The sequence below is a fragment of the Dermacentor andersoni genome, chromosome 6, assembly GCF_023375885.2.
Source record: "Dermacentor andersoni chromosome 6, qqDerAnde1_hic_scaffold, whole genome shotgun sequence".
Classification (NCBI taxonomy): domain Eukaryota; kingdom Metazoa; phylum Arthropoda; class Arachnida; order Ixodida; family Ixodidae; genus Dermacentor; species Dermacentor andersoni.
Window position 1 is genome coordinate 173,675,168 of NC_092819.1, and position 72,089 is coordinate 173,747,256.

Consider the following 72,089-nt stretch of genomic DNA (forward strand, 5'->3'; position numbering starts at 1 on the left):
GAATCTATTCGCTATGCTAAACACCAAGCTATAGGCAACAACTGTTAGCTTGATTTCTTGGCGTATCCCCCCCCCTTTTTTTCCTTTTTTTCCTTTTTTTCTCCCCTTTCCTTTCCTTTTTTTTTGTCAGCCGTCGTGTCAGACACCCTTGACACGCCGGCGAACGCGCGTGTGTTGACAGACCGAAGTGGGGGTGGGGGGGCCCTGGCTTTGACCTTGTACACAGCGTTTCTTTACTCTCCATTCGACACGCTAACACATTTTCCCTCGTTTCCGCGTCCTCCCGCCTCACGGCCTCTCCCCTTTGGAGACGCCCCACCTATTATACTGTGGCGAGGAAAGCATATGTCGCCTTGAAGAAGACAAGTCCACTTGTCGAAACGTTGGCTCCTGCATTCACCTTGTTCACCCTTTGCTCATTTGCTATGCATGTCACTAACCCCTCCCTTCTGTTTTTTTACACTACTTCTTACTATTAAAACTGGATTAGGTAGTTTTCTTTGTTTTTTAAGATACTAGAATGACATCCTCGGGTGACATGGTGTCAGCGCCGTCTTGACATAAAACAAACCTATCTATCACTCAGGGAATTTTACAAAGTCACTCAGGGAAAACCAGGAAAACTCAGGTAATTTGGAAATGTCAACTTGGTAGACACCCTGATGACCTTTAATACGCCCCGAAAACATGGTAGACCGATCACAATGAAGGCACACATCAATCTAAAGCTGGGTCCCCACAAGAGATGAAGATGAAGAGCACGGTGTGATGACTATCATGCGCAGATGATGAAGTGCCTAAGAAATGCCCACATTAGAATTATTTGTGTCAATAGAAGAATTATAAGCTACCTCTAGAAATCTGACATTTTGTGATGAAATTGTAAAAGTTGGCAGGTGTGTATTATGACATTGAAGCAGAAAACCATCATTTGTCATTAAAAACAGTCATGTATGCATTCACCTTTCATTTTCCGTCTTGTTCTTGGGCCTTCATTGGTCTACATTGTGTAACAAGTAAAATGATGTGAAATATAGCTGAAGACAAAGAAAATCGTAGCCTGCTAACATAGGCCTACTCAGTACACTATTGACACGTCTTGATTTATTGAGCGTGCTCATCTGTCAATTCAGGCACAGAAGCAGGTAACTATAAATTTCGTTCTTGAGCTGAAACATACACAACCATCCTTACATAGGAAGCAACTTTCAGGACGCCAATTATTGACCCGCATAGCAGATAGTACTATGGATCAAGCATGGAGCTGACCACAGTGCCCTCAAACTCTTCCCAACATACACCTATGGTCTAGCATCCTGGGCCAACCGTCTGGCCATGCTTTGAAGCTGCTGTCAGGTTTCGAACCAATCCCAATCGCTTTCTGGCTTCGTTCTCCTCCTCGTCTTGCCATTTCCCCCTCATTTATGCTTGTCATATTGATACAGATATGTGATGATTTTTCATTTGTGTGTAGGCAGAACCTATTTCAAATAAAACAAGTGATTGAGAGATTTTCGTGGCCTATTTTTGCGCTCATTGATCATGCAGACCTACCTGCATGGCTGCATGTATACGGCAACTGAGTTCTCGTCAGATGTTACTTGAATATTTATTTAATAAACTTGATATACATTTATGCATGTCTGCAGCACAGACCCATTGCGGCTGCGACTATATGGAGCTGTATGGCTGTTCACAGCATCATTACGGAATAAAATCTGCCAGTCTTTACTTAATAAACAGTCAACATAATGAATAACAGAATAGTTGTTTTGTATATTTTTCGAAATTTAGGTACTTTCTGGCTTGCACTGTCGTGTTCTTATAAGTTTGGCAGGCCTCAATATCGCAACAGACGATCTAACTATGGGCCGCGATTTTTTAGCCATTACATATTCACTGCGTTTGCCTGCTTTCCACATGGCTACCGATAATCAGTAGATATGACGTAGGTTCTTTATATTTCAAATTAGTCACTTACGCAAAACCTCATAGTACCCAAAAGAAAATAAAGCCATTTCATACATGCAACAAAAGTTTAATGCACCCATGGAAGCGGAACTAAATCATAAAGATTTATGTTAGAAGCTAAGAGTAAGATGGCATTTTGACGTGAACAGCCGATAACAAATAAAGCAGTGGCACAAAACAAAGCGAATGAAAAAAAAAGTATTGTTCAGCCAAAGAAAACATTTCACTGTTGCAGCAAGGTGAGACGATGAGGGAAGTAGCACTGCACTCACCCCAGCAACTACAGGACCAAATCGAGGAGCTTGTGTTCTGGCCAAAGAAATGGGAGCTCACAGGCCTTGTGTTAGAATTCTGTGGCGTGGTGAAGTTACAAGCCGTACTCTTGTAGCGATGTGTTGGCCAGGTTTTGGCTGGTTGCCCTGGTCCATTGAAGTCTTGACGGCATGTCTTCAGCACAATCCACGGGGCGACCTTCCTACGTGGCTTTTCTCCGTGTTCCAGCTATTCCCTTCATTTTTGTCACCCAGTGCTTCGTGGTCCGCATTGATTAGTCGCTTACTTAATACGTAGAAATAGCTCCTTTAATTTTCCTATTTTCTTGCCTTGAATGCCCTCGTACCTATTCCAAACAGAAGAGGAAGATAGCATCACTCTTCTATCATGATCGTTCACATTAGGGTTTCATTAAAGGAGCAAGATCGAGGTAGCACTGGCATCTGCCTCGGTTCTTTACATTTTGTGCCGTAATACCCAGGACTCATACTGTGGCTGCAGGCGTCATCTGTAGGTTTGTGAGGCGGGAGCACCTTCTGCTTGCTTCAGCTCTTGTCTGACCTTGCCCTTGATCACAACGGCCTAAAGTTCACACAGCCAGGATACCCCCGGAGGTGAATGACACAACCTGTCAGCTCAGCCCTCGGAGCAGCCGATGACCTCCCTATCGATGTTGAAGGACTACTGCAATGACAACTGCAAAACTTGCAAGGCTTGGATGATAAATTTCTTCAGTGACATCCATTTCGAAGGCCTAGCCCTTGAAGTGAACAGCACATAGAGTGCAGACTTATCTCGCCACCACAACGATGACTGCTCCATAGGTCACAAGGCTGGGATAGCAAGTCTCATCGGAAGGCTGATCGTGCAGGCCTAGCCCTTGAAACCACCTGCTGTGTGCCTGCCAATTTTCTGTGCCTTCATCGTGATGGGCACTCCAATGTTTGCAAGGCTGGAATGCTGAGGTCATCCCATCTAAAATCTGGAAGCTTTGCACTTCAAGCAGCCAGCACCGCCACGGCAGTATTAAAGATGGGAGGAACTGCGAGGATCACTGATTATGTAGCATCGTTGGCTTATGTAGCATCCTTGGATAACAATAATGTAGGATCCTTGGCTGTGCACTCAAAAGTGCCCTGGGACCTAAAAGTCTATAATTATGGGAATATCCTTGCACACTGACATCAAGGAAATCAAAGAAAAGTGATAGAATACTTAAATCTATCTCACAAATAGTTAAGTTCCAGTTAGTTTGCTTACATCTGCAATTGATGCGACAGGTAATGAACAAACTACAGGTTTTCCCGCTCAATTTAATCCGAGCGCCAGTCAATTTAATCCGAACGGCAGTCAATTTAATCTAAGCACCACTCAATTTAATTCAAACGACAGCCGAAATAATCCAAAGGCTTTTAATCCAGGCATAACGAAATTCAGGAATTTAATCCAGGCATAACGGAATTCAAGAATCTTTGAATTTCAAGACTTCTGACATTTGCGAACATATGAGTTAATACCTTGAAAATGAACGAGCGAGGTGAGAGGCCAGTAGCTATCCGGCCATGCGACGAACGACAACTTTTGGAAGTTTTTATTTTTTTAAAAATAAATTTGGGGTTTAACGTGCCAAAACCACTTTCTGATTATGAGGCACGCCGTAATGGAGGACTCCGGAAATTTCAACCACCTGGGGATCTTTAACGTGCACCTAATTCTAAGTACACGGGTATTTTCGCATTTCGCCCCCATCGAAATGCGGCCGCCATGGCCGGGATTCGATCCCGCGACCTCGTGCTCAGCAGCCCAACACCATAGCCACTGAGCAACCATGGCGGGTAAGTTTTTATTTTCTACTTCATTAACAGCGCGACACAGCAGATGACAATTCTCGAAATAGATTGAGAGGAAACGTCAGCATGAATGTGTTAATTGAGTTGATGCACATGCGATTTGGTCATGGCTATCAAACGAAACAATAACAAGGGATTCGATGATAATCACTAGGCCCTCGCCGGGAAGCTTGTGTCGCTAGCGAATACGATTCACTATTCTACTGCGATATACCCAGCCTCTAATCGAACACCTTGTCATCGATACCACTAAAACACTAATGAATAACATTTATTTGCATAATACACCAAACTGATATGGTTGAGTCAATAGTGAGCACAAGTGAAATATAATGCGCAGTTAGGGTTCTCGGTGTTTTGCACAACATAGCTTCATATATAGCCAATGAAATGCGATGCCAACGACGTTTCATGAGATACTCTTACAGTGAAGGATTGTATATACCCGACAAACAGAACTGTGCAAAATCACTATTTATTGCTAATGACTCACTGATGTGCTCTATATTCTTCAAATTATTGCTGGTTTATTGAAACTTAACTCAATTGCAGCGCGTACAAGTAGATGCTATAAGGGTAAAAAAATATTGATATTTACTACTGGCTCAGACTTCTCATTTCATATTTGTCATAACTTAATCACCCTTTCAGCAACCTTTCATTTTATGTTCATGAAGCTGTGATTTGTGAGTGGTCGAGAAAACTAAAGTGAACGTAGTCACTATTTACCACCAGCAATTCGATCACACAGCAATCTCAGAAGAAAGTAATTAGGCAAACACATTTAATGCCGGTGGCAAAAATGATCGAATGGTGGCTACCACTGTCATACCAAGCAAAGTGATTTGTGATTACTAGGTACTAATTCTTGTCATCTCCAGGTTATTAATCTTGAATCATCGTTCGAATTACTTATCATTTGACATGCATGACGCTATGCAACATAACAGTGCAAGAACACCGAACAGAGCTTATCGCTAGTGATCATTAATAGCTTTGCGATGGCAATAACCAATGTTGACTGATTAAAACTCTCATCTATTGACACTTTCATTTATACCATTGACGGCGTGCATGAATGATGGCTGTGATCATCACACTACACAAAGTGATTCTTCATCACTAGACTGAATCAGTCTTAGTATCTCCAATAGTTAATAAATAATAGTTATTGAATCGCCGTCTGAATGACATTTAATTTTATATCTATGACGCTATTCTGCGTGAGAATTCGAGAACATCGCAGTGAGCGCATCACTAGTGATGACTAAAAACTCGGCTGTATCAGTTGGCAGTGGTAACACAAAAGTGCTCATCGTGATACAGCTTGATTGATAATACTGACGGCATTCACCAGTGAAAGCTTCCTCAGTGATATTAAAATAGGTGAATAATATTCACCAGTGACTTAAGTATACGAGTTTATAGTAAGCATAGTGAGTCACTCGTTTCATCGTACTTCATTGGATGTATATGACGTTATGTTGCGCAAAACACCAAGAACACCGAACTGCGCATTGTATTTCATTTGTGATCACTACTGACTCGACCATATCAGTTATGCAATCAAATGTTATTCATGACAATTTTAGTGGTACCGATGACAAGGTGTTTGATTGCAGGATGCGGATATCGCATTAAAATAGTGAATCGTATTCGCTAGGGACCGAAGCCTGCCGGCGAGGGCCTAGTGATTATCATGGAATCAACCTTTATTTTTCGTTTGATAGCCATGACCAAATCGCATGTGTACCATTGAGTCGGCGTACTCATGCTAACGTTTCCTCTCAATTAATTTCGAGAATTGTCATCTGCTGTGTCGCTCTCATAACAAAGTAGAAGAAAATATAAACCTCAAAAGTTGTCGTTAGTCACGTGGCAGGATGGCTACTGGTTTACCACCTCGCTCTTACATTTTCAAGGTGTTAACACATAATATGTTCACAAATTTTCAGAAGTCTTGAAATTCCAAGGTCCTTGAATTCCGTTATGCCTGGAAAAAATTCACTGGCCTTTGGATTATTTCGGCTGGCGTTTGGAATAAATTGAGTGGCGCTCGGATTAAAATCACTGGCACTTGGAATAAATTGACTGGCGCTTAGATCAATTTGACTGGCACTCGTAATAAATTGACTAGCGCTGCGATTAAATTGAGCGAGAAAACCTGTAGACCACCAGATTCATAACACTAGTAGTCTGGATCAACAAGAGTGACGCAGATGCTTGTGAATACCTTGAATTGGACGTCTGCTGCAGTAAAGTGAAACTCGAAGTCCGATTGACCAAATTAGACAACAAAGCATTTTACACATCCGCTATGCCAACAGGGATTTTAATAAGCAGGCCATAGAGCTGGGTTTGTTCACGTGACGAGAGGATGCCCATTGATGAAGCTAAGTAACTCGGTCTAGAGAATGCTGCAAGAAATTAACACTACTTGAGTAGCAATATTCTCACAGCAAATAGATGCGTTGCAGAAGCAACAGTCATAGCTCCAAAAGCACAGAAACTCACAGAGGCGAATCTGAATTTGTGCCACAAAAGCCATTCTGTTCTCTCTCAGTAGGTCTGCTTTGCTGTGTCGGTCAATGGGGCTCTTACGTTGCCCAGGGGGCGCTGCGAAGGATCGATAGATGGATGGATGGACGTTATGAGCGTCCCCTTTGGAACGGGGTTGTGGGTTGCGCCTCCAAGCTCTTCCTATTATACTGCCTAATGTAATACCAAGGTTCGACAATGAAAAAAAGAAAAAAACACTATGAACTACCCCGCCCAAATTTCCGAATCCCCTTTTGCGAACTGTAGTTTTGTACGCCTCCGTCTTTTGTCGTTTCCCTACTATTCTTCCCCCAATCCTCCAATCGCCTATTACTAATGCCTATTTCGGACATATTTGTTTTACCACTGCTCCCGCTGAACCCAAGGCCTTCAAGGAGGCCAGTGGTGCATAAATCGATCGCTGGGTAGACGTCTTCACATTCTAATAAAACATGCTCCGTCCTTTCCCTAGCTTTACCGCAGCAAGCACATGCTTCTTCTTCCTTCTTATATCTCGCTTTATAGATGTGTGTTGTAAGGCATCCCGATCTCGCTTCGAAAAGTAATGAGCTTCCCCTTGAGTTATCATAAATTGTTTCTTTGCTGATTTCGTTTTTTCCTCCTATGTTAGGTTTCTTTTCCATTGCCGCCACCCATCAAATTACTTCAGCCTCTCTGACTTTCAGCTTGACTTTCTTTGTTGCTGTGTTGCCCACCCTACAGGCAGCATACTTGCTGGTAAGCTTCCTAGTTCTTTTCCTCAACTGTGAATCAATGTTTTTCCTGTACAGATACCTAAACACTCTCCCAGCCCATTTACTTTCTTCCATGTTCCTCAGCCGTTTTTCATACTCAATTTTACTGCGAGCTTCCCTCACTTCAAAACTAGTCCAGCCCATATCACCCTGCACAGCTTCATTTGTAGTCTTCCCGTGAGCGCCCAATGCGAGGCGACCCACTGACCTTTAGTTCCCGTCGAGTCCTGATTGTACCCCTGATTTAAAGCAACCAACCGCATTTCCAAAAGTAAGTCCTGGAACCATTACACCTTTCCACATACCTCGGAAGACCTCGTACCTATTGTATCCCCATAGCGCTCTGTGCTTCATTATGGCTGCATTTCTCTTCCCCTTTACTGTTATGTTTTTTTCCTGTCTTTCCATATATCTATTGCCTTTGTTTATCCATATACCAAGGTATTTATATTCTGTTACCCGAGGTATTTCTTGGCCCTGTATGTCCCCTGTCTGTTCACTGTTTTCATTGAATACCACAACACCTGATTTTCTAACACTAAATTGCAAACCTAAATTGTTGCCTTCCTGTCCACAGATATAAGCCAGACGTTGCAAATCACTTTGCTTATTAGCTAGCAACACAATGTCGTCCGAATAAAATAAACCTGGGAGTTGCTGCTCTACCACATTACCCGCCTGTTTGTATGAGAGATTAAACCCAATATTCCTTCTAGTGCCCTCTCGATCTTCAACATGTACATCATAAACAGCAGTGGGGATAAAGGGCACCCTTGCCTCAGTCCCTTGTTGATGTGAACTTTCTTCTCGCACCTCATCCCTTCCCATTCAACTCAAACGGAATTTTCTAGGTAAATCTCTCTCAAAAGCAGTAGACAATCGTTACCTAAGCCTTCCCCTTCCAGAATATCCCACAAAATGTTGCGGTCTACGTTGTCGCAGGCTCCTGTAATGTCTAAAAAGGCCACATACAACTGTCTGCTTTTTGCTTTTGATTTTTTAGTACGCTGAGTAAGAACAAACAAGTTATCATCCAAACGCCTACCTATTCTGAAGCCATTCTGAAGCACCCCCAAAATGCCATTATTCTCTGTCCATGCTTGAAGCTTTAATTTGATTGCCTGCATTGCTAGCCTGTATATTACCGATGTAATTGGTCAATGGCCTACACGAGTGATTTCTGTCTTTCTCCCCCTTACCTTTATAAATTAAATGCATTCTACTTTGTCACCAACTTTCTGGTATTCATCTATCTTTTGAAGTTTTTTCCACTGCTTTCACCACAGCTTCCTTACTTTTTGGTCCTAGTTCATTTATCAGCCTAACGGGAACCTCGTCTAGCCCTGTGGCTGTGCGCTTATGAATTTTCTCTTCCGCTTTCTTCCAGTTTAAATTTGTCAGCACCAGCTCCTTTTCAGCTTGGGTCTCTTTCATGCTCATATTTTCTTCAAATACAACCTCGTCATTGCCTTGGAAAGATTCGGCTGTTACTTTTCGGATGTAATTTATTGTCGCTTCTCCTTCCAGTCTGTTTTCATCTTCATCTAGGATATGTTATTGTATTGTTGTTGACTTCCTGCCTAATAATTTTATGTCGTTCCAAAATATTTTAGGTGCGGCCTTCTTTTTCTCACGTATTTCTGACAACCAACGTTCACTTTCACCTTTTAATTTTGAATGAATGAATGTTTGATGTTTTATGGCGCAAGGGCCAAGTATGGCCAAAGAGCGCCACGTCCACGTTAATGAGTTTGCAGTGTGATCATGAGTTCTATGAAGTTGGTGTGACGCGGCTGTAGAGGGGCCTTAAAAATGGTCGCGCTAAAGTGCGTAAAATCTGTATAATAAGATTATGACGATGACTTATGACGTGTACTATAAACATTTAGACGCATTTAAAAAGGATGACATGATGTCTAAAAATATATCAGGTTATATAAGATGTGCTAGAGCACTACTGCCTCCTTAGAGCCCTTGAAACACAAGGGCCTGGAGGCATGTGCTATTCAAAACAATTATCGCAGCGGCATCCTCTGGAGCGAGGATGCTCTACGAATTTAATGGGCTTATAACGTGTAGAACTACATCCTTTAAGAAGTCGACGGCTGCCTTGGTGTTAAAAAGCGGTTCCTTACCAAGAAACATAGCCGGGTGTAGAGGGATATAATTACGGTATGCAAGCGGGAAATGTTTCTTTCTTTCAGGTTCGGCTTTCCGACACTCCAAGAGGACATGGAGGACGGTCAGCCTCTCACCGCATCTACCACAGGTTGGAAGTTCACTTCCAGTAAGTAGAAAATGATGGGTCCCAAATGTGTGTCCCATTTTGAGGCGACAGAATAGGACATCTGTTCGCCGAGATTTTGTTGGGGAGGGCCAAAAACCGAACTGTGGCTTTATAACGTCCAGTTTATTATCTAGTTCTGCGTACCACAGGCGTTGCCAGTGGTTGCGCAGTTTTTTTTCCGTATGTAAGGTTTCAGATCTGTGAGAGGTACCAAAGCAGTATTATTACCAGCAGGGGGTGCAATTGACGTAGCCATCTGGTCTGCCAGAACGTTACCTTCGATTCCCCTGTGTCCAGGTACCCAGCACATGATGATATGCTGGCTAGATAGATCAGCTTCGCACAGGTCGGAATGGAACTCTGTAAGTACAGGATTTTTCTTTTTGTAGGGTGACATTAAGGTCTTCACCACACTTAGGGAGTCTGTATATATTACGGCTTTTTGGAGTGTTGATTTCCGTGTATGCTTTACAGCCGACCATAATGCATAGGCCTCTGCCGTAAAGGTACTTGTTTCTGGATGTAGTACATCAGATTCCGAGAAGGATGGACCGACGGCTGCATAGGACACTCCGGCATTTGACTTAGAAGCGTCTGTGTAGAACTCTGTGCGCGAGTGCTTGTACTGAATTTGTAGGAAATGTATTCTTATTTCGACCTCTGGAGCGTGTTTTGTGATTTTTAGAAAGGATACGTCACATTCTATCACCTGCCACTTCCAAGGGGGTAAGAGCTTGGTTAGGTGCATTAAGGGAAGCTCGAGGAGTGGGACATGCATTTCATCGCTAAGCTCCTTCACACGCAGCGAGAAAGGCTGTCTTATAGACGGACGATTGCGGAAAAGTGTAGCACACGTCATATCGGTAACGGTATTAAAACATGGGTGTTCAGGATTGGAGTGTACTTTAAGGAAATATGTAAAGCTGATGTATGATCTCTGCAAGTGGAGCGGCCACTCATTCGATTCGGCATATAAGCTTTCGATCGGGCTTATTCTGAAAGCACCAGTGGCTAGGCGGATACCTAGATGATGGATAGGATCCAGCATCCTTAGCGCGCTCGAGGCGGCAGAATGATAGATCACGGCACCATAATCTAATTGTGAACGAATCAGGCTCTTATAGAGATTCATTAGGCACTTCCTGTCACTACCCCACGTAGTGTGGGATAGAAGTTTCATTAGGTTTATTGTTTTCAGACGTTTTTCTTTAAGATGTTTAATGTGGGGGACGAAAGTGAGTCTATAGTCAAGTATAACACCTAGAAATTTGTGTTCTTTGTTTACAGGTATCTCTTGTCCGCATAGCTCTAAGCAAGGGTGTTGGATCAGGCCTCTCTTTCTTGTAAAACGAACACAAGAGCTTTTGTTAGGATTGATCTTAAATCCATTTCTGTCTGCCCACATTGACACTTTGTTCAGGCCATGCTGTACCTGTCTCTCGCAGACTGCGAGGTTACAAGATCTGAAAGCTATTTGAATGTCGTCCACGTAGACAGAGTAAAAGATGGCCGGTGGTAATGAAGCACGAAGCGTGTTCATCTTCACGATAAAGAGCGTGCAGCTGAGCACGCCTCCTTGGGGTACACCCGTTTCTTGCGTAAAAGGACGTGAAAGTACATTGCCGACTTTTACCCGGAAGGTACGATTGGACAGATAGCTTTCTATTAGGTTAAGCATATTACCATGGATGCCCATTTCTAACAGGTATCTTAAGATTCCGTAACGCCACGTTGTATCATACGCCTTTTCCATATCGAGAAATATCGATAGAAAAAACTGTTTATGTATAAATGCGTCCCGGATATTTGCTTCAACACGTACGAGATGATCGGTTGTGGAGCGCCCATCTCGGAAGCCGCACTGATAAGGATCAAGCATTTTGCTCTGTTCAAGGAAATGAGTGAGTCGCCGATCTATCATTTTTTCAAACACCTTACAAATGCAACTTGTGAGGGCTATGGGGCGGTAACTTGCCACTGAGGAAAGGTCTTTGCCTTGTTTCAAAACACGGACCACAGTGGCTTCCTTCCATGCGGTTGGAAGGTACCCTGCATTCCAGATGGTGTTGAAAAGTGTGAGTATTGTAACTTGCATATCATTGTGTAAGTTTTTGAGCATTTCATACATGATTCTATCAGATCCTGGTGCGGAGCTCCCGCATGCGCCCAAGGCAGCCCTCAACTCGGCAATACTAAAAGGACGGTTGTAAGGCTCATTCTCTCGACTTTTTCTTGTTAATGGCTTACGTTCTTCTATTTGTTTGTATTTGAGAAAGGATTGTGAATAATTTGTTGGACTTGACACGCTCTCAAAATACTCCTCAAGTGAGTCTGCCTGGCCTTGCAGTCTATCGCCCAGTGTGTTTACCAGAGGGAGTGAATGTGTATGCCACCCTCTAATCCTATTAACCCTGTTCCAGGCTTTGGCCTCATCTCTAAACGAGTTAATACTCGATAAAAACTTGTGCCAACTTTCTCTTCTGGCCTGTCGGCGGGTTCGCCTGCCTTGGGACTTTTTTTTTTAAAGTTGACAAGATTCTCAGCAGTGGGAGAAGCGCGTAGCCACCCCCACGCCTTGTTCTGATTCTTACGGGCGATCCTACATTCGCTGTTCCACCACGGTACACGTCGTTTGCATGCCAAACCACTCACTTCGGATATGCATTCTGATGCGGCATCTGTTATGAATTCTGTAAGATACTCCACAGCAGCATCAATGAGAGTTTAAAATTTCTCCCAGTCGGCTGTGTCTATCTTCCACCAAGGAGCTTGTGGAGGATATTCGTTTTCTTTAGATGTTCTTATCAGTATGGGGAAGTGGTCACTCGCGTAAGGATTGTTCGTAACTTCCCATTCAAGTTCGAGCAGTATAGACGGGGAAACTATACTGACGTCTATTGAAGAAAAGGTTCTGTTTGCTAGAGAGTAATATGTGAGTTCCTTCTTATTCAGCAAGCACGCACCAGAAGAAAAAAGGAACTGTTCAACAAGACGACCTCGCGCGTCTATACGAGAGTCGCCCCACAGGCAGCTGTGCTCATTGAAATCGCCATGAACAACATAAGGTTCTGGCAATTCGTCTATATATGACTGAAATTCATGTTTGTTTAATTTGTAGTGTGGAGGTACGTAAAGCGAGCAAATAGTGACGAGTTTATTTAGAAGATCAGCTCGAACCACCACTGCTTCAAGGGGCGTTTGTAGCTGTAAACGCTGACAGAGAGAGAGAGAGAGAGAGAAATATTTATTGAATCATAAAACGGAATTCTCGCGGATCGAGGTCTCTTCTTCAGAGGCTTCCCTTCTCGTCGAAGGGAAGCCTCTTCAGCACGGGTGGTCCCTCAGTCCAGGGCTCCACTGAGTTTGGCCGCGTCCCTAGCGTGCTCCACCATCCTTCTTTGGACGGCGAGCTCGCAGCTGACGAGCAGGCTATCCCAATGCTCCGCACTCGGGGGTTTATGATCGCGGAATGCGTTGTTTCGTTCGCACTCCCAAGTTATGTGATAGAGTGTGGGTGCAGCCCCGCACCAGGGGCAGGTGTCCCTATACTGCGTTGGGAACATCTTGCTGAATATGAAAAGGTTGGGGAAGGTGTTTGTCTGGAGCCTACGCCAGCCCGTTGCTTCCTCCTTCGTCAGCGCTTTATGGGGCGGTGGGTACTTGAATCTAGTCCCCCTGTAGTGTTGCAGTAATTCCGAATAACTGTCACTGAGGATCCCGGCGTAACTAGCGCGGTACTCCTGCTGCTGCCCAGCCCGGAATCTATTAGCTCGAGCTAGACCGTCCGCCGCCTCGTTACGCCTTATGCCCTCGTGTCCAGGTATCCAGATCAGATTGTGTTTGATTTTCGCCTCCTCCGAGGGGTTACCCCCTCTGAGGATCCTAAGGGCAGTTTTGCATATTCTGCCCCTCATGTAGTTGCGACAGGTCTCTTTCGAGTCTGTGAGAATATTTAGCGATTTATTCTCCCTATATCCTTGCATCGCCGCCAGCGCCACGGCGATTTCCTCGGCTTCAGTTACGCTCCATATCTCGGCCGAGACGCACGAGACAAGCTTTTCCTCCTTGTTCATTACTACCGCGATGGCCTTTGCCTCGCTTCCTATTACACTTATGCTCGCATCCGTGAAGAGAGTGTTCTCTTCTCTAGCCACTGTCTTTTCTATGTATTCGGCCCTAGCTTTCCTTCTGCCTTCGTGGAGCCTGGGATCCATGTTCTTCGGTATAGGCTTTACGTTAAAGGTTTTCCTAATTCCCGCCGGTACGTCCTCGTACCGGTCGACGTCTCCTATTTCGAAGCCCAGCTTACCGATCAGGTTTCGCCCCGTGTAGGTCCCCTTTAGTCTTTTCATTTGCGCTTTCCGCTGTGCTTCCGCCATTTCGACGAAGGTGTTGCTCACTCCTAGTTGCATCAGCTTTTCGTTGGAGGTGTTTCTCGGCAGGTGCAGCGCCGTCTTGTAGGCTTTCCTCAGGACGACTTCAATCTCTTCGTTGGTCGTTTTAGTCCTCACTTGGTAGGGTAGCGAGTACATGACTCTGCTGACGATCAGGCTGTTGACGAGCTTGAGAGTGTCTTCTTCTCTCATGCCGTGCCTCTTCTGGGAGACCCTGCTTATCATTCTGCTCACGTTCTCGGTCGACTTCTTAAGGAGGCCGATGGTGGGGTTGCACTTTCTGCTGCCTTGCAGCCACATGCCGAGGACGCGTATCATGTTGCGTTCGGGGATTAGTTGTCCTTCGAGGCTGACCTCCAGTTTCGCCTTGGTGGGATGTCTGCCGACTCTTAGCAGTTCGGACTTTTCGGTGGAGCACCTGAGGCCCCTCTCCTTCACGTAGTCTTCGACGCACTTGGCCACATCTTGCAGCGCCGCTCGCTTTTCTTCCAAGGTTCCGCAGATGGTCCAGACCGTGATGTCCGCATACATCGCGTGCCGGATTCCCTGGATCTTTTCGAATCTCTTCGCTAGGCCCAGCATCACCACGTTAAACAGTACGGGCGAGATTACCGAGCCTTGGGGCGTACCTCTGCTAGGCGTTGCAAAGATACCGCTCCTCAGCTCGCCTAGGCCGACCGTCGCCGTTCTGCCCGAGAGGAAGTCCCTGACGTAGTCGTGGGTCTTCCTGCTGCAGTTTGTATTGTTGAGCCCTCCATGATGGCCTCGTGGCTGACATTGTCAAAGGCCCCTTTGACGTCGAGGGCCATGACGACGTTTTCGCCCTTTCTCGGCATTGTAGTCAGGACTTCCTTCTCGAGCTGCAGCAGAACGTCTCGTGTCGAGAGGTTGGCCCTGAACCCAAACATCGAGTTTGGATAGTATCTTCCGTTTTCTAGGTGCCGCTGTATGCGCTTGGTGACTATTTTCTCGTAGAGTTTTCCTAGGCACGACGTCCGCAAGATGGGCCTCAGGTTCTCAATCTGGATTTTCTTTCCGGGCTTGGGGATCATCACGACGACGCCGTGCTTCCACTCCGCCGGAACTTTCCCTTCTTACCACAGCGTGTTTAGGTACTTGACGAGCTGGTCTATCGTTCCGTCACTCAGGTTGCATATGAGGGAGTTCCGGGCTCTGTCCGCTCCCGCCGCCGTGTTCTTGGTGGCCGATCTGATGACCTCGACGACCTCCTCCCTCGAGATGGGTCGGTCCATGTTCGGGTTGTCTTCGCCTCGGTACTCGCCGCGGTATTCCTCCGGCTCTCCCGTTCCGTAGCATTTCTTGCGGACCTCCTCGAGCAGCTGCTCGTCGGTGCCTTGGTATTGGTGGGTCAGCCTCTGGATCGAGTTGCTGCTCCCTCGCTTGCTCTTGCTGGGGTCCAGTAGGCCTCGGAGTATCTGCAACGTCCTGGCCGTGCTGAGGGTGCCGTTTAGCGAGTCGGTGAATTGCTGCCACCCCTGTCTGGCCAGTTGCGTCCCGTACTCCTCGGCCTTCTTGTTGATCTCCGCAATCTTCTTCTTTAGCTTCTTGTTCATTCTCTGCTTCTTCCAGCGCTTGGTGAGGCCACGGCGTGCTTCCCATAGCTCTAGCAGCCGCTTGCCCACCTCCGGTGCTTGTTCTGTTCTGTCCACCTCGCGGGTGTAGAGCTCCTGGATTTGCTTCAAGTGTTGGCTCCATTCTTCCGGGGAAGTGATGTCGCCGCCCAGTTCTCTGCAGTGTCTTCTGAAGGCGTCCCAGCCCATCAGTCTGGTCTAGCCGATCTTTCTCTTCGTGTTTTCCGCCTCGAGTACTAGGCGGAGGACGTGGTGGTCGCTGCCCAGGTTTTCCAGCAGGTTCTCCCATTCCGCGTTCTTGGCGTTCTTGACAAACGTGAGGTCGGGGCACGTGTCTATACTGACGCTGTTACCCATTCTGGTAGGCTGGGCCTCGTCGGTTAGGAGCTCGCATCCCGCATTTTCCGCGGCCGTGCTAATCTCGCTCTCTTTCTTAAACTCTTTAGCGTAACCCCACAGGGGGCTCTTAGCGTTGACATCTCCCGCTATCACTAAGCTGTTTTGTCCCGCTAGCCTCTTGGCTTCGGCAAAAAGTTTTAGAAAGTCCCCGTCCCTTTGTTTGGGCGAGCTGTATACGTCAATTACGAAAGTGCTCTTCGATTTCCTTTTCTTTTTAGGAATGAACTCCGTTATCACGTGCTCGATTTTTGTATCCGTAATCTCGTCGTGAGCTATGGTGACGATTTTGTTACTTATGAGTGTCGCGGTATTCCCTTTCTTCAGACACGTGTAGCCCCTAAGTGCCGGAGTGCTAAAGGTTTCCTGTAGTAGTATCAAGTCTGGCGTGGTTCCTCTGTGATAAATGAGTTGCTGCAGGAGCCCTTGCTTGCGCTTGTAGCCCCTGCAGTTCCACTGCCAAATCTCTAATTGGTTGTTTCCTGCCATGTTGTTGAGGTCGATGGATTAGTCGCTCCTTGGGTTTCTGTGCTACCACGAAAACGGCGCTCGTTAAAGAGTCTTTCTCTAGAGTCTATTATCTTTTGGGTGTTCTGGTTCTTAATGTAGTTTCGGAATCCCTGCTCCTGGAGGGCCATCTTTTGTTGGGTATTCTGCAGTTCTTTCTGCATATCCTTCATCTGTTTCTGTGTTTCTTGTTGCATTTGCTGCATACTTTGCATAAAGCTCTCTAGCTTATCATTAAAGCTTAGTTCTCCGGTCACCTGTTGAACGCGGCCAGGGGTCTTCGGTGGCGAAGCTACCCTAATAGGCGAGGAGTACGAGGGCGGCGAGACGAAACCTAGCCGTCTAATCTCTTGTAGTTCTTTAATTATGTCATTAAGTTGTGTCCTTAATTGTTGGTTTTTTTTCCTTAGTTCCTCGATTATTTTGTCCTTGGTATTTTCTGTGTTTGGGTTTGAGTGAGGAGCATCTGGTAAAAGCGTGATGGGAAGGCCGGCTCCCCAGCTAACCTTAACTCCTCCTTGCTTCTGTTGCTGCTGCTTCTTTGGCTGCTGGCCCTTCGGAGGTGGGGGTGGCCAGGACCCGTCCCGGTCTGGGCTCCGGCTACGGCTCCGCCCCCTCTGCTGGCTCTCGTCACCCTCGTCCGAGAACCACCGTGGACATCTGGCTCCGCCGCCGCCGCGGCTCTTGCTGAGGCTGTGGCGCTGCTGCTGCGGCTGTGGCGGCTTGCCCCACCGCAGCTCGCTCGCCGTCTTGAGTCTCATCTTGCAGTCCGTGGTACGCGGACAGGAAATACTTTTATGAATAAAAATGGCAACACCGCCTGATGATACGACAGCATCATCGCGATCTTTGCGAAACTTGACATACGGTCGCAGAAAGTTTGTATGTTGTTGTTTTAGGTGTGTTTCCTGTAGACACAGCACTTTTGGATTGTGTTTTTGGATAAGCTCTTGCACATCATCAAGGTTCCTAAGAAGACCTCTGACGTTCCATTGAATTATTTGTGTGTCCATATTGGAAGTCAATAGGTGCTGTGTGTACAGAAACAGAAGTAGTGATTATGGAAATTACAGAGATTAAATTACAGAGCCTTTTTGAGGCCCTGTTACGGGAGTTTTGCCCTTTCTGGAGCGTTCGAGGGAACCTCGCCGCTCCTTAGGCGCTTGGTGCGCCTTGAGGATAGGTGTTGTGTCCATTGCCTCTTGTGAGGCGCCGGACACGTGCTCTTGCGAGCGAGAAGTTACCCGAGAGAGTCCCGCCTTGGAGGGCAAGACCCCTGCGCCCACCAGCCCGGAGGTCGATGGGGCTCCCTGAGGGATTTGGCTGCGCCGGCTGTTGCCAGCGCTAGAAGAGGCCGGCGAGGTTGGGGCAGTCTCGGCTGCGCCCACCTTCGTGGGTAATGGTCCCTTCTGCACGGTTGGTGGAGCAGCGCTAGCTGCGACCACCCTGGGGGCAGATCGCGTAACTGCCGACTCACTGCTTGTGGGTCGGACAGCCGCCGGAGGCCGTTGTGACGCTGCCCCCTGACGTGCCACTTCGGCAAAGCTTTTCCCGCTTTCGTGCCTCTTTGAGCGATATATTCTGTTTACTTTTATTGTTACAATTTCTTTTTCCTTCTTCCAGGAGGGGCACGACCGCGAGTACGCGGCGTGATCCCCGTCACAGTTTACACAGTGAAGAGAGTTCTTACAAGCTTCAGTGGCGTGTTCAAGGGCACTGCATTTCGCACATGTTTGGCGGCCTCGCCAGCTCTGCGAGCTGTGGCCAAAACGTTGGCATTTGAAACATCTCAGGGGATTCGGCACATACGGTCTTACACGGAGCTTGATGTACCCGGCCTCGATTGACTCGGGCAGGACACTTGAATTGAAGGTGAGTATTAGGTGTTTGGTCGCTATTTCTTTACCATCTCGCCTCATCTTGATTCTTTTGACATTTATAACATTCTGTTCACTGAAGTCCTCCAAGAGTTCAGCCTCAGTGAGCTCCAGCAAATCATCGTCCGAGACAACGCCGCGGGTGGTATTCATCGTTCGGTGCGGGGTTACTACTACTTGGGTCTCCCCAAATGATACTAGTTTAGGCAGTTTCTCAAATTGTTTCAGATCGCGGAGCTCCAAGAGGAGGTCACCGTTAGCCATCCTCAACGCCTTCTAACCTGGGCCAAAAACTTCGGTAAGGGACTTCGATACAAGGAATGGTGAAATTGTTCGCACTGGTTTAGCTGGTTTTTCAGAATGGATGACGTGTAAACGAGGGAAAGATTGTTTTTGCTGACCAAAAAATTGGAATAATTCATCGGTGCGCCCTCTTTTCTGAGGGCGATCAGGGAGTGGGGGGAAGGAGTTAGCCATAAAGATATGTGAGATTTCGGCAGTAATGCCAGCCACCCACCGTGGAGTCCTACAAGGGGACGCTGCAGGACCTGTGAAACACGGCCTGCAAACGCCAGCTGTACATTGCCACTATAACCAAATATGAAATAACCTAGCTTGGCTATTCACACAAGGTTACCCCTTGCTGCCTGGAAAAATAGGAAGTAAGTGGAAGCTAGGAGAAGACAGGAAAGATGAAAAGTAAGAGAAAGACGAAGATTGGTGGGAGAGAGAGAAGCAGGAAAAGGCAACTACCGATTTCCCCCGGGTGGGTCAGTCCAGGGGTGCTGTCTACGTGAAGCAGAGGCCAAAGAGGTGTGTTGCCTCCGCCGAGGGGCCTTAGAGGTCCGAACACCCAGCATCGGCTCAACCCCCAGGATCCCCCTTTCCCCGGACACGGCTAAGCCACGCACGGTTAAACGCGGGAGGGTCCAACCCTCGTGCGCTCGGGTACGTGGCGTCGCAACACACCAAACGCCTACGGACGCAGACGCCTCTGCGGGGACCTTTTAATTTTGCTTGCACCAGTATTTGAACCATAGAGTTTTTCTCCCGGTATATTTCCCATTTACTGGTTACTTCATCCTGCGGCAACTGCGCCTTCTTTGCCTGCCTGTGCTCTCGAGAGGCTTTCTGTCGTTCGGCGATCGCTTCTCGTATCTCTTTGTTCCACCAACTTTTTCGGTTTCTTTTCCTTTCCAACGAACATGTTGTTTCTCTTTCCGTATTTCTCTCGTTATTGCACTTAGAAGCTCACCATATTCCCATTCTTTACTTGGCCATTTGCCAAGTTCTTCCTCAACTATAGTGACTATATTTGCTATTTCTTCAGCGTTCAAATTTGGACTGGCAGTTTTGTTCTCCTTGCTCTCTTTCCCAACTACATATCCCATTTTCAAAATGATACGTTTATGGTCACTCCCCATGCTGCTAAACCCTTCCTCATCGATGACCATTTCTCTCAACTTATCGTGAATTCCTTCTGTCATCAGACAGAATGGTCGATTGCCGGTTTCCCACTTCCCACATGATCTGACGTTCACACTTAGGCCTTGTATTCACGATTGACGAAAATGGTGCTAAAAAGCGCCCTCTGTCCTGAACTGGGTAGTACCAAGCTTCGGAAAGCACGTTTACAATACGGACCCGCCACTTTCGGTTTTGTTGCACCACAGCTTGCAGCGAATACCGGGCGCCGAATATTTTTTTTTTTCAGGGGTGGCACGCAGCGTAAAGGCAATAAATTACGCAATGCTGAATATGCTTGTTCCGGTGTACACCATTCAAGAAATAAGCGGCGAAGTTTTAGCGAGGTGCCAATCGCAAGTGAAGCGAGTCGCGTACGAAGTTGAACTTCAGGAAAGGTTTGCACGCTGCTAGATTCAGGCGCACAAACGCGAGGAAATACTTGGTACAAATGCATTCACAGCGGCGATAAACAGACATCATGTGTGCGGAACTGCTCGAGCGCGTGACGGCAGCGGTCTTTCGACATGCTGCGAAAAGGCGGGCCTCCTGCAATCTTTGTTGACTGCATGCCGCTAGACAAGTAGTTATGCCTGCACGGTAGAAGTGGCTATCTCTTCCTTTAGCAACTGATAAATAACCGATGCAATGCATATGAGCTCGCAGTAGCATATGTGCGGATCGCGCTGCAGCGCGAGCTCGTGCGCTGCTCGCTTGATGTAGTTTTGAATGACAGCGCTCGAACATCTATGTGCTGTAGGCAATACTACCTTGCTGCGCTGCCTCAACGTGCTGGCTCGAGGCCAAGGATGAGCACATTTAACTCTCTAACCTGCGCTGCTCGTAGTGGGATAGTGAATTGTCACCGAATCAGCCAGACAACTTGTGCTCAGTTGCACAGACCTGGTCACTTCACCACTTCGCACCGGTCGCATTGTTAATCGTCGCTGCGGCCGGGTCTCGAATCGTGAATCACCAGCCATGCATGCTGCTATGTTGGTCTCCCGTCGGGACTGTAGGTGCAAAAGACCCAATTTTAGAACGCAGATAATAAAGCAAGCTTCACGACAGGCGAAGCAGTCAGCATGGCGCGAAGTTTCGCTTACCCAGCTCGACGAACTGCAGCTATCCAGCACGCCCGACGCTCCGCGTCGTGAGGCCTTGAAGAAAAACGGTAGAATCTAATGTTGGGATTCAGGCCTTCTGGTTCATGGCAGCCTACGACGCAGAAGTAACGACGGTGACGCTTTTTCGACGCTGAGCTAGGTCTCTCCGAATCGGCGTCGCCGATTCCTTCTGCTTCCAGCATTACGTCTCACGGAGAGTCCGTTTTCGTTAAACTATAGGCTGCGGCTAGCTCGCAGTGTGGTCGGCGTAGTCCGTGAGAAGTGACGAGTCTTTTCGCACTCGCAAAAGGACAGAAAAAAGTGCGAATCGACGCAAAACTCTGGTTAGAAACGTGCTTCGCCACAGCCAGGGCTCAATACTACCCAGCTAACGTTTCGCGCGCCGCCACCACGCGCCGCTACTATACTTCAAACTCCAGTGTAAGACGCCCATGGGTGCTGTGTCTGCCCTGAAGACACCGACAGCTTTCTTTTAACTGGGACTGATAATCCATCTGGCACCACTGCTAAAGAAATGTTAAACATTCGTCCTAAAGACAAAAACGCAAAACAAGGGGGGGGGGGGGGGGGGGGTGAAGCTTCCTGAAAAACGAGGCAAGGATTCTTTGAGATAAGGTGTGGCAGTCGGGATCAGAACCAGAACGATAAGTCAAAGTAGAGTTTGCACTTTCGTGTGTGATCAAACGGACAGGCAATCATACTGAAGGCATCAAGAAGAGCACAAGGATTAAGCGAAGGAACTTGGCAGCTTGGAAAGACAGTCACGCACTCGAATGCAGAAAGATTAGGGAAACAATTCAAGCACCCGAATGCACGAAAAGAGTGAAAATAATACTTTATGTTAAAAAAAAGGATTTCCTTTCAAACACAAGGTTAAAATAATACTGCCGCACTGCACGATACATAAAGCATTATAAACAGCTCCAAAATTTCAAAACTGTGCAAACTCGACCGGAAATCCTCAAATAGGTGGAATAAAATTTGTTCCTTGTGAGCAAATGGGGATGTGTGGCTTGGATAAGTTGAATATGCAGTTTTGACTTGGCAGAATGGTGATTCATTAGTTAAACTTCTATAGTGGTGACCGAAATAGGAGTTCGGCAATAGGAAAGAACAGAACATTTGTGTGCAGTAGTGTGAGAGTTAACGTGGGCAGAAGTGCAATGGATAAATAGGGTCTATTTTGGCCAGAAACAACGAGATATAAATTGCACGGTATTGTACTGAGTCAGGCTATCTTGACAGGAAGCAATAGCCTGCCCTTTAATTTGCATAGATTTTGCCATACAGTTTGCAAACACTTGCATGGCTGGTACACTACTGCATACCTCGGCAAAGCAACATGGCTGTCATGTTAAATGTCATGTATAAGCCAGCCATTTATGTCTATCCACGAGCAGGCATATCTGTATATAACGACTGTGCGCAAGTTTATTGTTGACAGATTCCGTATGTTGTGCATAACATAAAGTATGTCCTTGCGTTCATGCTAGATGGCAATATTTTTCAGTTCTAGCCGGCCCCCTCACTCTAGGTCTTTGTCGAGAGGAGGAATGCCCACTGCTTGAATGTCCATGATAGAGTCGATGCTGCTTCAAGCTTCAACAATTATTGTGCCAGTTATAGCTATGCAAGCCAATATTTGCAGAAAAACAATGTTACTGAGCACCTTCAGATTTTTCAAATAAAGTACTTTACCAACAAAACTATGCCCGGGGGCTAACCCCAGGGTGTCTACCAACCGGGAAAAGCGGGAATTCTCAGGGATTTCCAATAGCCTGGAAAAACTCAGGGAAAACTCAGGGAATTTGCGCTTCTATCAGGGAAAATTAGCTGTAATTTTATTGAAAGGGAAAGAAAGTCGCGGCAAAGCTGGCTCGAGTAGTAGGAGTTGCCACTGTTTAGTCAAAGACCGACTTTCCGGACGCCCGATAATTCGGACGGCTTCGCGGCACCACCACGTACCACATATGACCTATGTATAAGGAGGTCTGAAATTTCGGATGCAATAACCCTTGGCCATCCGATTTTCCGGACTTTTTGCCATCATGGCAGTCCCGAAACGGCATTAGTAAAACCACCATCCCCGCCATCTTGATTACCTCGTCGCTCTTCGAACCGGCGCTGTCTCACGCAGATCCGCTGGAAGTCGTAGCCACCACAGCAGCAACGCTAGGCCTAGCTGCTTCTGCGTTTGCTATTAAGCTTCTTGTCATTCTGTGCCATGTTTTTCATTGAAAGAATTCGCCGCTGTCAGCAATGGCACCGATTCCGCCTTTGTGGTCCTCGCAATTGGCTTCGAAGCTCGGAAAACATGACGCGTTGCATAAGGCCGGTTGCCGAAAGTCAGCTTCGCCTCTTCACAGCAATATTAGGTGGTGAAGCGTGCCCAAATTATTGCGGTGAAGAGAGAGAGAGATAATTTATTTGAGAGAAGGCAGAGAGGTCAGCCTGAGCTAAGGTACTCTAGCCTGCTACTCTGCACAGGGGGAGGGGGAACGGGGACATAAAGATGTGATGAGGGAGGATGATGATGACATTGCAAGAGGGATGCGCAAAGGCGAAAGCAAGTTCAACACTCTGATGATAAACATTCACAAATGTCATCCATGAAGCCACAATAAGGTTTCGCCTCAAGTCTGTAGTCACCAATTTGAGTGAACTTAAACATAGAGGCGTTAGGCCGAAGCTGGTGTGGGCCTCCCCGGCGTGAACAGCACAAGCGCCAAACAAATACTTTATAGCATATAAAGATCTGCGATAAGCGGCTCTAGCGCGGCGAGCACTTGTAGGGCACTTTTAGCGGCCGGAGTCTCGAGGGCACCAAGAATCACGCGCATTGATTCTACTAGGTGCTTCAGCATTTTTTGTGCACTCTCCCTCTCATTGTGCTCATCTCCTTGCTTGCAAGTAGTGTCACCGGTTTCATTGGCCCTATAATTCTTGGCTTCATGACGCAGATGACCGCTAGTGCCCGTTGGCATGGCCGTGGGCCTAGAGGGCAGAAAAGGCCATTCCGTGCCTGTATCAGCCGGTGGAGGTGAATGTTTGCCGCGTGCTCTCGTCGACGTTGAATTATCAGTTGACGCCGTTACCGTCCTCGATGCACGCTCAGGCAGAGGTGGTCGTGGTACCTGTGCCATGCTAGGTAGTTCCCTGAAATAGTTTTGTGATGCTTCTGTCGCGAGCGTTGGTCACTTTGGCGAACAGATTGAGCAGCCTCTTTACGTGAAGATTGGTCTCTTGCCATTTTTCGAAGAATACGAACCTCCTGTTTCATCTTCGGGCATTCCTTCGAAGTCGCTTCGTGAGAGCCAGTACAGTTGGGACATTTAAATGAAGACGGCTCACAGTCGGTGGTATCATGCTCTCCGCCGCAACGCGAGCAGGTGGCTTTGCTTCTACAAACAGCGCTCACGGGTCCTATCTTGTGACATTTCGGGCACTGAATAGACCTCGGAACGAATGGTCTTACTCGGTGTATAACGTAGCCCACTTTTACAGAAGCTGGTGTGTCGAAGAAGCAAACGTTAACTTGATACATCGGGAGTGCCCCAAGCGGTGAATCTCAAGAATGCGCACCGATGACCTCAAAAGACTCTTGAGGTCTGCATGCTTGATTTCAAGCTCAACGTCGGAAATCACTCCAGTTGTTGTCTCCTTCCCGTAAGTAATAAAGGAGTGGACGGGGATTGCGCTTAACGGTGGAATGGTCTTCAACGTCTCAAGTATTGCGGAATTTTTCACATCTATTGTCAGGATGTTCCTGCGAGCGTTGATCCTGATCTCGTTAATTTGCCCAAGGGCCACACTTTCAAAATATTAGGTTAGAAACTGCCTGCTGAGGGAGTTCATGCTCTGTGACGTCGAGAGCGGCATGTAAGAAACCATGCAAGGATTGTTGCTCACTCTGATGCGATGAAGTCACCTCAGTCGACATACGGCGCATCTTCTTCATACGGCGGCCCATGACTGCGGTGTACTCGCTGTCAGAGTCCATGGCTTCTGGCGTTGAGCTCTCCCAGGAATCGAGCTGGTCCGAGCTTCCAAAGGCACGTCGTCCAAAAATGAGTGATGAAGTAGACGAATGACCCTGTTCAGGTGGTCGTGGGAGCATCTTCTTTCTCATCCTTGATGAAATGGCTCTCACGAAAATGGCAAGAACGTAAAAAAATGCATAACATAGCAGTGAAGCTTAAAAAGTGTGGGAAGGGGCTATTGTCACGGGACACGGTATGGATGGATGGATGCAAAACTTTAATGAAGGTCCTGAGGTACGCGACTCAGCGCGCTGCGCACCGCTCCTACGTTGGGACAGTCAGGCCATTCCCGACCGCCGCATCGTGGGCCCTCTGGACAGCCCATAGTGGCGCCCCGGCATCGGGGCTCTTGATAGCGGAGAGCCACTTGTCCTCATTGATTTGTTCTGTGCCTCGTAACGAGGGGCAACGCCAGAGCATATGGTCTAGGCTAGCGATGTCATTGCAGTGCCTGCAAAAATCAGTGGCATAGGTGTCAGGATAAAGCTTGTGGAATAAAGCTGGGCTGGGATACGAGTCTGTTTGCAATAATCTGAGGGTCAATGCCTGCGCTCTATTTAACTTCTTGTGTGGAAGGGGAAAGTCTCTCCTGCCGAGATAAAAGTGCTGCGCAATTTCATTGTATGTAGTCGGTTGATCTCTGTTCTCCACCACTGCGGGCCGGCGTTGGAGTTCTCCATGGTCGCGGAAAGCGAGACCTCGCGCCTTGGAGTGGGCCAGCTCGTTGAGGTTTGTGGGGCCTCCCATGATGGATCCGATGTGAGCGGGGAACCACGTGAGGGTGTGGGTAGCGATGCTTTTGCCGTCGAGGATGCGAGAGGCTTCCTTACACACAGCGCCAACGCTGAAGGCGCGGATGGCTGCCCTGGAGTCGCTGAATATATGGGCATGTTTGTCATCCAAGAGGGCCAAGGCAATGGCCACTTGCTCGGCCGCACGCGACGACGTGCTTCGTACCGAAGCGGCGCTAACGGTCGAACCCCTGTGGTTGATCGACACTACCGTGAAATTGTTGCTGTTGCCATACTGGGCCGCGTCAACGAAGCAGTTGCCGCCAGGGAGTTCTGTCGCGCGGCGTAGGAGCGCCACCGCCCTGGCCTTCCTTCTTTCTACGTTGCGCTGGGGATGCATATTGCGCGGGGCAGGCGATATGAAGATGCTATCTCTCTGCTCTTTCGGAAGGCCCTGATAGGCGTCTTCGACAGTGGCCGGGAGGACGCCCATCTCTGTTAGGAGTCGTCTGCCTGCCCTGGTGCCGGAGAGCCTGAGAATCTGTGCCCTTTCTTGTGCTTCTGCAATTTCTTCCAGGGTATTATGAATACCCAACTGCAGGAGTCGGTCGGTGCGTGTGTAGTTTGGTAGTCCGAGCGCGCTCTTGATCCCCCTCCTTATCACGGCATTTAGCTTGTCTCGCTCGGCCCTCTTCCAGACGTGCATGGCCGCTGCGCACGTGAAATGGCATAACAAGAAAGCGTGGACTAGCCTTATCAGATTCTCTTCGCTCAGGCCTCTCCTTCTGTTAGCCACCCGCCTGATTAGACCGACGACGCTATCCGTCTTCTTTGCTAGTTTGTGAATGGTGATGCTATTCGTGCCCGCCCCTTCGAGTGTCATTCCCAAGATTCGAATGGACGCGACTTTGGGAATGGGATCTCCGCACTTGGTGCAGAGATTAATGTCGATTTCAGTGGGGGGTTTCCAGTTATGTGGCTTGCGGCCCTTTCTAGTTGGGCTGTAGAGAAGTAGCTCCGATTTCTTTGGGGAGCACCGGAGTCCCGTATCGGTTAGAAAGCGCTCTGTAGTGTCGGCAGCTTCCTGGAGAGCGGCTTCGACTTGTCCGTCACTGCCACCCGCGCACCAGACAGTGATGTCGTCTGTGTAGATCGTGTGACCGATGCCCTGGACCTTGCCTAGGTACCTTGAGAGGTCGACCATTGCGCTGTTAAAGAGGAGCGGTGAGATGACTGACCCCTGAGGGGTGCCTCTTCTGCTCAGCTCCATTTTCTCCGATTCCAAATCTCCAGTCTTGAGGATGACGCATCATTTGCTCAAGAAAGATCTGACGAAGGCATGGAAGGACGAGCCTAGGTCGAGTTTGGAGATGGCGTCGAGAACGAACTCGTGACGGATGTTATCAAAGGCCTTCTCCAGGTCCAAACCAAGGATGGCTCTCGTGTCCCGAGTGCAGCGTTCCAGGATTTGTATCTTGATAAGCTTCGTGGCGTCCTGGGTGGAGAGGCCTGGCCTGAAGCCTATCATGTTATGAGGGAAAAGGTCGTTGGTCTCGATATATTCGGCAATTCTGTTATGGATGGCGTGCTCGGCCACCTTCCCTACACATGACATCAGTGAGATGGGGCGGAGGTTGTCCAAGCTCGGTGGTTTACCAGGCTTTGGGATTAGTATGACCTTCGCCAACTTCCATTCTTCCGGTACAATTCCCCCCTCCCAAATCCGATTTATCTCATCTGTGAGAAACTCGATCGATGCGTCCTCTAGGTTTCTGAGAGCCTTGTTGTTAATGTGATCCGGGCCGGGCGCTGACCTGCCATTGAGGTCGTGTAGGGCACGACGGATTTCACTGGCTTTGAAAGGCTCGTCCACCGCGGAGTTCGGCTTCCTTTGTATACTGGGTATGCCGCATCATCGGCCACAGTTTTGAGCGGCAGGTACTTCTTAGCTAGCATCTCCAGCACGTCCTTTTCCGAAGACGACTTCTTGGCTTCGTCGAGCGCTTTAGCGAGGACACTTCTCTGGTTTGACTTGGTGCCGGAGTCGTGGAGCAAGTGTTTGAGAAGATTCCACTTGCCTCCCGTGCGCATCTGCCCGTCGATTGAATTGCAAGTTTTGTCCCATTGCTGCCTAGACAGGGCTCGGCAGTGCTCGTCGATCTGCTTGTTGCTCTCGGCTATCTTTTTTCTGAGCTTGCGATTTAAGCGTTGGCTTTTCCACCTCTCTAGAAGTGATTGCTTGGCCTCGAGAAGGTGTGCTAGCCTGCTATCCATTTTGTCTGTCTGTAGATCCGTCTCTATGGTTTTGGTGGTGGAGCAGACATCTTGCAGAATTAATGCGCACCACTGGACGAGACTCTCCGGCTTTTCTCCACGGGCGGCGCGGGCCCTACGAACCTCACGGAATTTGTCCCAGTCAGGGACCGAGAAGGCCTTCTTTCTTTTCTGCTCCACTTGTAAGCTGGTGACCGTGATGTAGTGATCGCTACCGAGGTCTATGAGCAGATTCGACCACGCGGCTGAGCCAGCGTTTTTAACAAAGGCGAGATCTGGGACAGAGTCCCTGGTCGAGGAGGTGCCACGTCTGGTGGGAAAGGCTGGGTCCGTCAATAGAGAGAGTCACGCATCTCCCGCCTCCTGCCACAGGCTTCTGCCCTTGACCGTGTCGTGCGTGTAGTTCCACGCGTGAAAGGGGGTGTTGAAATCGCCGGCCACAACCAGTGGAGAGTTTCCTGCGATTTTCGTTGCCCTAGTGATGATGGTTTTGACACGTTGTCTGTGATCGCTCGGGCTGCTATATACGTTAAGTATAAAAATGCTGGAGATGTTGGATTGACTTGGGATGACTTCTACTAGGGAGGTCTCCGTCTTGCTAGGCCCGACCCCTAGATCGTGTGCGACGAAAGTGAACTTGCTGCAGACTAATGTGCAGATTCCTCTGCCGTGCCCACGGAGAGCCAGAGCTTTGTATCCCTGGAGTGAAACCTGATCAGTCATCGTTTCTTGCAATAATATAACATGTGGCTTTTCTTTGTGAGTGCGAACAAACTGCTGCAGGGTACATCTTTTATGGTGGAGTCCCCTGCAGTTCCACTGCCAAATTCTAAATTGGGTGTGTGGCCCCATCATTGCTCTATAGAGCACCTTCCGGCGTTGCTACTAGGGTCTTCAGGGAGATGGTTCTATTAATCGGTCCGGGGATGTGCAGTGGTGGCGGCGTAGGTACCGACGCACTATCCGGGAAGTAAACGGGACGTACGTGGGTCGACGTCCTGATGTCTATTTCCTGCACCTTGGACTCTATCTCTGGCATTCTGTTTTCTAAGCGTTGAATTTTGATGTTTTGCGCGTCTAACTTCTGATCCACGCCCAAGAGTCGCTGATCCACTGCAGATAGTCGTTCATTAATCTTCTTCATCTCGAAGCAGATGGAATTCAACATTTCTCTAACTTCCGACTTGGCTTTGGCCTGTACATTATCGGGCATGCTGGGAACGGCCTTTCGTTTCGCTGGGTTGCCCGAGTGGCTTGCATCCACGACCATGGGAATGTCTGCTGTTTGGGAAGAGGGGGTCCCCGAGGGGGATGAACTAGGGACTGCAACGGGTTGAGGTCCCCGAGGGGGATGGGGTGAGGGGGTCGCCGAGGGGGTCCCTGAGGGGGTTGAACTAGGGACTGGAGCGTGGTGACGTTCATTAGCCTTTCTGAGCTCTGCTATTTCGGCTCGCGTTAACTCGATTATGCTGCGCATCTCGGCATTTTCTTTCCTGAGCTGAGCTATTTCAGAGGAACCATGCTCTGGCGCCGCACCCCCCGTTACCTTTTCGGCAGTTCTCGCTCCACTCCGCACCCTGTCTGCCCAGGTGGCGCCTTGTTTCCCAGGACCGGCTGGCTCCTCGAACCGGACCCTGTTCTGTGGGCCCCGGGACCTGGACCTAGAACGGCTCCTGGACCTGGACCGGGACCGGGAACGGCTCCTGGACCTCGAGCGGCTTCTCGAGCGGGAGCGCCGGCTCGGAGATCTAGCCGGTTCGCTTCCGGCGCATGTCTGTGCTGGTGACGGGTCTCGATTCCTCGATTCCGCATTTCTTTCCCTCCTCCTCCGTCGAACGATGTACGGGAGCTGGAATCTTTGCTTGCAAATTTTGTCCGCTGTGGCGTGCGGGCCGCCGCAGAGGCCGTAAGTAGGCGAGCAGGTGTGGTTGTCGTCGGGGTTGTTGGCCTCACATTTCCTGCATAGTTTGTCCTCCGGCGTTGGGAAGACGTCGGCTCTGTGGCCTAGTCTACCGCAGGCATAGCAGCAGTCGTGCTTCCTGAGGTACAAGGAGCACTTGACTAGCGCAGAGCCGTAGAAAACGAAGTGGGGGACCTTGTAGCCGTCGAAAACGATGACTACCGTTTCGCTATTCTTGATTCGCTTGGCTTCCAGGGCTAAGGGATTTCTTTCGTTGAGGATGCTTCTGTCCAGGTCGGCCTGGCTCTCCGACACATCAATATCGCGTATGGCACCCTTGCACGTGGCGTGCGGCGCGGCTTCGTAAGTGCTGAGTTCGCACTGTTTAATTTCCAGAGTGATGCAATTCATTTTAGATAAGCATCTGCGTTATCGCGAGACGCGGTGCTGAGGACAATAATATTTTGTGTTGCGTTGGGGCAGACGGTGTCGTGGCTAGCTTGCTCGGACGTGAGTCCTGCCGCGGCGGCGACGGCCCGACCAAGCCTTGCGGAGCCCGTTTTCTGAACATCCAGGCCACCCCTTGGGCGGGCGATAATCTTCCAGTGTTCCTTCGGGAGCTGAGGCATTCGCGACGACTTGATGATCTTCTGCTTTAGGCTAATGGGCTTCCTGCTGCCATTGAGACGCTCGCGGTGCCCCTCCCTGCTTGCCGCTTCACGGGTGCTGTCGCGACGAGAGACGCGCAGGACGTTTTTCTTGACAGCCGCGAAGCGCCAGCCGTGCTCCGCACCAAATTCTTCCTGAGGAAATCCTCTCCTTCCATTACAACGACCATTCCCTCTGTCATGACGAGGTGGGATTAACCCTGCCCGGCGAACGCTGGTTAGGCCTTGCTGCCAGACTGAGGGAAGCGCGGCGTCACGGAAGAGAAGCAGCTCGAAAGACCCCTGAAAAGGCCACCCACCGCCGAAAAGTTGGTATCCGTGGGTTCCTCTTTTCCTTATACATCCGCTGGTGCAGAAATCATCGAGATTGAGATGAATTGCTCACCGAAAATATCAAAGAAAGCAGGACCCGATGTGGGCACTACCGTACTACTCGGCTTCTTCTTCTTCCCGGGACACGGTATGTATTCCTTAATTATACACGCGTGCACCCGCTGCGCCCTGTCATAGGATACTATCACATAAGTGTACGTGTAAGTGAATAAGTGTACTGGCAGGCCTTCAGAGCTACTTATAAGGTACTGCGTCAGTAAAAGACATGCAGTGGCGTACTGGTCTGACCTTCCATCCCGCTCTTTATATATATGTTGACACGTGTACTTATCTTTAACTAGCGACCACGTTTCGCCGCCTAAGAAATGTTATCGTACTGCGCGGGACGCGCCTGCATGTATCCGAATTTTCTGGAAAGTTATCGATGCTTCTCTCCACTGTCTGTTGTCGCCAAACGTTGTGTTATCTGATTTCATCGCCTGACGCGAATCCTGTAGAACTTTGTGGAAGGCACGCGGGTCCCAGCAATTAGTCTGGAACATTCGACGACTGCTGTACAAAAGCCGACGCGCTTGACCCGCTCAGCAGATTTTCGACGATCGCTGACCGTGTTCGCCACTATCGTTGTGCTATAAGTGTAGCCTGTTTTGTGGGCACAGGTTCGCCCAACAAAAGTTAGTTTTGTCTTTCACAGTATTGCTACTGTGTTATTCAACGTCACCATTACGTGACATCTGGTGGAGGTGCTTGTGCGTTCATGTACCGAACGCTCCCGCAAAGCCGCGATTCAAGCCCGAAGCCCGAGGACAAAACCGACATCGCCCAAGACCAGCGTGCTAGCCGCAGACTGCAAGGACTGCCCCCAAAACACGGACTTCTACCTGAGACGACAAAGAAAATCGTGGTCAAGACAACGCCAATGGCTGCCCCAGCGTCCCCCGTTATCTTGCAACAACCTCGGGACCCACCGACCTTCCACGGAGCAGCTACTGAAGACCCGGAATCCTGGCTGGAGACCTACAACCGAATCGCGACTTTCAACAACTGGAACTCCGATGACAAGCTGCGGCATGTATACTTCGCCTTAGAAGACGCCGCTGGAACGTGGTTTGAGAACCAGGAGTCGACCATGACCACATAGGACCTGTTCCGTAGCAGCTTCCTGCGCACCTTTACGAGCGTCGTGCGCAAGGAAAGGGCCGAAGCCATGTTGGACGCCCGAGTGCAGCTACCTAACGACAACGTTGCAATATTCACGGAAGAAATGAACCGTCTGTTCCGCCACGCCGACCCAGATATGCCCGAAGAGAAGAAAGTCCGCCTTCTCATGCGTGGTGTGAAGGAAGAACTTTTGGGCGCAATAATACGAAGTCCACCAAAGACCGTAGAAGAGTTTTTTCGCGAGGCCACCAGCATCGAGAAGACACTCGAAATGCGGAACCGGCAATTCAACCGCCGCGCGAACTCTACCAACTACACAGGAGTTCAGTCACTGGCCACCGATAACCTGCGCGAGACTATCCGAGCGGTCGTGCGGGAAGAGCTGCAAAAGCTGTTCCCGTCATCACAGCCTCAAGTCGCTTCGATTGCCGACGCCGTACGTGAGGAGCTCCAACAAGTCGGAGTAGCCCCTGAATCGCCGCAGCCTCAGCCGCAAGCGATGACCTACGCCGCCGTCGCCCGCCGTCGAGGTCCCCCTCCACGACCCCGCCAGAGCCTCGTAGCACCGCAATTCCGCCGACCACCACCGCCGCCGCCAGCAAGCCCACACATCGCCCAGCGCAGCTACCTGAGGAAGACAGACGTTTGGCGCGCTCCTGACCACCGACCGCTCTGCTACCACTGCGGACAAGCGGGTCATGTCTACCGACGATGCCCATACCGGGAAATGGGACTGCGAGGCTTCGCCGTCAACGCTCCGCGCCCGCAGCAAGGTGAACGCCCTCGCGATATCGCCGACTACCTCGCCGCTACTCAGTGGAGCTCTCGACGACCGTCGCGTTCGCCATCACCAGGCCGTTACCTGTCGCCGCAGCGCCGACCATACATTGGCCCAGCCCGGGGCCGGTCTGCGAGCCCATATCCGGAAAACTAAAAGCAGCAACCGATGGAGGTGCGGTTGCTGTTGGTCGAAGTGACGAAGATCCTCCACCGCCGACGAAGGCGACGAAGAGACCATCTAGATGACATAATAACGACACGCCGCCGTCCCGACGAAGTCAGAAAGCTAAGACTACACCGACAAAAGACTACTTGACGACGCGACGACCCAGCTTCAGTTCAATGCGACGCAGCCGTGAGCCGACGCCAAGACGTAACTGCAACGCCAGACAAAGAACCACCGACCTCGACGTGCTTCTCGACGGCCACGCAGTTACCGCCTTAGTGGACACAGGGGCCGATTACTCCGTAATGAGTGGACTCATTGCCGCCCAGTTGAAGAAGGTTAAGACGGCATGGGAAGGCCCTCAAATTCGGACCGCTGGAGGACACCTCATTACGCCGACTGGAATATGCACGGCAAGAATAACCATTCAGGACCGGACTTACCCTGCCACCTTCGTTGTCCTGCAACACTGTTCACGAGACGTCATTCTCGGCATGGACTTCCTGAACCAACACGGCGCAATCATCGACCTGAAGTCCAAGTCAATAACGCTGTCAGAAGATCAAGCGATACCGCCGGAGAGCCCTCGTAGTCACCACGCCTTGAGCGTGCTCGAAGATCAAGTGAGCATTCCTCCTCGCTCCAGCATTGTCATTTCGGTCGGTACCGAAACACCCGCTGACGTAGAAGGCGTCATCGAAGGCGACCAACGTCTACTGCTCGACCATGAAGTTTGCGTCGCAACAGGGATCGCTCGACTGCACGGAGGTAACACGAAAGTGTTGCTGACAAACTTCAGCCGGGAGTTCAATCACATCAACAAGGGCACGACGATCGCATACATCGAGGAAATTCAGGAAACCAGCGATGCGTTTGTCCTCTCGGATTCTGTCGCATGTACCCCGACGACCGTAGTTCCCGAGCCAGATTTCGACATAAATCCAAGTCTCCCCGTGATTAAGCAGCAACAGCTCAGAAGTCTGCTTCGACAATACAAGGACTGTTTTTCGACGTCATCGAGGATTCGACAAACACCAGTCGCAAAGCATGCATAATAACCGAAGAGTGCGCTCGACCACTACGCCAGAGCCCTTACCGAGTTTCGACGCGAGAACGCGAAGCTATAGGACACCAAGTCGACGAAATGTTGCGCGACGACATCATCCAGCCGTCGAAAAGCCCGTGGGTGTCTACAGTTGTTTTCGTGAAGAAAAAGGACGGAACACTACGTTTCTGCGTCGATTATCGTCGACTGAACAAAATCACGAAGAAAGTCGTATACCCCATCCCACGGATAGACGACGCATTGGATCGGCTCTGCAATGCTAAATACTTCTCATCGATGGACCTCAAGTCTGGTTACTGGCAAATAGAAGTCGACGAAAGGGATCGCGAAAAGACCGCCTTCATCACGCCAGACGGCCTCTATGAGTTCAAGGTTATGTCATTTGGACTGTGCTCGGCGCCTGCAACGTTACAGCGCGTGATGGACACGGTTTTAGCAGGACTGAAGTGGCAGACCTGTCTCGTTTACTTGGATGACGTCGTCGTCTTCGCCGGAAATTTTGACGATCACCTTAAGCGGCTTGCGACAGTATTAAAGGCCATCAAGTCATCAGGGCTCACTCTGAAGCCGGAAAAATGTCACTTCGCTTACGGTGAGCTTCTATTCCTATGCCACGTCATCAGCAAATCTGGAGTACGCCCCGACCCGCAGAAGACAGCTGCCATCGCAAAGTTCCCGCAGCCAATCGACAAGAAGGCAGTGCGCAGATTCCTTGGCATGTGTGCCTACTATAGGCGCTTTGTCACGGACTTTTCACGCATCGCGGAGCCGCTAACACATCTAACGAAATGTGATGTCGAGTTCAAGTGGAAAACGCCGCAGGCCGACGAATTTCAAGAACTCAAACGACGCATGCAGTCGCCGCCGGTACTTGCACACTTCGACGAGGACGCCGATACTGAAATCCACACTGACGCCAGTGGCCTAGGCCTCGGCGCCGTCCTAGTCCAGAGGAAAGACGGACTTGAACGGGTGATATCTTATGCAAGCCGGTCGCTGTGAAAAGCGGAAAGAAATTATTCTACGACTGAAAAGGAATGCCTCGCCATCATTTGGGCTACAGCAAAATTTCGCCCTTACCTCTATGGCAGGCCATTCAAAGTCGTCAGCGACCATCACGCGTTGTGTTGGCTAGCTAACTTAAAGGACCCTTCAGGACGGCTGGCGCGGTGGAGCCTCAGACTACAAGAATATGACGTCACCGTAATATAGAAGTCCGGAAGAAAACACTCTGACGCCGACTGCTTATCTCGCGCCTCCATCGATCCCCCGCCGCAAGACGACGAGGACGACGACGCCTTCCTTGGAATAATAAGCGCGGAAGACTTCACTAAACAGCAGCGAGCAGACCCGGAGCTAAAAGGCCTCGTCGAGTACTTGGATGAGAACACCGCCGTGGTCCGTAGGGTATTTAGGCGCGGGTTGTCTTCGTTCACGCTACAAAACAACTTCCTCGTGAAGAACATCTCACCAGTCCGTGCCAGCTACCTTCTTGTTGTACCGTCAGCACTGCGTCCAGAGGTACTGCACGCCCTACACGACAATCCAACCGCTGGGCACCTCGGATTCTCCCGGACGCTGTCGAGGATTCAGGAAAGGTATTACTGGCCACGTCTGACCGCCGACGTCGCCCGTTACGTCAAGACATGCCGAGACTGTCAGCGACGCAAGACACCACCGACAAGGCCAGCAGGATTACTACAGCCAATCGAACCTCCTCGTCGACTATTCCAGCAGATTGGGCTGGATTTGTTGGGGCCGTTTCCGACGTCGACATCTGGGAATAAGTGGATCGTGGTGGCGACGGACTACCTCACCCGCTTCGCTGAAACTAATGCTCTACCAAAAGGCAGCTGTGCCGAAGTGGCGAAATTTTTCGTCGAGCACATCCTGCTGCGACATGGTGCCCCAGAAGTCCTCATCACCGACAGAGGAACAGCGTTTACAGCAGAGCTCACCCAAGCTATTCTGCAGTACAGCCATACAAGCCACAGGAGGACAACTGCCTACCACCCACAGACGAATGGTCTCACGGAGCGCATGAACAAGACCCTCGCCGACATGCTAGCAATGTACCTCGACGTCGAACACACGACCTGGGATGCCGTCGTGCCGTACGTAACATTCGCTTACAACACGGCGGTGCAAGAAACAACACAGATGACGCCGGTTAAGCTGGTTTACGGCAGGAACCCGACGACGACGCTGGACGCCATGCTGCCGCACGTCACTGACGAGGAGAATCTTGACGTCGCTACCTATCTCCAGCGCGCCGAAGAAGCCCGGCACCTCGCCCGCCTACGGATCAAGACCCAGCAGCGTACCCACAGCCGACACTACAACCTCCGACGACGCTTCGTCGAGTACCAGCCCGGCGACCGTGTTTGGCTATGGACCCCGATACGCCGACGAGGATGGAGTGGGAAGGTATTGCGACGCTATTTCGGACCCTACAAGGTCATCCGACGTATTGGCGCACTGGACTATGAGGTCGTGCCAGACGGCATTTCGCATTGACAGCGGCGCCGCGCACGATCTGAAGTGGTCCACGTGGTGCACCTTAAACCCTTTTACGGACGCTGACGAACTTCCTGATTTTTGTTCTTTTCTTTGCTACGCGTGCTTTCGTTTATTACTTTCGTTTGTTTGCAGCATCGGGTCGATGCTTTTTAAGAGGGGGGTAATGACACGTGTACTTATCTTTATCTAGCCACCACGTTTCGCCGCCTAAGAAATGTTATCGTTCTGCGCGGGACGCGCCTGCATGTATCCGAATTTTCTGGAAAGTTATCGATGCTTCTCTCCACTGTCTGTTGTCGCCGAACGTTGTGTTATCTGATTTCATCGCCTGACGCGAATCGTGTAGAACTTTGTGGAAGGCACGCGGGTCCCAACGATTAGTCTGGAACATTCGACGACTGCTGTATAAAAGCCGACGCGCTTGACCCGCTCAGCAGATTTTCGACGATCGCCGACCGTGTTCGCCCCTATCGTTGTTCTATACCTGTTTTGTGGGCACAGGTTCGGCCAATAAAAGTTAGTTTTGTCGTTCACAGTACTGCTACTGTGTTATTCAACGTCACCACCATGTGACAATATATATATATATATATATATATATATATATATATATATATATATATATAGAATTGGGTGAGGGAACAAACGCGAGTTAATGACAACTTAGTTGAAATCAAGAAAAAGAAATGGGCATGGGCAGGACATGTAAAGAGGAGGGAAGATAACCGATGGTCATTAAGGGTTACGGACTGGATCCCAAGGGAAGGGAAGCGTAGCAGGAGGCGGCAGAAAGTTAGGTGGGCGGATGAGATTAAGAAGTTGACAGGGACGGCATGGCCACAATTAGTACATGACCGGGGTTGTTGGAGAAGTATGGGAGAGGCCTTTGCCCTGCAGTGGGCGTAACCAGGCTGATGATGATGATGATGATGATAATGATGATGATGATGTTGATAGAATTATTGGGTTTTACGTGCCAAAACCACTTTCTGATTATGAAGCACGCCGTAGCGTGGGACTCCGGAAATTTGGAACACCAACGTCCACAGTCTTTTCGCAAGAGCACTGCACCTCTTCTTCTTTCCTCGTGTCCCATGCTCATGGCACGTTGCTCCGATTGCGCGTGCCTTGCGAGCCCGTGTTGCCCGCTTCACTGTCGCTATCTTTCGCAGGTAGCAGTAAACAGCTGGACGGACGCAGGAAGCGGCTGGCGCGCGTAATTTGAAATCGTCTTGCGCCATTGTCCTCCTTCCAAGAGTGCATCGTCCCGATGCTCATACAGAAGGCGGTGGTTTCTAGACTGTCATGAACTCGCAATGTTTGTAGGCGGAAGCAGTTATTGCCTTTCATAGTAAGGTTTCATTCGGACGACATGGACTATTTCTGTTTGATGCTGCCGTCGTGATGAGGTTACTTGACCTTCTGGAGCAACTTCATAGTTCAATAGACTAATTCGGTGAATTATCCTATACGGGCCAAAATAACGACGAAGAAGCTTCTCGGATAGGCTGCGTGTCCGTACGGGAGTCCACACCCATACTTTGTCTCCAGGTGCATACTGGACGTCTCTTCGTCGTAAGTTGTATCGGTCCGCGTCGGTTTGCTGCTGCTGCTGAATGTGGTGTCGCGCCAGCTGCCGTGCTTCTTCGGCCTTTTTTGTGAAGTCGCTGACGTCACTGTCATTTTCGAAGGTCTCGTCTACTGGTAGCATTGCATCTAAGTTTGTGGTGACGGTCCGGCAAAAAACGAGTTGGAAAGGTGCTATTTGACTCCTCTCTTGCACAGCGGTATTGTACACGAACGTTGCGTACGAGAGTATCCTGTCCCATGTTCGGTGCTCCATGTCCACGTATATTGACAACATATCAGTCAGCGTTCTTTTCAGTCGTTCAGTGAGCCCATTTGTCTCCGGATGATATGGGGTGGTTTTTCGGTGACTGGTGTGCGTCAGTTTCATGATGGATTGTGTAAAATGGGCAGTAATGATGGTTCCTCAGTCTGTGATGAGAACTTTAGGAGCGCCATGCCGTAGTAATATGTTAGTGACGAAAAAATCAGCTACTTCACTGGCCCTTCCCTTGGCAAGGCACCCTGTCTCGGCATATCGAGTTAGGTAGTCAGTTGCAACTACGATCCAACGCTTTCCTGATGACGATGTGGAAAAGGAGCCAAGTAAGTCCATTCCGACTTGTGCGAATGGAGTTTCCGGTGGCTGTATTGGCTGTAGGAGAGCTGCTGGCTTGAGTGGTGGTATTTTACGTCTTTGGCAGTCCCGGCAGGTTCTTACGTAGTGTTGCACAGAATTCAATAACTTTAGTCAGTAATACTTCATGCGGATGCGAGCGAATGTTCTGCTCACTCCTAAATGCCCTGCTGATGGGTCGTCGTGGCATGCTTCCAATATCTCGAGTCGTAAATACGGCGAGGTACGGCGAGCAGAAATGTCTCTGCACTATGTTCATAATTTCTTTTGTACAGGACATTATTTCTCAGGACGAACGACGGCAAGCTGCGGTCAAAAGCTCCTGGAATGTCAACCGGATGTCCTTCTAGGTAATCAATGAGCAGGCTTAACTCCGCGTCGGATCGCTGATGCTAAGCCATTTGTGATGTTGTCACAGCTCCTAGGAACGGGCAATCCTGTTCATTTTCCTTAAGCGTAGATTCTGTGTATTCAATCGGTGCACGTGACAAGCAATCAGCATCACTGTGCTTGTGACCGGACTTGTATACGACCATTATATCGTATTCCTGCAGCCGTAGACTCCATCTTGCCAGCCGTCCAGATGGATCTTCGAGATTCGCCAGCAAGCACAACGAATCGCTGATAGCTCTGATATCGCTGATAGTCGCTGATAACTCGGAATGGTCGGCCATATAAGTATGTTCTAAACTTGCTGATGGCCCATATCACAGCGAGGCATTCTTTTTCTGTCGCTGAGTAGTTCACCTCAGCCTTCGAAAGTGTTCGACTAGCATACGCAATGACTCGTTCCTCTCCGTTTTGCCAGTGAATGAGGGCGGCACCGAGGCCTAAATTGCTTGCGTCTGTGTGAATACCAGATTCGGCTTCCTCGTCGAAATGAGCAAGAACTGGGTGGTTCTGAAGACGCTTTCGGAGCTCATTGAAAGCATTCTCCTCCTCATTCAACCAGACGAAAGGCGCGTCTTCCCTTGTTAGCCGCGTTAGTGGCTCAGCAGCCCTTGAAAATGTTTTGACGAAGCGTCTGTAGTAAGCGCAAAGTCCTAAGAATCGCCTAACAGCCTTTTTGTCGGTTGGTTTTGGAAATTTTTCCACTGCCGCAGTCTTCTCAGGGTCCGGGCGAATGCCTTCTGAACTAACGACATGATCGAGGAAAAGAAGCCAGCGAAAGCCGAAATGACATTTCTGCGGTTTTATCGCCAGACCTGCTGATCTAATAGCTTCCATCATAGCCCGCAGTCGTTCTACATGCTTCTCGAAGGTGGTAGAAAAAACCACGACATCGTCAAGACAGACGAGAAGGGTCTGCCATTTCAGACCGGTGAGCACAGTGTTCATCATCCGCTGAAAGGTGGCAGGTGCGGAACAAAGGCTGAATGGAAGCACTTTGAACTCATATAGACCCACAAACGCCGTCTTTTCACGATCTCGTTCGTCCACTTCTATCTGCCAGTAGCCGCTTTTGATGGGCAGGGAGGAAAAGAATTTGGCATCTCGTAGTCTAGAGTGCCATCGATTCTTGGAAGTGGGTACACATCCCGCTTTGTGACGGCGTTCAGCTTTCGATAATCAATGCAGAAGCGCAAGGTCTGGTCCTTTTTCTTTAAAAGTACCACAGGCGACGTCCACGGACTTGCCGACGGTTGAATTACATCATATTCCAGCATCTCCTTAAGTTGACTTCCTACAGCTTCTCTCTCTTTTGGTGACACTCGGTAGGGATGCTGGCAAATAGGCCTCACTGATTCGTCGACAATCATCCGATGTTTGGCAATAGATGTCCGCCGGACTTTGGATGACATTGAAAAACATTCGGCAAACTCTCTTACGAGGGCTTCTATTTGCTCCTTCTGTCTGGGCGATAGACCTGGTTCGATGTCGATGGCTGCAAGGACAGAATCCACATCTTCGAATTTCGATGTTGAAATCTCTGGAATGTTCAGGTCTGTACCTTGGACGAAGTTATTAAGGCTGGCAATAACGGTTCCCTTCGCGACATGTTGCACCTCCTTTCCAAAATTAGTCAGGAAAACGTTGGCACATCCACCACGCAGCTGAACAAGCCCTCTTGCCATGCAGATCCCTTTTTCGAGTAGGAGACTGGTGTTGCTGTCGGCAATTCCTTGGTAGTCACTGAGTGCGTCGCTTCTTACTGCGACGGCTACGCTGGATCTAGGAGGAAGCATCACGTTATCATCGGCAATGTAAAGGGAGTCGAATTTTTCTTCAGTGTTGGATGCTGCGACAGCGTGCTTTGTTGAAAAGGAAACCCATGATTCCCGCAAGTCGATTACAGCGCCATTATCCTGCAAAAAGTCCATGCCAATAATCAAGTCTCTTGAGCAATCGGGAAGGACAATAAAGCCAGCGACGTACGTGAAGCCTCGTATTCCTATTCTAGCCGTGCACTTGCCAGTGGGGTCGATGAGGTGTCCTCCTGCGGTGCAAACTTGTGGCCCTTTCCAAGGAGTCGGCACTTTCTTCAGTTTCCTGGCAAGCTCACTACTTATTACCGAGTAACCTGCACCTGTATCCACTAACGCGTTCACTTCGTAGCCGTCAACAAACACACGTAAATCGGAGGTAACGTCGCTCTTACGGCACTGGTTTCCGAGTCCCTCGTCGTCGCTCGGAGTCATCGATGGAGGCTCTTGTCTTTTCGCGTCGGCAGCGACCTTACCTCCTGAGGTCGCTGACACTAGTTTTCCCGACGCGGGCTCTGTGAACGGCGTCTTGGGGAGCTTGAAGAGGCGTGGGTGCTCGGTGACCGGTGCCTAAACGGCGCTGCTGATCGACGGACGGACGGAAAAAACTTTAATGGAAAAAGGACCTGCGAGGTTGCCAGCCCGGGCTCAGGCCACCCGGGCATTGTGTGCGGTGAGGCGTAGCCTTTCCACCGCTGCCCGGGCCCGCTGGATAGCCCATAATTGGTCGTGTAGTTCTGACCTAGTCAGAGCGCTTAGCCATCGTTCCTCGAGAAGGTCCGGTTCTATCTTGTCCTCTACGGATACTGAACTGATCTGTGTGCACTTCCACAGGATGTGTGCCATGTCTGCGTGTTGAGGTTGGTGTTGCTGATAGGTGTATGGGGAGCTCTGACGAGTGGAAAGGTACTCTTCGATTTCCGCTGGACGCTCACCATTTCCGGGCAAGGTGCGTTCACCGGAAAGCCACGAAGCCCTGCCTGGCGATAGTGGCACATTCTGTACAGGTGGCCAGCCTCCCCACAGTGGTAGCAGAGGGGTATTCGGTCAGGAGTGCGCCATACATCAGCCTTCCTGAATCTTCTCTCGGGTGGCGGTAGCGTAGTTCGAGGCATCGAGCTATTCATAGAGGAAGCGGCCGCGACGTCAGCACGTGCGGGAGTTTGCCGCAGCACATCGGCATATGAGACGCTCTGTTGGCACCAGTCGTGGCGCTTGGGGCTGCGCACTGAGCTGTGGTTACCGGACCACCTGTCTGACCTCTTCACGAACCAGCTCTACCAGCGAAGAGGGCGTTGGAGCGTTCTGGTCAAGCCGTAGCCGCTGGAGCTCTTCTCGCACTACAGATCGCACGAGCTCTCGCATGATCTCCACGCTATTTCCAAAGACCGCTGGAACTGCGTCTACAGAGGCGATGTTCATCTCCCGGTTGTACATCCTTGATAGCTGTTGCAACGTGCTTTCCATTGTTGTCGCGACGGTGGGCGGCGGGCTCCGAACCAACCCTGCAAGCAGTTCCTCTTTTACGCCCCGCATTATATGGCGTAGTTTCTTGTCCTCGCTCATGTTCGGATCAGCTTGGCGGAATAGGCGGGACATGTCTTCCACATACATGGCCACGCGTTCGTTATTACGCTGGTTTCTTGCTTGCAGGGCAGCTTCGGCCCTCTCCGTGCGGTCGGTACTTGGGTAAGTTGCCTGCAACTCCCGTCGGAAAGCATCCCACGACACAAACGTCACTTCGTGGTTTTCAAACCATGTTCGAGCGCTGTCCTCTAATGCGAAGTAAAATTTCGTAGCTTGCGCTCTCCGTTCCATCCATTGAACTCAGCGACGCGCTCAAAGCGTTCCAGCCAGTCCTCTGCGTCTTCGAATGTGTCGCCGTAGAAAGGCTCTGGCGTCATTGGCGAGTTGACTACGATGTGAGTTGGCGTGGTTCGAGTTGTCATCTCGGTAGCGTTTCCGCTAGCAGATGCTGACACTCCGATAGAATCCGGCAAAGGGGAAAACTCGGGGGGCTCACCACGTAGGCGACGACTGCTGCGTTGGTGAACAGGAGTCAACTCGATGGGTCCAAGTCGCCGTGAGTCCGGGCTCCTTTCTTTGACTTGAGAAGGGCTTGAAATCATACCCAGCACCTCCGCCAGATTTGTAACGCGCAGTTGAGTGATGGTGCTTTAATCACTTTACCTTGGGCGAACTTGTGCCCGAGAAACAGCTAAACGAGAGCCTCGCTAGAACGTCCCTAGTCTTTTCGCAAGAGACCCACACCTCTTTTTCTTTTCTCGTGTCCCGCGCTGAAGGCACGTTGCTCCGATTGCGTGTGTCTTGCAAGCCCGTGTTGTCCGCTTCACTGCCGCTATCTTTTGCAGGTAGCAGTAAACAGCTGGACAGACGCAGGAAGCGGCTGGCGCGCATAATTTGAACTCATCTTGCGTCAACATATCTATATATATATATATATATTTATATATATATTGCCAATTACTATTACAATCTGTGAAATAGCCTGGAAATGCTTCTGTGCTTCTGTTATATTTATATTTAACCGACAGGCACCTACTTATCTATCACACATTGCGGACCATGGGGGCCTGTAAAATGAGCTGAATTTGCATTTCTCTCTTGCAACTATATAGCATCTCAAGATGATACTGGGGCAAAAGGCAACGAGTACACCCACAGTGGTCTCGGATTGCATCCACTAGCAGCAATACAGCACACATACAAAGGCACATGTGCTACAAAGAAGTTAAATATTTCAACAAAGAATTGTCATCATCATCAGCCTGGTAAAGCCCATTGCGGGGCAAAGGCCTCGCCCATACTTCAACATCTAGCCCGGTCATGTACAAATTGTGGCCATGTCGTCCCTGTAAACTTCTCAATCTCATCCGCCCACCTAACTTTCTGCCACCCCCTGCTACGCTTCCCTTCCCTTGGAATCCAGTCCGCATACCTTAAAGACTGTCGGTTATCTTCCCTCCTCATCACATATCCTGCTCATGCCCATTTATTTTTCTTGATTTCAACTAAGATGTCACTAACTCACGCTTGTTCCCTCAACCAATCTGCTCTTTTCTTATCCCTTAACGTTACACCCATCATTCTTCTTTCCATAGCTCGTTGCATCGTGCTCAATTTAAGTAGAACCCTTTCCGTAAACCTCCAGGTTTCTGTCCCGTACGTGAGTACTGGTAAGACACAGCTGTTATACACTTTTCTCTTGAGGGATAATGGCAACCTGCTGTTCATGATCTGGGAATGCCTGCCAAACGCACCCCAGCCCATTCTTATTCTTCTGATTATTTCAGTCTCATGACCCGGATCCGCGGTCACTACCTGCCCTAAGTAGATGTATTCCCTTACCACTTCCACGCCCTCGCTACCTATCGTAAACTGCTGTTCTATTCCAAGACTGTTAAACATTACTGTAGTTTTCTGCAGATTAATTTTTAGACCCACCCTTATGCTTGCCTCTCCAGGTCAGTGAGCATGCCTTGCAATTGGTCCCCTGAGTTACTAAGCAAGGCAATGTCATCAACGAATCTCAAGTTACTAAGGTATTCTCTATTAACTCTTATCCCCAATTCTTTCCCATCCAGGTCTTTGAATACCTCCTGCAAACACGCTGTGAATAGCATTGGAGAGACCGTATCTCCCTGCCTGGCGCCTTTCTTTATTTGGATTTTGTTGCTTTCTTTATGGAGGACTACGGTGGCTGTTGAGCCGCTATAGATATCTTTCAGTATTTTTACATACGGCTCGTCTACACCCTCATTCTGTAATGCCTCGTTTACTGCTGAGGTTTCGACTGAATCAAACGCTTTCTCGTAATCAATGAAAGCTATATATAAGGGTTGGTTATATTCGGCACATTTCTCTATCACCTGATGTTAGTGTGAATATGGTCTATTGTTGAGTAGCCTTTACGGAATCCTCCCTGGTCCTTTGCTCGACCGAAATCTAAGGTGTTCCTGATTCTATTTGCGATTATTTTAGCAAATACTTTGTTGGCAGCTGACAGTAAGCTGATCGTTCTATAATTTTTCAAGTCTTTGCCGTCCCCTTTCCCATGGATTAGGATTATGCTAGCGTTCTTCCAAGATTCCGGTACGCTCGAGGTTATGAGGCAATGCGTATACAGGGTGGCCAGTTTTTATGGAACAATCTGCCCAACATCCTTCAACAAATCTGCTGTTACCAGATCCACCCCAGCTGCCTTCCCCGTTTACATAGCTCCCAAAGCTTTGTTTACTTCTTCCGGCGTTACTTGTGGGATTTCGTATTCCTCTAGACCATTCTGTCTTCCCTTATTGTCGTGGGTGCCACTGGTGCTGTATAAATCTCTATTGAAATCCTCAGCCACTTGAACCATCTGATCCATATTAGTAATGATATAGCCGGCTTTGTCTCTTAACGCATACATCTGATTCTCCCCAATTCCTAGTTTCTTCTTCACTGCTTTTAGGCTTCCTCCGTTCCTGCGAGGACGTTCAATTCTACCCATGTTATAGCTCTTTGTGTCAGCTGTCTTACGCTTGTTGATTAACTTCGAAAGTTCTGCCTGTTCTATTCTAGCTGTAGGGTTAGAGGCTTTCATACATTGGCATTTCTTGATCAGATCTTTCGTCTCCTGCGATAGCTTACTGGTATCCTGTCTAACGGAGTTGCCACCGACATCTATTGCACACTCCTTAATGGTGCCCATAAGATTGCCGTTCATTGTTTCAACACTAAGGTCCTCTTCCTGAGCTAAAGCCGATCTGTAGCTTGATCCGGAAGTCCTCTATTTTCCCTCTTATCCCTATATCATTGATCGGCTTCCTATGTACCAGTTTCTTCCGTTCCCTCCTCAGGCCTAGGCTAATTCGAGTTCTTACCATCCTGTGGTCACTGCAGCGCACCTTGCCTAGCACGTCCACACCTTGTATGATGCCAGGGTTAGCGCAGAGTATAAAGTCTATTTAATTTCTAGTCTCGTCATTCGGGCTCCTCCACGTCCACTTTCGGCTATCCCGCTTGTGGAAGAAGGTATTCATTATCCGCATAATAGTCTGTTCGGCAAAGTCTACTTATAACTCTCCCCTGTTATTCCTTGAGCCTATGCCATATTCCCCCGCTGCCTTGTCTCGAGCATGCTTCTTGCCTACCTTGGCATTGAAGTCGCCCGTCAGTATAATGTGTTTTGTTTCGACTTTACGCATTGCCGATTCCACGTCTTCATAGAAGCTTTCGACTTCCTTGTCATCGTGACTGGATGTAGGGGCGTAGACCTGTATAACCTTCATTTTGTACCTCTTATCAAGTTTCACAACAAGACCGGCCACCCCCTCGTTAATGCTATAGAATTCTTGTATGTTACCAGCTATATTCTTTTTAAACAGGAATCCGACCCCTAGTTCTCGTCTCTCCGCTAAGCGCCGGTAGCACAGAACGTGCCCGCTTTTTAGCACTATATATGCTTCATTTGTCCTCCTAACTTCACGGAGCCCTATTATATCCCATTTACTGCCCTCTAATTTCTCCAATAGCACTGCTAGACTCGCCTAACTAGATAACGTTCTAGCGTTAAACGTTGCCAGGTTCAGATTCCGATGGCGGCCTGTCTGGATCCAAGGATTCTTAGCACCCTCTGCTGCGTCACAGGTCTAACTGAATTGTACTTGCTGTTTAAGTCAACAACGTAAATGTATCGCTATTTTATGTAATAGTACTGTCCAGGATATACGCCTCGACGTGTAATTAACATAAATTATTTGCAATATTCACGCACAAAAATATGGTGCTGCCATCCCGGCCCTGCGACCGCGATGGATGTATTTCATACCAACCGGTATACAATGCTTTAGCGCTTTATAACCGCCCCTCCCACCCTTCCTACACACTCAATTTCCCCTAGATTTGATATCTGTTGAGTACGCAGTTATTCCAGGGCAACGGGGTGAGTTATTTCTTCACAAAACACATTCATAAAACTCCGAATAGCTTAAATGCGTAATATACTAAAAATATCATAATTATATACTTCTCTATCTTTGAAGTTTGCCTACATATTGGTGATAACGCGGCCTGTTTTTTCAGCAAATATAAACAAAATGTATTGTTTAATTCTTGGAGGACATCACTGAAACAAAGACGGAAAGTGTTATAACGCATAAAAATAAGGCAAGAAAAATGGCGGCTCATTATTATTTACGCTTTTAACCGGACCAGGAACGTAAAGATATTGTCACAGATTGCACTTATAATTGCCCCTCTCCACTTTCCACAAAATATGAACCTGTTGTGAGAGAGTGGGAAGCATAGTTGATAGCGCCCATATCACACGCTCTAATGCTTGTATAAGAAAATTTTTACAAAGACTGTGTATAATCCAACCACTTCGCACATTAAGTTTCCATTGGGGACCACCAATGTTCGCTAAATTTGGTCTTGGCTGCTTTTATAGGGCTGCGAGGGTAGTGTGCTCAATTCTTGCGCTCTCGTTAGACACGCTCAAACACGCTGGAGTGCTTGCATACGTAGTTTATTACGAAAGCCATCTATCTTGAACTTCACTTCCACATCACGTATTAAATTGTCCTTACAGTCAGCAAACATAACGAAGCTACCTTCTTTAGTTCAGTGAGGACACCAGCCGAAACTAATATATCACGCATGACAAAGTAAGAGCAAAAAAAAAATGTGGGTTCAATGATTGATCGTAACGCTTCTAAATAACCCAGAAATATTAAAACTATGCGACACATTCTACTTGAAATGCTACCTATGCCTTAAATGTATAAAGTATCCTAAACTCTCTTGGGATAATAGCAGTAGCGTGATAATTTCGAACACTTGTTCACAATTTTTTATGCTGTATTTGATCAATACGCATTTACCATCGCACATAAACTTGGCGTATTGTTCCCCTTATGTTCGCACAATTTTATCTGACTTGTTATTGTACCTTCAAGGGTGTATGGTAGCGCGATTAAAAGATTCTACCGTACTCCCCTTGAAGATGCACTACCAACAAGCCCACATTACAACCCTTGTTATTGAAATTATGCAAGCCCAGCCCTCTAAGTCTTACACCGCTCATAAAACAGACTAATAAGGCTATGAACCACTTGCACACCTATTCTACTTGAAAATGCGCATTGAACCCACCCATTTGGAGCATTGCCTACACCTTATCCACACCATGCCCCTAATTTCCCCTTGAAGTAAACAAGATGCTTTGTTTAGTTTACCGAGCACACTGGAGAAACAAACTACCAATCTCCTAATATCGCCTTCACTCACGGTGCAACATTTGCGAACGCAACTTATATTTGTCATTACTGTGTAGTAGTTACAAGGAATAGACAGTGACCATTAGGCTTTGAGTAAATTGCACATTCTGCATTCTTAATGTACACCCATCCCACTTCTCAGTGGCATGTATCGGTTAAAACAACAACTTTTATGAAGGCATTGCCCTCTTTGACGTCCTTTTAAAGAGGGTAAGGCCTTCGTGAAAGCGAAGTTGGGGGTTTCGGTAGTAATCGCAAAATATTATTTTTTCCTTGTTATAATGCTTGTGCCCAATAATTAACCATTGCAAGTAATTTGAGCGGGTGATTCAATATATTTATTGATGAAACGTAGCACGACTGAATTTACAAATAATGAATATTAGTTACTATGTGGTTACGATGGGTCACAAAAATTCAGAGGCATTCTCGCGCCTTGACTTTCCTTCTATATAGAGTCTCCAGCACCTGGGGATAAAATTATGTAACTTTCACACATTTATCGACAGTCGATCGATTTAGTGAGCGAAGGTGGTACACGAAAATACATGAAAAAACGAGGGTTTATTAATTATTTGCGACATTTGCATTTAAAGCAGGAAAGTGAAAGTTTCGCAACGCATTGCGTTTAAAATTTTTATATTTTCATGAGACTTTACGTCCGTATCTCGTGCATTGTTTTGGGAGCCTAGGAAACCTCCAGATCAGCGGCAGCATGACGCCTACGAATGTTCAACTTTCCAGAAAAACTCTTGTTGAGCAACTTTCTCCATTCACACTCACAGAATAAACATATATATCGCTCGTCGCTCGGAACATTGTTTCGTACGTCCAATAAAAATAAACACGGTATCCCGTATATTTTACAGCGGATACCGGAGGGAAGCAACCAAATGCCGTGTATAACGCAGAAAAACTGGGATAAGCTGACCAGTCGGCTACTGTTTTACATAAGAACCTTCACGGTGTAAATTTTCGGTACATATAATCAGGTGGCCCTCATTTTTTCAAAATACGAGATATATGCTGTGTTTGCTCCTGCCGAGAAACAAGTGATAGTGTAGCTTTTGTTTAGAAACAGCCTGAAAGTGAAATCGTCAGTCAGAAGTGACACGTGTTAGAAAAAATCAAGTTATTGTTTTATTGGTATCGAAATGGCTCAGCGAGTTCTACCAACGTGCTTTTCACGAGAACATCTACGATAAGTCTTGATTACACAACGAAATTCCACAGCTATACCTGTGAGAAGTTTAATTACATGTCTGGTGGTGATAAGAAACTGAGGCTGCAAAGCTGTAACAGACAGAGGTTAAATGGTTTCTGCATTTGATAATCCAACGCTTTCAGGCCCTAAGGCACACCAGTCATTGGGCGCAGCTGATTATAATACTTTATCCGGGCGCCCTTCTCACCTGCAGATTAAATATACCGAGCTGATTGTGTTTTAGAATACGGACATGGCGGTCCGAAAAAGACTGAGCTTGATGCAAGTTGCGCGATCTGACAGTTTGTTAGGGCGGGAACTGCCCAGCTCCAGGCGTTATCCACAACGCGAGCGTGTATGGCGAATCCCACGCGTCGCCCGCTACTAGCCGTCCCGAGAAGGCACAAAAGACAGTCATCGTTATCCAAGCAGGGATGTGTGTAGCAAAGAAAACCATTACTTATGTGGTCACTCTACTAAGAAAGAAAATTTAGCAGCAACTGTAGCTTTAATGGACTTTTCAGCGTGCAGCCGAAAGTGCCAGTGCCCGCTTTCAAAAGTGGGGGGAGGGGGGGGCAAATGACGTACTTTGCCTCATCACTTCTTACAGCCGGTAGATACGCCTATGAAGATATGCATTCATTTTTTCCGACGGCTTGATTTTTCTGGAGTTTTCGTGACCCCTAGGAAGTCCGAAAAATCGGACGATGACTGTACGACTTACCAAGCGGATGCTTCAAATCCTCCACGGGGCGAATGCACGGTGGAAGGAGGACGAGAACAGAAAAGATCGACGCCTTAAGGAATGAACAGGGAAGGAAACGTGCCACCACTCATTTGAAGGAGCTTGAGCTCAACAAACGCCGAGATGCAGCTGTCCCCAAACGAAAATAAACTCTTTGAAGCTGTGTAACTCAACAATGAGGCTGAGAGTATGTCAGGGCAGTTGAGGTTACCAGAGGTTGAGAGATAATCTCACTTGTGACAAAGTTCGGGTCTCACACCAATGACCTTCCTATCAGTTGATGTAAATAGCTAATCTTTGCAAATATTTGCTTCTGTATGCAACTCCTTTTTATTCGTATTTGAGAATGTCTCACTATGAGCTTTACGCATTTTTTTTCAATAAATCTTTTTTTTCGCTGTGCATTTTACAAACTCCTCCCTTCTGTTTTCTTTTTGAATATAATAAGCACTACCCCTTACTATTGAAGCTGGATTAAGTAGTTTTGTTTGATTTTTTAGCATGCTTACTAGTGACACCATCAGGTGCCATGGTGTCAGCCCATCTCTTGACATAAAACAAAGTTCTGTGTCGCTCTAGGAATTTGGCAAAGGCACTCCGGAAAACCTGGTAAACTCAGGGAATTTGGAAATTTCAACTTGCTTGACACCCTGAACCCCCTTCGACTTTTCTTTGGCATTTACAACACACCCTCTGACCATAAATGCTTATTCAAAGCACCCAATACACTTTAGGCCGAACACCTTCTGCAAAGTTCCAATTGAAGAGGTACTGACATGATATCTTCAACTATTCCTTTTTTGTCGTTAAATTATAGCTTCAGAGCTCTAAAAATATAATAACAAGCCTTGGAGTGGCGTGATTTAGTATAATAGCTTTCCTAGAGCCGGTTACGGTTTTGTTTTCTAGGAGCATACTGTGTAGTGAAATCAGAACACAGTATGCGGTCACGTAGGAGAAGTACATTGCAACGCTTTGACACTCTCTTGAGGCCTCCGGCTAGCTCGGTCGACTTGTGTGCTGCTAATCGTGAAGGCCAATGTAGCAGCATAGCGGACGACTCAATGAGCTAGAGCGAGTATCCTAACATCGCAATGTCTTGCTCCCACATGACCATATACTGTGTCGTGACATCAGGGCATGGTATCCTTCTGGCAAACAAAAGTGGCTGTAAAGAAGCTACTATATTAAGTTATTTACGGCGTCTTGAAGCTTCACCCTTCTAACGCTGTCTGTCGTCTTCTCTCCACCCATCTTCAGCACTGTTAAATTCAATTATAAACGTGCACTAACCAGCTCAGTTAAGCACACTCGTGCAGTATATACTACCACGCGTTTTTTTATTCCCTTCCATGTCGCACTGTTACCACGATGGGGGCGAAATGCAATGACACCCATGTATTGTGCATTTGGCGCACATTAAGGAAACCCAGAATCATAATTAATGCGGAATCCCGCACTACGGTGTGCCTCATAATCTTATCATGCTTTTGGCATGTAAAACCTCACAATTCGTTTCATTCTGAGCAGAAGTGGCTAATGTATTTTTAAAAGCTCAGTTGGTAAGGTGCTTTATCTGCTCAGAAAGAATAAATTTGCTTCTTCTTGTGCTGTCCCATGGATTATGCATTGCCTTCGATCAAAAGCCTGAATAAGCATTGAGACACATCTTGACTTGTCCGTGGCATTGCTAGAGAATGCGAAGTACTGCTTATGAGCTGAGCTTCTCTTTGGCTGTTTTTAGCAAAAAGCCACGGACGAACCTAGCTCGTCGAAGGCACGGAAAGTGTCAAACATCCCACACAATGTGTACAAGTATTTCATTTCAGAATCAAGTAGGGGAACACAAGCTGCGCACCTGGCAAGCATTGTTTGTACAATCTTGCTACCAGTCTACCAGTCTACCAATCTTGCTGGAAAGCACGCCTGAAATGATGTACGTCAGCAATTTCAAAACTAGATATGAAGGAAAAAAGTCTAGGAATGCAAAGCATGCGGTGAAAAATTTTGGGTAGCTTTTGCAAGGAAACTGCGGGTAAATTATTAGGATACTACGAAAAACCCCTTGGCAGACCAGTTCTTTTTCATATTTGAGCTTGATGACACAAAGTTGCATTGTTTAGACAAAGGAATACTGTTAAGAGGTTGAGTCATGGCTTTCAGTGAAAGGCAATAATGAAGAACAAGTCTTAACACAGCCACCAACATGCTTTATCTCTTTGGACAATGATTCAAAGTGGGGGTGGGGTTTAGTAGCAGATTAAGAATAATGTATGTAGGACGTGCCCACACGTCGTTAACAATGGCAGGTGATATCGGTGATATTTCTCGCTCTTGTTTCAAACATTAAAATATGAACCAGGTTCTCTCTACAATGAATCATTTATCATCAGGTCTATAATATTACCCTTTCTTATACACCTAATTTATAAGAAGGAGCTGCAGGCAGGCTTCGCACAAATGAGGTAGCAATTTCTTTTGACAAATTAGCTTAATATCATCAGCATTAGGCCCATTTCTACAATCCCGTTCATTAAGTACTACTTGGAACATGTAAAGAGGAAAGGTCACTTATATTGATATGAATTACAGCTGCACGATTCTCAGAACTTTCAAGCAACCAGAGGGGCTCCATGCTGAAATGGCTTCCTAGTTGTATCGGTATTTGTGGAAGACAGGCTTAGTCATATATGCACACTAAAGGCAAACCATTTTCATTAGTGACCATGGTTCTTTCTTTTGTGTTTATTTTTCAATTTGTAAGAAGAGGAATGGATGCAAGATAATGGTTGTTGGTACATTTAGATTGCCACAACACAGTGATTAATAAAAATAGAGTTGTCGTGAACCTATTAAACGCATATCCAAAATATAAAGAAGTGAACCTTAGTACAGCTGCACAAGCATAAGTCAAGTCAGTTCAAGTACATCAACTAGTTAAAAAAAGAAGCTTAAAATATAACGCGTCACATATTATTTAGCCGTCATATATACCGCTCATAGGTGCTAGCATGGATGAGTTAGTGAACAGAAAGGATGCTACAAAAATAACCACTGTTGTAGGAAAAACCAAATCTGTGTTCCTGCTAGGGTTTGAGTTCATGACTTTATTTATAAGCCAGGTGTTCCATACACGCCACCATGGCAGCAGTTTCATTCTTTTCTGTCCAATGTAGACACAATCCAATAATTGTAACCCAGTGCATTTGACCACATTTCAATGTTGACTATACTGATGGGCGACTTCAATGCCAAGGTAGACAAGAAGCAGGCTGGAGATAAGACAGTGGGGGAATATGGCATAGACACTAGGAATAGCAGGGGAGAGTTATTAGTAGAGTTCGCGGAACAGAATATTATTCGAATAATCAATACCTTCTTCCGCAAGCGGGATAGCCGAAAGTGGACGTGGAGGAGACCGAACGGCGAGACTAGAATGAAATAGATTTCATACTTGCGCTAACCCTGGCATCATACAAGATGGGGACGTGCTCGGCAAGGTGCGCTGCAGTGGCCATAGGATGGTAAGAACTCGAATTAGCCTAGACCTGAGGAGGGAACGGAAGAAACTGGTACATAAGAAGCCGGTCAATGAGTTAGCGGTAAGAAGGAAAATATAGGAATTCCAGATCAAGCTACAGAACAGGTATTCGACTTTAACTCAGGAAGAGGACCTTAGTGTTGAAGCAATGAACGACAATCTTGTGGGCATCATTAAGGAGTGTGCAATAGAAGTCGGTGGTAACTCCGCTAGACAGGATACCGGTAAGCTATCGCAGGAGACGAAAGATCTGATCAAGAAACTTCAATGTATCAAAGCCTCTAACCCTACAGCTACAATAGAACTGGCTGAACTTTCGAAGTTAATCAACAAGCGTAAGACAGCTGACATACGGACGTAAAATATTAGATTTGAACATGCTCTCGGGAACGGAGGAAGCCTAAAAGCAGTGAAGAAGAAACTAGGAATTGGCAAGAATCAGATGTATGCGTTAAGAGACAAAGCCGGCAATATCATTACTAATATGGATGAGATAGTTCGAGTGGCTGAGGATTTCAATAGAGATTTATACAGCACCAGTGGCACCCACGACGATAATGGAAGACAGAATAGTCTAGAGGAATTCGAAATCCCACAGGTGATGCCGGAAGAAGTAAAGAAAGCCTTGGGAGCTATGCAAAGGGGGAAGGCAGCTTGGGAGGATCAGGTAACAGCAGATTTGTTGAAGGATGGGGGGCAGATTGTTCTAGAGAAACTGGCCACCCTGTATAAGCAATGCCTCATGACCTCGAGCGTACTTGGAAGAACGATAACATAACCCTAATCCATAAGAAAGGGGACGCCAAAAACTTGAAATATCATAGACCGATCAGCTTACTGTCAGTTGCCTACAAACTATTTACTAAGGTAATCGCAAATAGAATCAGGAACACCTTAGAATTCTGTCGAGCAAAGGACCAGGCAGGATTCCGTAAAGGCTACTCAGCAATAGACCATATTCACACTATCAATTAGGTGATAGAGAAATGCGCGGAATATAACCAACCCTTATATATAGCTTTCATTGATTACGAGAAAGCGTTTGATTCAGTGGAACCATGAGCACTCATGGAGGCATTACGGAATCAGGGTGTAGACGAGCCGTATGTAAAAAATGCCAAAATACTGAAAGATATCTATAGCGGCTCCACAGCCACCGTAGTCCTTCGTAAAGAAAGCAACAAAATCCCAATAAAGAAAGGCGCCAGGCAGGGAGATACGATCTCTCCAATGCTATTCGCAGCGTGTTTACAGGAGGTATTCAGAGACCTGGATTGGGAAGAATTGCGGATAAGAGTTAATGGAGAATACCTTAATAACTTGCCATTCGCTGATGATATTGCCTTGCTTGGTAACTGAAGAGATCAATTGCAATGCATGCTCACTGAGGTGGAGAGGCAAAGCAGGAGGTTCTGTCTCAAAATTAATCTGCAGAAAACTAAATTAATGTTTAACACTCTCAGAAGAGAACAGCAGTTTACAATAAGCAGCGAGGCACTGGAAGTGGTAATAGAATATATCTACTTAGGGCAGGTAGTGACCGCGGATCCGGATCATGATACTGAAAGAGTGACAAGAATAATAATGGGCTAGGGTGCGTTTGTCAGGAATTCTCAGGTCATGAACAGCAGGTTGCCATTATCCCTCAAGAGAAAAGTGTATAACAGCTGTGTCTTACCAGTACTCACGTACTGGGTAGAAACCTGGAGGCTTACGAAAAGGGTTCTACTTAAATTGAGCACGACGCAACGAGCTATGGAAAGAAGAATGATAGGTGTAACGTTAAGGGATAAGAAAAGAGCAGACTGGGTGAGTGAACAAACGCGAGTTAATGACATCTTAGTTGAAATAAAAAAAAGGAAATGGCCATGGGCAGGACATGTAATGAGGAGATAGCCGATGGTCATTAAGGGTTACGCACTGGATTCCAAGAGAAGGGAAGCATAGCAGGGGGTGGCAGAGTGTTAGGTGGGTGGATGAGATTAAGAAGTTTGCAGGGACGACATGGCCACAATTAGTACATGACCGGAGTTGTTGGAGAAGTATGGGAGAGGCCTTTTCCCTGCAGTGGGCGTAACCAGGCTGATGATGATGATGAATGTTTATGATTCGGCTGTAACAGATCACTCTGCTGCTGCCATCTTTTTTCATCGATCCACTCATTCTCAGGGCCATTCTCATATTTCTCATCGAGTTAACTATCCAGTATTACGTGAATGCCTTTGCTCTTTAACTATAGATGCGCAGAAAAATGTAAATCAGCAATTTGAAAGTTTCAGCAAAGCGTTGTGTGATGCATTAGTGCAGTCGTCAAGCACCTTAGAAAAACGATAATATAGCACTCCTATCTGCCCCTGAATGACGAAAGGACTGCTACAACTAATTAAGATAAAGACTTTTCGCACACTAAAGTAAAGTCACATAGGGGTAACAAATATTACGAACAAAAATTTCGTATGGCTCGAAATATAGTAACTGGCGCTGTACGTATTCGTAAAAAAGAGTATTACACAAATTTATTAGTCCGTAATTCTGATAATTCAAAGGCTACATGGCGCATCATCAACTCGGTAATTAAGCCATCAGTTAGAGAATACACTATGCCAGACTTGAAAATCTTAGGAATATCTATGGAATCCTTAGTCTCGTCTTTCAACTCGTAGTTCTGTATGATTGGTCACGCAATATCTAATAATGTACCTCTTCTTTCGTTTATTACTTACCCAGAAAGGACGGCAAACTCATTTGGTTTTGTGGACATTACAGCGGAGGAGCTAGTGTCCGTAGTTAATGGCATGCCATTCAAACATTATACTGGTCACGATGGAATATCCACAGTGGCCTTAAAGCATTGTATTGATATACTGTGCGTGCCATTAGAAAAAATATTCAATCTCTCTTTCTATACTGCTACATATCCAGACTTACTAAAGATTGCTAAGGTTATTCCAATTTTACAAAAATGGGGACCATAACTTATTAGAAAACTACCGTCCTATATCTGTCTTAAGTTGCTTAAACACCGTCTTTGAAAAACTTATCGCCCTACGAATCACTTCATTTCTTGAACGTGAATCCATTTTGTCTTAGTGCCAGCATGGTTTTCGAGCTAAAAGATCGACAAGCACAGCAGTATTAGCTTTGTCTGACTACATAAATTCTAACTTGAACAACAACACAAGTTTCCTAGGCATATTTCTAGATGCTAGAAAAGCGTTTGACACTGTGGATCATGACATACTGCTAAATAAGTTAGAATGCTATGGTTTTCGAGCTCTAAATCTACACTTTTGCCGCAGCTATCTCAATAACAGAAAACAACTAGTTTCCACTGCAGATACCAAATGCGACGTTTCTGACACTGTTACAGGGGTCCCACAAGGCTCAGTACTGGGGCTGATATTTTTTTCTTTATTTGTAAACGATCTTCTTGATGCCTTAGAAAACTTCTCTGCTGTGATGTATGCAGACGACACTGTTCTACTTTGTGCGCTAGACTCCTTGGACAAAGCATTTCAAGTGTCTAATAATGAACTTCGAAGTGTTAACCAGTGGTTCGCGTCAAATAAGCTAGCTCTGAATATCAAGAAAACTATATATATTCTCTGTACTGAAGGCACTGGGCAGTGAGCATGGTGCTGGTGTGCTGGTGCAAGAGAAGACGACGAGAAGTGCTTGCTCCCCCGTTACGATATAGCGCCGACCTGTTTAAGCCTAGCACTACTAAAGCCCCTTGATACTGAAAGTAGCGCCATTCTGTGAACTTTGCCGCCGCGCCGCCAACCCTCGCGCATCCTCCTCGCCCGCCTCTCCACTCGGCGCTTTTCTGACCGATGATTGGCCGCTCCGGCCGGCCCCAGCCGTCGCCTTGGAAACGCGCGCGAAAGCGTCGCTTTGCTTGTGTTGTTGTTTTTCATCGGCGCCATGGGCAGGCCGTGTTCCTTTATTCAGCTAATTCGAACTCTGCATTTCGCACCGCGTTATGCCGGGTTGCTGCGCATTTCAGTGCACAGGCCGGCGTGAAAAAATAGCTTCATGCTTTTCACGATTCCTCGAGGGAAGAACGACATCAGCCGCAGAATAAAGTGGATTCACAACATCGGACGCATATCGTCTGGAGAATAACACCATGCAATGTTTCATGTTACTGGGTTCGAGCTTATGCTACTTCTAACCGGCGGTTTATATAAATATTTTTATTTTCCGAAGTGTGTGCCATCCTGGATGTTTTGTGTGTTTTCCGTGTAACGTTTCAGGAGTCACCTGCAATAAAAATTGCATCTGGCCAGATATGTGCTGGTGTGTCACAGTGGCTGTGTATTCTATGCTCCAGACCTGTACTTTGCGTCTGAAATTTGTGTTGGGGTGGCACGATGTTTTCAGTAAGTAGCTGAAAAAACTGGCAAAACCCTGCATCCCGCCCTCTCAGATCTATGGTAATGGCTGCGGCTGGCAGCTTTTCCAGCTCTTACGAAACAGCTTTATTGGCAAATTGCAAAAGGAATGACATCTGGGAGAGTCATTAATGCCACAGATTGGAAGAATAATGTGCAAAGGAGGACCAAAACTTCGCGCAAATAAGCTTTGAGCATCTTCTTGCCTGCTATGGATCTTTAGAGCGATGAAGGCCTTTGTGTGACCGCCGCGACTGTGAAAGTCTACCGCGATTCCGAAGTCTAGCGGCACGTGAGGAGCGAGTCAGCAGAGATGCCTTTTAAGGCTGACTTTCATTCGCCATAGGTGAAATCTTTACAATTTATATTTAGTTATGCTATCAAAATAACGTCAGATTCTTAAGCTCTGTGTTTCTAAAATAGTACGAATTGTTTCCTTGAAACCGACCCAGTCACAGAAGGGCTAACTGCTATCTTATCGTCCTTTACAGCGCTGAATACTGCATCACCACGGGTGTCTGAGGCACTAATTGAATGCATTCGATGGGCTACACTGAATAAGTCACAGAGACAGCATCCCCTTCCCATCTTTTAATCTAGTCGTCCGTTGCCGTCAGCAATCATTCATAAATTTCAAGCCAACCCTTGGCTACGCTCACTTCTACAGTAGTCAATAAAATATATCTCTCTTGAGAGCACGAAAAACTAGAAAAAAAATTGTTCTCTTTCAAGCAGGAATGAAATTTCTATAGCCCAGGTATTAAATGCGCGGCATATGCATTACACCGAGGCCCCAAGCCTTTTAGGACTGAACCCCTCCCACCCTGCCCCCCCCCCTAAAAAAAAAAAAATCCATAATCACGTTATAGCAAATTTCGCATCATTTTTGCGGCCACTGTCCTGCTTCTGAAGCTTCACGCACGCAATGACGTCCAACTAAATTACCGCAATCTCTGCCTGGCTCGACTGCAAAAATATAGTGTCATAAAAAGTACTTCCGCGAAAATGCAGCGCTAGTTGAAATTGCATTTAACGGGGCGTCACTGTGTCGAAAAATATTAAAGAATGTACAAATGTAAATTAAATACTGCGCTAATTAAAGCTCTGCCCTGTTGAAGTGACCAGTATAAGGATATCAAAGCCAATGTGGGCTATATACAGTACGCTGTGATTGTTAATTCATGCCGCAAACGCGCACGTTTAGCGCTTTCATTGCTCAAACGAGAAGGTGATAAATGTGGGTCATGGTAGAGTCAAGCACATTGCATCCCTATCTAGTGCTTTCGTTTAATAATAGAGCGAGAAAAAAATCCCGAAGTTAGGTGCGATCACGGGTGCCAGCTGATGCATCAAGCCGGCGAGCGCGCGATGGCCTGCGAAGCGTGCCGTGCGCAGCGCGCACAGCCGGCGGGCGAGGAGAATCGAGGAGGAAAGCGCGGGAGTGGAGGAGAGTGTCGCTACTTTCAAATTATTAAGGGGCTTTAAGCACTACAACCTATAACTAGTGACCCTTTTGCTAGGCGAACACCCCCGTTGCATTTGGTGGAGGTGCTGGGTATCTCTTCGACATCCTGGAACTCCGCAGCCGAACGCTACCACCAGCTGTTGCAATGGATGAACCGGGACCGTCCGAGGCTGCTGCTCCCGTGCCCCCCGCCATCGTCTGTTCTGGCGTCATCCGGCAGCGCGATCCGGCTATATTTAGCGCCACAGACGACCACGACGTGGAAGACTGGCTCGCCGAACATGACCGTGTAAGCGCCTATAAGTGGGACGACCGCGCCAAGCTCACAAATGTCATCTTTTACTTGACTGACGTGGCAAACCTATGGTTCCGCAATCATGAAGCCGATTTTACCACCTGGTCGGCTTTCACGGCAACTTTGGCAGAGGTCTTCGGCCGTCCCGCCGTTCGCCGGCTTCGCGCTGAGCAGCGCTTGCGTGGTCGAGCTCAACGTCAGGAGGAGACCTTCACTAGTTATATTGAAGACGTGCTCTCGCTATGCAAGCGCGTCAACTCATCTATGGACGAAGCTGACAAGATCAAGCACGTCATGAAAGGCATCGATGACCAAGCCTTCCAGATGCTCGTCGCGAAGAGTCCGCGGACGATTGCCGAGGTCGTACAGCTCTGTCAGCAGACGACGAGCTGCGCAAGCAGCGTGCATCAACTCGCGCTGCTCAGCAGGACACCACGGATCTATCTCCGTTGGATTTCGGCCGCGACGCTGCCGACATCTCTACTTTAATGCCGGAGATAAAGCAGTTCATCCGTCAGGAAGTGGCACGCCAACTCTCTCTGGCGAACAGCACACCCGAGCCGTCGACAACCTTGGCTCCCTCGCTTCGCCACGTCATTCAGACCCAAGTTGCCGCGGCGCTGCCATCTGCCCCTCCTGCGCAGCCTGCAGCTGGACCGCTAACTTACGCTGACGTTGTCGCCCGGCCTTACGCTCCTCCGGCTCCTGATGCCTACCGGGCCACTGGTACCTTCCATGTGCCGCCGCCACCTTCACGCCCGATGGTCGTCCCTTACTCGGCCGCTGAAGCCCCTGTCGTCAACCCGTGGCGTACATCTGACAACCGGCCAATATGCTATTTCTGCCATTTTCCGGGCCACGTAGCACGATTCTGCCGCCGTCGCAGCCCCCGTTTACCTGACAGCGGGGGCGCCTCAAGCTACAGGCCTGCTCGACTTCCGCGTCAGGACCCATCTAGCCTTCCTCCAGACTCATCTTAAAGTCACCCCCCTTTCGATGCACGCCGGTCACCTTCCCCACGTCGCCGATCCATTTCTTCGATGGTTCGCCGACCCAGCCCAGCCCGAGAGGAAAACTAACAGTCGCAGTTCCAGAGGCAAGAACTGCGTTTACGTCGAACATTTCAAGGCCTCATTCTAACCCGGCGAACGAAATTGAACTGTCCGTAGACGGCATCACCGTACACGCACTTATCGACACCGGAGCCGCCGTTTCTATCATTAGTGAGAAGCTTTGCCGCCATTTGAACAAAGTGACCATTCCCCTTACCTCTCTTTCTCTGCGTACGCCAACCTTGCATCGCATTCAGCCTTCAGCGTCGTGCACAGCCCGGGTTGTCATTCAAAGCGTTATGTATGTTATAGAATTTGTCGTCCTACCTCGTTCCTCACACGACGTTATTATTGGTTGGAATTTCCTATCTGTCAATCAAGCTCTTATCGACTGCGCTCGTGCCGAACTTACGTTATCAGTGCCGTGCTTCGACCCTGACGACCATTCTCCTAAAGTTGTTGCCGCCTCTGACATCGATATCGCACCTTTCTCCGCCGCTCTGGTTCCTGTGTCATGTAACTCTGCTGCGAACTCATCTGTTCTGCTTACACCGTCGGCCACTTGTGCGGGCCGCCGGAACTTTCTGCTTCCGTTTGCTGTCGTCAATTTTTGCGACGGTTCTGCTGCCCTTTACGTGTGCAATCCGTCCGCTTGCCCATCATCCCTACTCCGCGGCGAGTGCCTGGGTACCGCTGAAGCTTTCGATAGCGTTCTCCCGGCCACCATGTTTGGTGATACGGCATCACTTCCGATTTGTTCCGTCACTAATCACGCCACCACTGATGCCCCTGCAGACGTCTTCGCTCGTGCCGTCGACACAGAACTCACACCTGCGCAGCAAACAGAAATCATCAAACTTCTCCAACGTTTTCGTTCCTCATTTGACATTGACCAACCATCCTTGGGTCGAGCGTCCGCAGTCGTTCACCGTATCGACACCGGTCAACAAACACCATTGCGCCAGAGTCCCTATCGTGTGTCGGCTGCTGAACGCCGTATCATCGACCAGCACGTTGAGGACATGCTGGAGCGTGGCATCTTCCAGCCTTCTAACAGTCCCTGGGCATCTCCGGTTGTCCTCGTTAAAAAAAAAGATGGCTCTATTCGGTTCTGCGTAGACTATCGCCGTCTTAACCGAATAACGCGCAAAGATGTCTATCCTCTGCCGCGCATCGACGATGCCTTGGACTGTCTGCAGGGAGCGGAATTCTTTTCGGCACTGGATTTGCGCTCCGGGTACTGGCAAGTGCCAATGGCAGAGGCCGATCGTCAAAAGACAGCCTTCGTAACGCCTGGTGGGCTATATGAATTTACTGTCATGCCGTTCGGCCTCTGCAACGCGCCTGCCACTTTCGACCGAATGATGGACACCATTCTTCGAGGGCTGAAGTGGAAAACGTGCCTCTGTTATTTAGATGATATTGTGTTTTTTTCCACCGACTTTGCATCGCACCTCAACCGCCTCGAGCAAGTACTTGCGTGTCTCTCCACTGCAGGACTGCAACTAAATTTGAAGAAATGCCACTTCGGCGCTCGCCCGCTTACTATTCTCGACCATGTAGTTTCAAAAGACAGTATCCTTCCGGACCCCACAAAACTTAGCGCCGTATCCGAGTTCCCTAAGCCAACCACCATGAAAGAGCTTCGCAGCTTCATCGGCCTGTGCTGATATTTCCGACGCTTTGTCCGTAACTTTGCCTCTGTCATTGCCCCCTTGACACAGCTTCTCACCGGCAGTTCTGACCTATCAGCCTGGTCCTCGGCGTGCGACGACGCATTCCAAGAACTACGACGCGTTCTCACCTCGCCTCCAGTACTGCGACACTTCGATCCCTCTGCTCCAACTGAGATCCATACGGACGCTAGTGGTGTCGGGCTCGGCGCTGTTCTTGCACAACGCAAGGATGGCTTCGAAGAGTACGTCGTCGCGTATGCCAGCCGCACCCTTACCAAAGCCGAGGCAAACTACTCGGTTACTGAGAAGGAATGTCTCGCCATCATTTGGGCTATCGGCAGATTTCGTCCTTATGTGTACGGGCGTCCATTTGACATCGTGACCGACCATCATGCCCTATGCTGGTTATCTTCACTAAAAGATCCAACTGGTCGGCTTGCCCGTTGGGCATTGCGCCTACAAGAGTACGACATCCGCGTTGTTTACCGCTCAGGCCGAAAGCATTCAGACGCAGACGCTCTATCCCGGTCACCCCTGCCCTATGGTCCTGTCCATTCGTCTATCTCTACCTGCGGTGCCTTCGCCCTCAATATTTCCGACATGCCATCAAAGCAGCCCAAAGACCCATGGATCTCTTCGCTTATTGACTTCCTGTCCAGCCAGTCGCCAGCACCGATCTCTCGGACGCTTCGTCACCAAGCCACGCACTTCATCATTCGGGATAACCTAACCTGCTGTACCACCGCAACTACAATTCCAGCAGCCGTAAGTGGTTGCTTGTTATACCGCGACACCTCCGCTCCGACATCTGCGCCACGTTCCACGACGACCCACAATGCGGCCACGCTGGTGTATTAAAGACATACTCTCGCCTCCAGCTTCGGTACTACTGGCGCGGTATGTACCGTTTCGTTCGCCAGTATGTCCGGTCATGCCATATATGCCAACGACACAAGACGCCCCCTCAACATGCCACCAGCCCCTTGCAACCTTTACCATGCCCCGCGCGCGCGTTCGACCGCGTCGGCATTGACCTATACGGTCCGCTTCCCAACACTCCAAGCGGCAACCGCTGGGTTATTGTTGCTATCGACCACCTCACGCGGCACGCTGAAACTTCAGCCCTAGCATCTGCCATAGCAAAAGACGTCGCCAATTTTATCCTTCAAAACCTGATTTTACGCCATGGAGCACCTCGAGAATTACTGAGCGACCGCGGTCGCGTTTTTCTCTCAGACGTCATTGCACCTTTGCTAAAGGAGTGTCGCATCATTCACCGCACTACCACAGCATATCATCCTCAAACTAATGGGATGACAGAACGTTTCAACCGCACCCTTGGTGACATGATGGCCATGTATGCTTCATCTGACCACTCGAATTGGGATCGCATTCTACCTTTCGTCACCTACGCTTACAATACTGCCACGCAAAGCACCACTGGGTTCTCCCCTTTCTTTCTCCTTTACGGACACGAACCTTCATGCACTATGGAAACGATTCTACCTTACCGGCCAGATGCTTCGGAGTGGACGACTGTTTCTAGAGCGGCTGCTTACGCCGAAGAATGTCGCCAGCTCGCTCGTTCGTTCACATCCCAGGACCAGTGGCGCCAAAAGCTTCGCCACGATTCATCCACTACGGCTACGTGCTTTGCGCCTGGCTCGCTGGTCTGGTTGTGGGTGCCCTCTGCTCCTCCAGGCCTTTCCTCCAAGCTGCTCTCCAAGTACCACGGTCCTTATCGGGTACTGAAACAAACATCCGCGGTCAACTACCTCATCGAACCACTCGAAACGCCTTCCGACCAGCGTCGTCGGGGCCAAGAAATTGTCCACGTCTCCCGGCTCAAGCAGTGCCACGACCCACCTGTGTTCTCCTGTCCTTAAGTCGCCAGGATGGCTACTCTTTCGGTGGGGAGTGATTGTACTGAAGGCACTGGGCAGTGAGCATGGTGCTGGTGTGCTGGTGCAAGAGAAGACGACGAGAAGTGCTTGCTTCCCCGTTACGATATAGCGCCGACCTGCTTAAGCCTAGCGCTACAACCTATAACTAGTGACCCTTCTGCTAGGCGAACACCCCCGTTGCATCGCTTTACTCCTTCGTGGAAAGCACCACTAAGAGATTGTCATTCGCTTTCTCTAAACCATAATACACTTGAGCGGGTGAGTTCAATTCTATACTTGAGTGTCACACTAGACGAGCATCTTCATTGGAAGCCTCACATTGCATTGCTGTGTAAAACGTTGAGCAAGGCTTGTTTTATGCTGTACAAATGCCGTTATTACTTCCACACTGCCACTCTGAGAACAATTTACTTTAGCATATTCCATAGCCATCTATCCTACTGTATTGCATCTTGGGGCAACACGTACGTTTCTTATGTAGAACCTATTGTACTTCTTTAGAAAAGGGCATTGCGATTCATTACGTTTTCGGATTACAATGCTAAATCAATGCCGCTGTTTCGAAGTTTAAATATACTGCCTTTTAATTTATTACTGAATCTTAATACTATATTGCATACTCATAATAGCATAACCATTAGCTGTCCTTTGAGTCTATCAATTTATTTACATTCCAGAAGCAATACACGCAGCGCACTTAAATGAAATTTTCTCTTGCCAAAAATGCATAATGTATATGGAAGGCGAAGGTTAAAAAACACTGGAGCACTCCTATGGAACAGCTTACCATCAGAAGCAAAACAAAAAAAAATTTTTCAATATCAGTGAAATCCCATTATCACTCACTACTATTATCTCCATAGAGTTTTCATCTCGATGATGTACATATGTTTACCTTTTTCACCTTTAGTGTATAATTTACTAAACACAAAGTCCTTTCTGTGGGTTTCTCGTAGCTATTACACGTACCCTGCCTTGTGTTTATGAATGAATGTTTAGTTATGTATGATTTATTGATACTTTTTCGTATTGGTGTTAAAATTGTGAGTTATAACTAGCATGGATCCCAACTAGCTTTGAGCTAGGGATTCAGATGTCCTGTTCAACATTTCCTGTGTACTTTCTTATTTTGAATAAACTTCAACTTCAAACTAATTAACATGCAAGGTGGCAGAAATAGGCTAAAGTGGGAGGAAATCGAAGAGCAACTAAGGCAGGAGAACTTAATGGTTTATGGGTTTGAAGAGACACATCTTAGGGACATGGAACAACCACCCTGTAGCCCTGATTATGCATGGGAATACTGCAACAGAGCGCAGGGTAGCAGAAAGGGCGGAGGAATTGGAGCACTCATTCATAAAAATACAAATTGGCAAAGGGTCAAACAGGAATGCAAGGAGCATTTATGGCTAAAAGGTTAAGTAGCAGGGGCGAAAACACTTCTAGGCTTTGTATACCTTTGGAGAGGATCAAATGCTAAAGAGGAAAACAAAAAAATGTTGAACTGTATAGCATCGGACATCAATGAGCTAGGAAAAGGATGTGAAATAATTGTATTAGGAGACATGAATGCGCATGTGGAAGATATAGATGGGTACACAGACTCCACAGGTCACGTGCTGCTGGATATGTGTGAGAGGCATAACTTAGTTGTCTGTAACTCTACTGAAAAGTGTGACGGGATCATAATATGGGAGGTAGGGGCTCGATACTCGGCAATAGATTATGCGTTAATGTCACATAGGATGACATAGGAGCTCGCTCGTTCGTTCACATCCCAGGACCAGTGGCGCCAAAAGCTTCGCCACGATTCATCCACTACGGCTACGTGCTTTGCGCCTGGCTCGCTGTATAGCATCGGACATCAATGAGCTAGGAAAAGGATGTGAAATAATTGTATTAGGAGACATGAATGCGCATGTGGAAGATATAGATGGGTACACAGACTCCACAGGTCACGTGCTGCTGGATATGTGTGAGAGGCATAACTTAGTTGTCTGTAACTCTACTGAAAAGTGTGACGGGATCATAATATGGGAGGTAGGGGCTCGATACTCGGCAATAGATTATGCGTTAATGTCACATAGGATGTACGATAAAATAGGAGCCATGATTATAGATGAACAGGGCTCCAGAAGTATAGGTAGCGACCACAAACGTATCAAGTTGAGTTTTAAGAGGGAAACCAAAGCAAGAACGACGCGTGAGGAAATGCCAGACGGGTTTTTTTTACTCAGAAGACCAAGTGGAAATAGTGGCCAAACAAGTTGAATATAAAATATCAGAGGGTACTGAAACTGATTGGACTTACCCAAAATTAATGAGACTATTTGAGCGGGAGCTAGGTAAGGCGCGAGTCAGGAAAACAAGGCCAGGGATACGAAAACTCAAGAGCTGGTGGGATGAAGAGGTTCAAAAGGCCATAAATAAACGTCAGGAAGCCTCCAGGGAACACAGGTATTCCAAAAGTAAGTGAGAAGTGAAGCAGAAGTAGAGAGGAAATGGGTAAGCTACATAAAATGCAGAAGGGAAGTATCCGATTTGATCATCGAGAAAATTAAGACAGAAGGGTCCCAATGGCTGTCAGAAATAAGCAATAAAAAAGATAACACGCTGCTAAGAAATTCTGGCAAGATCTGAACTCCTTGGTTAATAGGACAAGCCTAGAGCAGAAGTATATAGTAACAGATAAAGGTACTCGTTTATAAGGAGAGCAGGCTATGGAGAATATCGTAACCATGATCAGGGAAAAATTTACAGAACAGAGAAATGGTACATGCAGTATGTCGGAGAGGGACAGCCCGGGCAATCCACCGCTTTCGCTTGGACAATGAGAGTGGGAAACGGCCGAGAAGAGTAGAGAACGAGGTGGTGCTTGGAGAGCTACAATATAGAATCGAATAAACGGCATTTTGTGTGCAAGAGACAAACTGCATGCTATATTTCACTTTGCAGTCCTCCCTGTTCAGACACCCGTTGTGAAGAATGTGCTTGTTTATTGCTTCACATATTCCCTTCAGCTTATTTTTGCATGAAAACCCAATCCTGACCTAGAACTTAGAAGCTACCTTTTTCAGCCTGTGCGGCAATTCATAGAGGGGATAATAGCAACTTTGTTCCGGTCTTGCTCCTTAAGCTTCTTCTACCCTGGTTTTCACTTTAAGTTCCTTAATTAACGTGTTTCAAGATAAAGAAACCACTGAAACTGGATAACCTGCCTCATCAAGCCTTGTCACCAGATTCCTCACACTTTCAAGGAGAAGGTGAGGATAGCTCTTGGTTGGGGCATCTCTAATTGATTGAGTGGCGATACTGTACTTAATCAGGTTTGAATGGCTAGTCCTATAGTCAAGAAGGGACTTAGAAGTTATCGACTGAAGAGTGGGTCTGGTCTCAACTGAAGAGTGGGCACTGCGGCAGCACCGAGGGCAACATGCCTAGAAATTCTTTGTGCTTCATGATACAGGTCACGGCTGTTCTACTCGGGTATCATCTGACTGTCCACAGCGGAACGCAAGACGCCGCACGTGTCGATTGGGTTATCGTGAGCCACCCTGAATCAACGATCATCGACAGCTGCCGGCTCTCCGAAAGTGCACCGTTCATCGAGTCACACACTGACACTGCGTGGCGATTCACAGGAGCGATGAGTCATCACGTGACCCCTCCGAAGGCTACAAAAGCACCGCCAGAAACATGGATCTTCAGTGGGCACTGCGGCAGCAGCAAGGGCAACATGCCTAGAAATTCTTTCTGCTTCATGATACAGGTCACGGCTGTTCTACTCGGGTATCATCTGACTGTCCACAGCGGAACGCAAGACGCCGCACGTGTCAATTGGGTTATCGTGAGCCACCCTGAATCAACGATCATCGACAGCTGCCAGCTCTCCGAAAGTGCACCGTTCATCGAGTCACACACTGACACTGCGTGGCGATTCACAGGAGCGATGAGTCATCACGTGACCCCTCCGAAGGCTACAAAAGCACCGCCAGAAACATGGATCTTCAGTGGGCACAGCGGCAGCAGCAAGGGCAACATGCCTAGAAATTCTTTCTGCTTCATGATACAGGTTAGTAGTTACCTACCTGGATATTGTTACAGAAGCGATAATCGTTATTTGCTGCTGCTGCCCTGCCCACTGGGTGTAAAATCTTTGCTAACATGTATTTATTCACTGCCGGTTGATTTTCTTGCTTGCAGAGATCTTGAGGCGAACCCTGGTCCCGGTGATAGCGAAATGTTGGCTAAAATCTTAGAGGGCCAAGCCAAAACACATTCCTGCATTGAAAAAATACAGACAACTCAAGATGCGATAGAAAAGAAGATGTCTACTCTAACGGAGCACATAGACAAAGTTGATAAACAACTAGAAAACCTCACGGCGCTAACCGCCAAATTTCAAGAAGTAGAAGCAACATATAGGATTAAACAAAGAGATTGTATCCTGATGAGCAAGGTAGATGAGCTAGGAAATAGAAACCGCCGAAACAACCTGGTTATAAATGGCATAGAAGAGCCACGTGGTGAAACTGCAGATGGCCTATTAGAATAAAGTAAAAGATGAAATTTTCAAAAACAACCAACGGGTTACAGTCACGGGAATCGAAAGATGTCATCGAATCGGGCAGAAGGCCAAAAATGAATGCCGTCTTGTTATTCTAATGTTTCTGGACTACCGAGAAAAGATAGCTGTAATAAAAAACTGTAAGAAACTTGAGGGAAGTACGGTGTCAATTTCGGAAGACTTTTCCTACAGGATAAGAGAAATAAGGAAAAGAATGTGGGGCACATCAGCCGATGAAAGGAAAAACGGACCCAAAGTGAAACTCATTTTTGATACACTAAGCATGTATTACGTCATGTTCGGGTGGACCGAAAGTACTGGTTCACGCTATAAGTTAAGCAAAAAGGCTAATTGACGGTAGAAGCACGACGCACTGTCTCTGAAAGTACTTAATATAAAATGCAGAAGTGTCGTTAACAAAGTTACTGAGCTAGAGGCATTGTTGTTGACCCATAGCATTGATATTGCCATCGTCACTGAAACGTGGTTAAATGAAGCCATTTATGACAGTGAATTTGTTCCCGCTGGATACAGCGTACATAGAAAAGACCGCGAGAGTAAGGGTGGTGGGGTGGCTATTATTTTTAACAAGTCCTTAGGCATGAAAAAAATGCCTGATGTGCCTGGTGTCGAGGCTGTCTTTTTCAAAGTGTATTGTGGTAACACCAGGTATGTTATAGCCGCTATTTACAGGCCTCTTGGTTCTGATGTTGGCATCCTCAAAAACTTAAGAAAGTAGCTAGACACACAAGTCAGGCTTGGGGACAAAATAATCCTATCAGGCGATTTCAACCTGCCCGAGGTGGATTGGACAACATTCCCAGCCCGAAACCGAAATCATAATCACTGTGAAATACCGATAGATATGGTCCTCGCATTCGACACACTGCGAGTAGTTCAAGGTTACACCAGGATTCACGGTAACTCTAAGTCCATACTCGACTTGTTTTTTGTAAGTGGTTCAATTACAGCCGAAACTTCCAGTGAGGTAATACCTGGTATCTCAGACCATTCTGCAGTATTGCTAGAATTGGCTGGTGCTGCAATTAAACGTAATAACCCAACGTCTAGTTTTTCTAACTGTTCACGAGCAGATGACGTCTCTATCATCGATATGTTTTAATTTAGATATTTTCTCATCCTATTCTGGAGATATAAAGTCTTTGGCATCAATTCAAAATAATTGTAAAAGTATGCGTCGATAAATATGTTCCCCGTATTATAAAGAAGTCGAAGCGCGAAAACGCCTGGATCTCTCGGGACTCATTGCGGTTACAAAGGCAACTCAAGAGGCTAAAGAAAAAACAAAGATCAACAAAATCTTCCTATACTGCGCAGAAAATAGCGGATATTACATTACTGCTAAAAACACAAGTACCAACTGACAAACAACGGTATTTCGGAGAGTCCGTACCTAATTTTATACGCACGTACCCCGAGCAATTCTGGTGGCACATACGCCCGACTTCTAGCGATTGTGATATCTTTGATATCGAAGGTGTACAAGTAGATGACGCAAAAAGAATCTCAAATGCTTTCAATGAGCAATTTAAGAGCATTTTCACTGTTGATAATGATGTTTTACCACACTTCGACGCCAATTTCCCACCCATACCAGATGTTCTAATTAGTGAAGCTGGAATATTGAATATGCTCTTAAAACTCGACGTAAAGAAGTCCCCAGGGCCAGATGACATACCAACCGCATTTTTTAAGAGATACGCAGAATGGGTCTCAAAATACTTGTGTGTTCTGTTCTCTAGATCACTATCTGAGGATCAAGTTCCGAACGACTGGGGAATTGCCAGAGTAAAACCTGTCCATAAAAATTGGAGGAAAGACTGCATAAAGAACTATCGTCCGATTTCCTTAACCTGTACTGCATGTAAACTTTTAGAACATATTATACATAACCAGATAACGCAGTTTTTTGACAAACCTAATATTTTGACATAGTATCGACATGGATTTGGACAAGGTTATTCTACGTGTACCCAGCTAGCAGAAACTATAAATGACTTTGCACTTTCAGTTAATAACGGAAAACAAACCGATGTAATTTTTATGGACTTTAAGAAAGCTTTTGATAAAGTCTTTCATAATAAGTTATTGCACAAATTAGGGAAAATATTAAACAACCAGCAACTTTTAAACTGGATTGCCGCATACATTAACAATCGAAAACAGTTTGTTGTCTTTAACAGAGAAACTTCGGAAGTTGTTGGTGTGGACTCAGGCGTTCCTCAGGGGTCTGTGCTTGGATCCCTTCTTTTTCTTTTGTTTATTAATGATATTGTCTGCAACATTTCTGTCAAAATACGATTGTATGCCGATGACTGCGTGATTTACACGGAAGTGAACAGTACGGCTGACCAAGTTCTTTTAAAAGATACATTCAACAAAATTGTTCAGTCGTATGATATGTGGCAAATGTGTATAAATCATGAAGAAACAGTGTTCATGAGAGTTACTCCCAAAAAAAGGACCATTAACCTTTGTCTATTCTATCAACAGCAGTGTTCTTCACGAAGTATCTCATTACAAATACCTGGGCCTCTGGATAACAAGTAACTTAGACTGGACTAAACACATTGATTATGTCGTAAGAAATGCAAACTGTAAGTTAGTCTTTTTATCAAGAGCTTTAAAATTTATTGCTCCTGATGTCCGCATGACCACACATAAAGCGCTTATTCTCCCATCATTAGATTATGCAGCCATAATCTGGGACCCCTTCACTAGGACCAATATTAACAAGATTGAAAGCGTACAGGAAAAGGGTGTGCGATTCATATATAACAGCTTTGGACGTTCTTCTGTTTCTGCCCTTTTAACCAGAGCCCACTTGCCACAAATAACCCAAAGAAACTGGTCATCTAGGCCAAAATT